The following is a 59,776-nucleotide window of genomic DNA, read 5'->3' as shown; positions in this document are numbered from 1 at the left end:
AGAGCATAAATAAACAATATAGAATCTAAAAAAACTGTAGAGCAGATCAATGAAACCAAGAGTTGGTTATTTGAAAAAATAAACAAAATTGATAAACCTCTAGCCAGGCTTCTCAAAAAGAAAAGGGAGATGACCCAAATAGATAAAATCATGAATGAAAATGGAATTATTACAACCAATCCCTCAGAAATACAAGCAATTATCAGGGAATACTATGAAAAATTATATGCCAACAAACTGGAAAACCGGGAAGAAATGGACAAATTCCTAAATACCCACACACTTCCAAAACTCAATCAGGAGGAAATAGAAAGCTTGAACAGACCCATAACCAGTGAAGAAATTGAATCAGTCATCAAAAATCTCCCAACAAATAAGAGTCCAGGACCAGATGGCTTCCCAGGGGAGTTCTACTAGACGTTTAAAGCAGAGATAATACTATCCTTCTCAAGCTATTCCAAAAAACAGAAAGGGAAGGAAAACTTCCAGACTCATTCTATGAAGCCAGTATTACTTTGATTCCTAAACCAGACAGAGACCCAGTAAAAAAACAGAACTACAGGCCAATATCCCTGATGAATATAGATGCAGAAATTCTCAATAAGATACTAGCAAATCGAATTCAACAGCATATAAAAAGAATTATTCACCATGATCAAGTGGGATTCATTCCTGCGATGCAGGGCTGGTTCAACATTCGCAAATCAATCAACGTGATACATCACATTAATAAAAGAAAAGATAAGAACCATATGATCCTGTCAATCGATGCAGGAAAGGCCTTTGACAAAATTCAGCAACTTTCTTAATAAAAACCCTCGAGAAAGTCGGGATAGAAGGAACATACTTAAACATCATAAAAGCCATTTATGAAAAGCCCACAGCTAACATCATCCTCAATGGGGAAAAACTGAGAGCTTTTTCCCTGAGATCAGGAACACGACAGGGATGTCCACTCTCACTGCTGGTGTTTAACATAGTGTTGGAAGTTCTAGCATCAGCAATCAGACAACAAAAGGAAATCAAAGGCATCAAAATTGGCAAAGATGAAGTTAAGCTTTCACTTTTTTCAGATGACATGATATTATACATCGAAAATCCGATAGACTCCACCAGAAGTCTGCTAGAACTGATAACATGAATTTAGCAAAGTTGCAGGATACAAAATCAATGTATAGAAATCACTTGCATTCTTATACACTAATAATGAAGCAACAGAAAGACAAATAAAGAAACTGATCCCATTCACAATTGCACCAAGAAGCATAAAATACCTAGGAATAAATCTAACCAAAGATGTAAAAGATCTGTATGCTGAAAAGTATAGAAAGCTTATGAAGGACATTGAAGAAGATATAAAGAAATGGAAAAACATTCCGTGCTCATGGATTGGAAGAACAAATATTGTCAAAATGTCAATACTATCCAAAGCTATCTACACATTCAATGCAATCCCAATCAAAATTGCATTCTTCTCGAAGCTAGAACAAACAATCTTAAAATTCATATGGAACCAAAGGCCTCGAATAGCCAAAGTAATTTTGAAAAAGAAGACCAAAGCAGGAGGCATCAGAATCCCAGACTTTAGCCTCTACTACAAAGCTATAATCATCAAGACAGCATGGTATTGGCACAAAAACAGACACATAGACCAATGGAAGAGAATAGAAACCCCAGAACTAGACCCACAAACGTAAGGCCAACTAATCTTTGACAAAGCAGGAAAGAATATCCAATGGAAAAAAGACAGTCTCTTTAACAAATGGTGCTGGGAGAACTGGACAGCAACATGCAGAAGGTTGAAACTAGACCACTTTCTCACACCATTCACAAAAATAAACTCAAAATGGATAAAGGACCTGAATGTGAGACAGGAAACCATCAAAACCTTAGAGGAGAAAGCAGGGAAAGACCTCTCTGACCTCAGCCATAGCAGTTTCTTACTTGACACATCCCCAAAGGCAAGGGACTTAAAAGCAAAAATGAACTACTGAGACCTTTTGAAGATAAAAAGCTTCTGCACAGCAAAGGAAACAACCAACAAAACTAAAAGGCAACCAATGGAATGGGAAAAGATATTTGCAAATGACATATTGGACAAAGGGCTAGTATCCAAAATCTATAAGGAGCTCACCAAACCGCACACCCAAAAAACCAAATAACCCAGTGAAGAAATGGGCAGAAAACATGAATAGACACTTCTCTAAAGAAGACATTCAGATGGCCAACAGGCATATGAAAAGATGCTCAACGTTGCTCCTCATCAGGGAAATACAAATCAAAACCACACTCAGGTATCACCTCATGCCAGTCAGAGTGGCCAAAATGAACAAATCAGGAGACTATAAATGCTGGAGGGGATGTGGAGAAATGGGAACCCTCTTGCACTGTTGGTGGGAAGGCAAACTGATACAGCCGCTCTGGAAAGCAGTGTAGAGGTTCCCTCCAAAATTAAAAATAGACCTACCCTATGACCCAGCCGTAGCACTGCTAGGAATTTACCCAAGGGATACAAGAGTACTGATGCATAGGGGCACTTGTACCCCAATGTTTATAGCAGCACTCTCAACAATAGCCAAATTATGGAAAGAGCCTAAATGTCCATCAACTGATGAATGGATAAAGAAATTGTGGTTTATATACACAATGGAGTGCTACATGGCAATGAGAAAGAATGAAATATGGCCCTTTGTAGCAATGTGGATGGAACTGGAGAGTGTGATGCTAAGTGAAATAAGCCATACAGAGAAAGACAGATACCATATGTTTTCACTCTTATGTGGATCCTGAGAAACTTAACAGAAACCCATGGAGGAGAGGAAGGAAAAAAAAAAGAGGTTAGAGTGGGAGAGAGCCAAAGCATAAGAGACTCTTAAAAACTGAGAACTGAGGGTTGATGGGGGGTGGGAGGGAGGGGAGGGTGGGGAGGAGGGGATGGGAGGGTGGGAGGGAGGGGAGGGTGGGAGAGGAGGGCACCTTTTGGGATGAGCACTGGGTGTTGTATGGAAACCAATTTGACAATAAACTTCATATATTGAAAAAATAAATAAAGCTGAAATTCTAGACCTTCTAGCAGCCATCAGGGAGCCTGCGAGACTCAGGATCATTCACTGCCCAGGACATCAAAAAGGCGACTCCCTAGAGGCAGTCAGAAACCGCCTTGCTGAGGTGGCAGCCCGAGAAGCTGCCCTAACTAAAAAGTAAAGGTTCTTTGGTGCTACCGATCTTAATAGAGCCCTTGCTTCTGCCAGAGCCCAGTTACACTCGTAAAGATTTAGAGTGGTTTTCAAGAAAAGGGGGACGTATGATACTGGGACAAAAGTGGGTTCAGGATCCTGAAGTTACCTTACAAATTGTAACTTAACCAAATTGTGCCTTGAGATGGGGGGAAAATTGGGTTGATGTTCTGCCTTTTGCCCTTTTGCGAGCGTGTTGTACTCCATTTGTCAAGGGATTTTCCCCTTACAAAATTTTATTTGGCAGACCTCCACCTATCCTACTGAGGCTAGGAGACGACGTAAAGGAACAGCTGGAACAGGACCACTTGCTGGCTTCATTCATGGCCCTGCAACATGTACAAAAGGAAATAACCGGGGACTTAAAAGAAGCCTTCACTCATCCTCCTGTTCTTCCCCACCCCTTTCAACCAGGAGACTTAGTCTGGGTCAAGAGGCATGAGCTTAAAACCCTGGAGCCCCGCTGGAAAGGACCGCACACCGTGATCCTGACTACACCCACGGCCATGAAGATAGACGGTGTCAGAACCTGGATTCTTCACTCTCAGGTTAAGAAAACTGCGTGAGGGCAGAAACACCCCAGGCTGATATGGAACCAGAGAACAAACAGCAATGGAAGGTCCAAAGGCACCCAGAGGATCCTTTAAAGATAAGACTAATGCGGGCATAATAATAATTGCCTGGGTTTGTTTAATGATAAGCTTGGGAAACTGTATGGGATTGCACCCCCTATCTTTTGGCCATACTGATGGCAACTCAGGGACACAGTCACGGGAAAGGTAGTAGCGTCTAATACCTCCTCCACTATGCCCTGTTTTTTGTTTGACTTATGTGACCTAGTGGGTGAATCATAGGGAACTTTAATTACTAATTATAAACAGCCAATGGGTTTTGTTCCTCCAGTCCCAGAAAACCCCTATATGACTACTTATGGATGTGGACACAGGGATCAAGAACAAAAATTGGCAGGTTTAACAGGGATGTACGGCTGCCCAGCAGGTAAAAAAGATGAATGTGAAGGAGAGGGTCAGTACCACTGAGCCAAGTGGGGTTGTGAGACGCTAGCCCCCTGGCTAGCAGGACAGGGCCTTGACCCCCTACTTACTCTCCTTAGAATCCCGAAACCCCAATATGAGATCCCAGGAACCTGTACCCCAACAAAAAGTATGTTTAAAAAAGGTTTCTATTTCCAGTACTTTCCCCTCCTTTTGGGACACCGGACACACTTGGGGTCTCCAGATGTACACTTCAGGAGTTGATAAGGGAACTTCCTTTACTATACAGACGGTTAAGAGAAGAATTCCACCCAATCCAATAAGGCCAAACAAGGACATGATTTTATCCCCCCGCTCCTTCTGACTGTCCCTTCCCAACCTACCCTGCAATCGGGTGCCCCCACAAAGTCAGAATTACCGACTACAAGTCATCTCCAAAACCCATTCCCCCCGAGACACATTGGTTAGATGTAGTAAATTCTATGTATGCCTGGCTGAATTCATCTCACACCGAGATTGTACAAGATTGTTGGCTGTGTTTAAACCCTAAACCCTCATATTATGTGGGAATGGCTACAAATGCTAGCATTGGACAAGACATAGAAAAACATGTCATAAAATTGCAAAATCCAAGCATGTCATTGTGCCCTTGGGGTTCGCGACCAATTTTAACGCTAGGAGACCTCCAAAGGCAGAGTTGGTGCATAGTGTCCCAAGAATATAATTGGCAGACCTCCCCTTACAAAAACTCTTGTGCAGAAGTGTACATTCCAAGTAGTTCAGATACCGATAGCGCCCAAGATATAGCATACTGAGCCCCTACTGGAGCCTGGTTTGCTTGCTCATCAGGAATTATCCCCTGCATTGCAGCTGCGTACTTTGGAGTCGGCACCCTAGAGATTTGTATCCTAGTTCATATTCTCCTGCAAATATACCTATAGAGCGGAGAGGCAGGGAGAGAACATTTACTTCTATTAGAAGGACAATCCAGGACAAAAAGGGCAGCCCCAATCCTTATTCCACTTCTGGTGGGACTAGGAATTGCGGGATCCACAGCTGTTAGAACTTCTGGACTCATCGTAGGAGACCAAAATTTCAAAACCTTGAGCAAGCAAGTAGACCTAGACCTAGGCTACTTGGAAACTTCAATCTCTCGGCTAGAACAACAGGTAGATTCTTTAGCCGAGGTTGTATTGCAGAACAGAAGAGGACTTGATTTACTCTTTATGAAGGAGGGAGGCCTTTGCATGGCCCTCAGGGAAACATGCTGTTTTTATGCCAATAATTCTGGAGTAATCCGAGACACTCTCAGCCTGGTCAGAGATAACCTTAGAGCTAGAGAACAGGACAGACAGGCCAAGAATAATTGGTACCAAAGCTTGTTCTCTTGGTCCCCCTGGCTCATATTGTTGCTCACCGCCATAGCTGGGCCGCTGCTATTGTTACTTCTTGGGTTAACTATCGGCCAGTGCATTATCAATTGGGTAGTACAGTATGTCAACAGACGAGTTGGTGAAGTAAAAATTATGATGATTAGATCCAATTATGTCCCCTTAGTCCCTAATAATGAATCAAGGGATTGATTCATTAACAAGACAAAGGGGCCTTAACGACAGAATGTCTAGAATAAACACCCACATCCTGGAACTTGTTCCTTTATGTTGTTCCCATATGCTAAGACAATGTGGTTGGGGCTATAAAAACTCTATGCTGGCTGTTTGAGGCCGCACTCTGATCAAGAGTGTTGATCCCGATCGGTTGGCCTTGCCTCTTGTTGCAATAAACTTTGCTGTGACTGTCACTGGTGCCCATAGCATTCTGTTTCAGGAGTCGTGTGGATGCAACAACAGCAGGCTCTGTGCTGGCAGCTCAGAGCCTGGAGCCTGCTTTGGATTCTGTCTCTTTCTCTGCCCTGGTCCCCACTGATGCTCTCTCTCCCTCTCAAAAATAAACATTTTTTTAAAAAGTGACTTTATTAAAGCATGGGGACAGGACCCTTGGGAAGAAAGAGCAGCACTGGGGTTGTAAAGAGAGACTGGTTATATACTATTGAGTTCGGGGAGGTAAAGACGAAAGGGAGCCCTTTTGATATGCTACAAGAAGACTCCTAAGATGCCAGGGGCATTAACATTAGGACAATAGGAGTCCCTGGAGAAGTGTTATATTCTATATTTGCCTCACTGGGCTCAGGTTATAAAGAAACTTAATTTTACCTGCCATTTCCTTCTTGCCTTTGTTTCCCACATCACTAAGCAGAGGAAGGTGATATTAGGTGCTCCAGGAAACTATAGGTTTGTTGAGATTAGGCTATTGATAAGATCGCTATTTTCTTGTCATTTACTAAGACATTTGTAAACTGATGGAGACGCATGTCCTGTATGACTGTGATTTCTGTTAACCGTTTGTTCCCCCCCCCCCTTTTTTTTTTGTTCTTGGGCAGCCAGGAGTGCCTGAGGAATATCACACATACCCCACCTTGGGGGTGGGGGAAGTTGTGCTAGCTCGTGTTTGGCTCCCAGCTTGCGGTATGGTCCCTCATCAATCCTACCTGAAGCACAAAGAAAAAGAATTGAAAAATACAGAACTGTAGCAACCTATATAGGGCAATATCAAAAGTTCTAATATATTTAGAGTTCAAGAAGAGGAAAGAGAATAAGGCAGGAAAAAAATCGATATCTAAATGTGTTGAGAAATATGTATTTACCGCACAACACTGTTGGCTAGGGTGTACAAAAGTTTGTCCTGTTTCAGGAGAGGGGACGACCCGAGGACAACCGCAGCCCGCACCTGTGCACGTGGATCTCACCCACCGCTCACCTCCCTCCCTTCCTCCAGATCTTCTCCAGGCACCTCTTCCCAACGCCCAATCAGCAGTTTACACGCAAAGAGAACCAACGATGCTCGGTGGACCAGCATATCTCCAGGGGAGGAACGGAGGCTGGGACTGTCATTCACAGCCCGCAGCGCGCCTTGGGGGCGGTGACAGCAAGAGCACAGGCTCGGCCAGAACCCCGTGGGTGTTTGCATCTCTGCGGGTGGCATGTAAGTGTGGACACGCTGCCCGGTAGTGTGGAATAGAGTGCGGAACGGAGATAGCCATGTGCGGCACGGAGATAGGAGAGAAGAGGAGGACCCCAGGGGGAAAGAGCGCGCGCAGGCAGGAGGGCCTCCTTCCGCAAGCCTGAGGACCTGGATTGTTGGCGAGGAGTTTGAGAAGCGACCCTGGGACCGACATCACCACCATCCGGCCTTCATCACTGGAGCTTTGGGACTGGCCGTGGAGCCGCTTCTGCATCTGCGTCTTGCAACACGCTGGCAACCCAGGGATGAAGAGAATTCCTCCTTGAAGGGAGACATGGCCAAAACATGACCTTACCGAGAATCTAGCCCAGGCCAAGGTGGGGAAGAGCTCCAAGTCCCAGCCAGTGCATCGCCAGGGCTAGTTTTCTCGCACCCGCGGATTAATTGCGCCTCCGTTAGAGTTGAGCTCACCCATCCTTGGGGGGTGCCGTCCTTCTGATGAGGGATCATGGGATAGACTGAGGACAGAGTGCAAGCTACCCCACTTCATTGGATGTGTGTTACATTTCTCAGGCACTCCTGGCTGCCCCAGGACAAAGGAAAGGAAAGAAAACAAATGGCCAGCTGATAGAGATCACAGTCATACAGGACTTGGGTCTCCATCCATTTGCAAATATCTCAGTAAATTACAAGAAAAAGGCAATCTTATCAATAGCCTAATGTCTAGAAACCTAGAGACTCAGTTTCCTGGAGCCCCAACATCGCCTCTCCACAGAGATATGGGGAACAAAGGCAGAAGGAAATGGCAGGAAATTAAGTCTCCTTATAACCTGCAGCCCATTGACTGATACTAAAAAGTTTCCCAGGAACTCCCTACTGTCTTAATGCTAATGCTTTGCTAGAGGGAAAAACCACCTTAGCTGGACAATAGCAAGGCCTCAGGTATCTCCGGAGTCCTCTTTAGCACAGCAAAGTCCCCCTGGAGGCCTCCCTTTTGTCTTTACCTCTCCAACTTCGTAGTATATAACCAGCCTTTGTCCACAACCCAGACTTTTCCAGACTGCCCCGTGAGGACAGAAGGTCTCCGCGATGAGGCGAGGCGGGAGGGGAGGCACCCCAGCGTGAGCCCCAGCGGTCCCCAACATCCCCCAAAGGACTTGCAGCGACAGAGGCGATGACGGCTTTCAAGGAAGCCTCGACAGAGGCGATGACGGCTTTCAAGGAAGCCTCGGCTGCCCTGAACTGGATTCTGTGTCCTTCCCCTACAGCCTGCCGCCCCTGCCAGCTCTCCCAACTTAATTGATGCCGAGATCCTCCCGTGTGCCCCTGCCAAACTCTGAGTTCGTTCTGACACCAGCTTTCCTCAGACTCCATGTCCATTAAGTTGGTAATTAGTGTTGTCTTGTAGATAAAGTGGGGACATTGATCTACACCAGGGGTTCTCAACATTGCACCACTGATACGGTAATTCTTCCTTGTGGAGGGGTTTCCCATGAATTCTATGCCATTTTGGTGCACTGGAGGCTGGGGCTTCCCTGTGTACTCAATGCCAGTAGAAGCCAAACACATCCTCAAGTCGTGATAATCCAAAGTTTCTAGACATTGCCAAATGTCCTAGTGGGAAAAGGGGCGGGGCTGGGCAAGATGACCCTCTATTAAGAACCACTGATAAACTCCTGCCCCTTGTCTGAATTGGGGTTAATAACCTTCTTCATAAATGTGGGAAACTGATTCAAGTCTTGGCCCTGAGCTCATTCAGAGATTAAGATTTGAGACTTTAGTCTCAGCATCTTTGGGCTATGCTACCTTTGCTCCTTTTCTTTGCGTTTATCCTAAAATCAGCCTCATTCAAGCCTGGCCTTCCAGGCCAGGCTGGAGTTTGAGTCAACTCAGCAAGGTTCTTCATGACCCTTTTGGAACCTCACACTTCTTTCAGTTTAGCCTGCAGAGAAGATACAGAGATAGCACTTTGTTCTTTACCTGAAACCCAGGGAGCAAGTGAATGATCAGCAACCTCGCTGATTGTAGTCTCTGTGGCTTGCGCTGCTCTCCAGAGCCTTTCGGTCCCACAGGCAGGGAGTTATGTCGTGGGTCACTTCTGGTCATTCAAAACAACCAGATTGGGAGAGACACATAGGAGAAGCCAGCTGCTACCTCGGACATGTCCACAAGGGGCCCCAAAAGAGTCCTGGCCAGAAAGAAAGGCTGCCATTCCCTCCTGTTAGGAAGGGAAGAAAGCCTGTGAGATTTCAGGACCTAAAGTTACCATAAATCAACCTCATCTGGATCCTTGTCTTCCCATGTCTGGTGAAAGTGAGTTGAGTCTCCTTGCCAAAGTAAACAGACAGACAACCTTGGTCAGGCTACCAGTGAGTAGGCAATCCCCAATCTTGCCTTGAACTTCCTTAGCCAGGATTTCTATGGATTCCAAGGGTGCAACTGAATACTTTTTTCATTTGCCCTTAAAGAAGAAAGGAGGCCCCTGGATGGCTCAGTTGAAGGAGCATGTGATTCTTGATCTCCAGGTCAAGTTCGAGCCCCGGGGTGAGTGTAGCAATTACTTAAACTTTTGAAGGGAGGAAGAGAGGGAGGAAGGAAGGGAAGATCAGGTGTGAAGGAAGTAGGAAAACTGCTACATTAAGGAAAGCTATCATTCTTGATACCCTCACAACCCCTCTCCTTAATTTTAATTGCACTTTCCCAGGTACATCCCCAGGTGGGACCCATTTTACTCTCAATGTACAGTAGATAGGGCCATGTATGAGGTTAGGAGGTTCACAGATGAATATTTGAAGTATAATAGTCATTTTTTAAAAATATACATTCCAGGGGCACCTGACTAACAGTCAGTAGGGCCTGGCACTCTCGATCTCAAGGTCATGAGTTCAAGTCCCATGTTGGGTGTACAGCTTACTTAAAAAATAATAAACATATACATTCCAGAAAAACATATAACACACTAAGCTCAACAGTATCACATTTACAAAGATGGAAAAGAAGAATTATATATTAGCAAATGAACACTGTCATAAAAGGGACCCTAATTATCTGTTGTTTCCACTAAGGAAAAGATCTTTTTCCTAGATCTTTTTTTCTTTCCTAGTCTATTCTCTCACTTTCTCAAAATCTGACATTCAGTGCCAAATCCTAACGTTAGTGTTTTGATTCCAGACTATTCTTTCCACTCAGCATGTTTGCCTCTCTTTCATCCTCTTATATTTAGAAAAAAGTTGTCTCTTTTTTAATTTTTTAATGCATCTTTATATTTGAGAGAGAGAGAGAGCACAAGAGGTGGAGAGGCAGAGAGAAAGGGAGACACAGAATCTGAAGCAGGCTCCAGGCTCTGAGCTGTCAGCACCCACGAACCATGAGATCATGACCTGAGCCGAAGTTGGACGCTTAGTCAACTGAGACACCCAGGCGCCCCAAAAGTCAAGTCTTTTCTTAAATCTCCAATTTGCAACATCAGATCTCACACTCAGGTTAGCCAATTAGAGATCTTCCGTAGGCCCCTATGTTGCTAGAAAGAAAAAGTGTAAATAACACAAGGCTTTATTTCATAGTAAACGGTTCCTAAAATCAAAGGCCAGAAAAGTGATCTAAATTTTTTTTGTTCAGGAAAAATCCAGACTCTGCTGAGTGGTGTAGACACTTAGCCTCTTCCTCAGACTTCAGACAACAGATTTATTCTTCCCAGAGGGTCCGATAGAGAATCTTTGACCACGAGAGTCAACCAGTGCATAGGAGGGCATGTGTCCTACACTGAAATGAGAGGAATGAAATGCCAGCACATCTTAATCTTTGTGACTGTTACATAGAGTTTTAAATTTTTTCAGAATTGAGCTGTTGAAAAAGAAGAGCAGAACTAGAGGACTTGTGCTACCTGATTTAGGACTTACGAGAAGTTATGGTAGGCGAGGCAATGTGCTAGTGGCAGCAGGGTACACAAATAGGCTGAACTGAGAGCCCTGAAATTGACATCTACTTGGTCAACTGGTTTTCATAAAAAATAGTTAATGAGGGAAGGAAATAGATTCAATAAATGGTGTTAGAACTAGTACCTATATAGGGTGCCTGGGTAGCTCAGTCAGTTAAGCGTCCGACTTCAGCTCAGGTCATGATCTCACAGTTCGTGAGTTTGAGCCCCACGATGAGCTCTGTGCTGACAGCTTGGAGCCTGCCTCAGATTCTGTGTCTCCCTTTCTCTCTGCCCCTTGCCCGCCTGTGCTCTCTCTCTCTCTCTCAAAAATAGATATCAAAAAAAAACCCAAAACAAAACAGTGTCCATATTGATAGGGAATGGAGACATAGAGACCTATGGCAAGGAGTTTGGATTTTAATTAAAACACGCGAAGCTCATACTCATTTCTCCTAAAAAGCCCCCATAATTTTAAATATCTCAACCAGAAAAACAGCTACAACAGCACCATTTCATCAACGGAAATGACAGACAAGACTCCCTGAGAGGAAGCATTTTGTAGTAGCTTCTGCACATGCGCAGACGTGGAGCACAGCCAGGTTTCCCACACACCTGGCTCTAGGAGTGTTTACTGTGGGTGGGTTTTCCTTCCCTTCTGACCACGAGTCAGTGGTAAATCCCTGGTGGCAAAACAGGGTCACAGCCAGTGCTGGGGATTGAAAGCGAACTGAAAGATGAGTCAGTTGCTGTTCAGACAGACACCAGACGCTACATTTTGGATCGGAGCCGAGGTTATTGCTGCCACAACACAGAGTGCTCACCCTGCTGGCAGATGCATTTCCTTTCATATTTCCTCTGTAAGAGTATTCACATTTTGTTGCTTTGTTCTTAGCTTACTTCTGGACAGGATGCTATAGAAAACACAAATACTTAATGTGTTGTTCTTTTCAGAAATGTTGGTTTGATCAGAAGGTAGGATATTGAACAAGATAACTAGGCTGTCCTCTTCAAAAATGGAATGCCATCAGAAACAACAAAAACATGGGAATGCAAGCTGGTACAGCCATTCTGGAAAACAGTATGGAGGTTCCTCAAAAAACTAAAAATAGAACTACCCTACGACCCAGCAATTGCACTACTAGGTGTTTATCCATGGGATATGGGTGTGCTGTTTCAAAGGGACACATGTACCCCCATGTTTATAGCAGCCAAAATATGGAAAGAGCCCAAATGTCCATTGATGGATGAATGGATAAAGAAGAAGTGGTATATATATACAATGGAGTATTACTTGGCAATCAAAAAGAATGAAATCTTGCCATTTGCTACTATGTGGATGGAACTGGAGGGTATTATGCTAAGTGAAATTAGAGAAAGACAAAAATCATATGACTTTACTCATATGAGGACTTTAAGAGACAAAACAGATGAACACATAAGGGAAGGGAAACAAAAATACAAAAACAGGGAGGGGGACAAAACAGAAGACTCATAAATATGGAGAAGATACTGAGGGTTACTGGAGGGGTTGTGGGAGGGGAGATGGGCTAAATGGGGAAGGGGCACTAAGGAATCTACTCCTGAAATCATTGTTGCACTATATGCTAACTAATTTGGATGTAAATTTAAAAAAATTAAAAATAAAATTAAAAAAAACAACAACAACAAAAACAAAGACATCGGGGGACAGTTCCAGGTAGTAAGGATGGAAGTGCAATTTAGGAACTTTAATTAGATCCTGGGGAAATATCAGTACCACAATACACACTCCTACTCCTTAATCTCTCTCTCATATTTACATGATATAGACACAGATGTTAAATGCATCTGTATGTATACACATACATGTTTATATAGATAGAACATTTTTTAAACAAAGGGAAAATTATATCTGCAGCATATATTAGGTAACATTACTGGATTAATATTGTACTTAGATTTGATAATTGAATTGTATTATTGTTGTATAGGATAATGCCCTTAATATCAGGAAATACATGCTGAAGTATTTAGGCGCGAAGTGGGCTTACATTTACTAAAGCAATAGGAATGCAGGTATGGGTGCATGTAGACAGAAAAAGCAAATGAATGTTAATTGTTGAATTCAGATGAACAGAATACAGGTGTTAGTTGTATTCTTCCAACTTTTCTGTAGGTTTGAAATGTTTCAATGTGAATAATTTTGAAGGAAATGGACTGTAAAACATGGGAGACTGAACGGCTGAGTCCTGGACTCCCCCTTACAGAAGGGTGTGACAGTCCTCAATACTACCTACTGGTACAAGAAAATGTAAGTCACTAGTCTGCTGTACACACCTATCTAAAGGATCCTTTCCTGCCACATGGGAGGGAAGTTCAAGAATTCCTTACACCTAGATAAATGGGTTAAAAAGGCTTAGGGTGGAAAGCCGCCTCCACAGGCCAAAGCACCCAAGGTTAGCTAGCGAGATATTATAATGGGATCACGAGTAACTTGCTATCCTTAAAGCTGCACGCTCCATCAATCTTAAAGAAGACGGCTAATTAGTTATATCCCCTACAGGAAACTACTTTCCATCTGGCACTAGTATCTTATTGTGCTTTGATCACAACTTCAAACGCCACTTGCCCCCCAGACCCTTTGCTTCTTACATGTAACACAGGTTGATGGTTACTATCTGATGGTTTCCTTCTGCACATTCACCACATGTAAAATCTTGAGAGCTCAATACAGAGAGGAAATCCCCGTTTGGGGCTCTTGTCTCCTCCCAGACATTTGCCTCTCTCGTTTTCATTTCTGCATTCGTTCTCTTGCCGGATAAGAGAGAACGTAGAATTCCTGATCTGTGACACTGCCACCCAGGGTTTGTCCTTCTTACACAAATCAGCCTTCTAGCCTGGAAATCTAGTAAGTTTAAGGCTACTTTATGTGTTTCAAAGCTTCAGAATAAGATGCCCTGCTTTTATAGCTGCTTGCAAAAGACAAGTCAATGGGTACTTATTTTCAAATATAAGGAATTTTTCAGGAAAAACAAACAAAAGCCAAAATGAGAGCGGAGTTATCTGAAACCTACCAGTTCCATGTAGATACTCTGTTTCTCCCTGTGTATTCTAAACAGAGACCTCTAGGATGGAACTTCTGCTAGACCTGTACGGGAAATATAAGGGTGAACAGCAAATTCTCAGGATCCTTCTCTGGCAGAGATTATACCATCGTTTCTTTGGGTCCCCAACAATTAGGCATGTGAGACTGCTGCTCTACTTACAGACTTTACAGATGCCTGTGAAGGCAGAATTTTTGCCTGAGTTATCTCAGTTCCCAGAGTGTGAAACACAATGTAGTTTTTGTACCTAACACCAGGTACTCAATAACCTTTAAATTTTTAATATTTTAAGTAACCTCTACACACCCAACAGGGTGCTCGAACTCAGGACCCCAAAATCAAGAATCGTACACTCTTTGGACTGAGCCAGCCAGGCGCCCCTCAATAACATTTAATTTTGGAATGAAGTGATGCACCTGGACTTTGTTGATATCACTCTGGGATGTAAATATAGTGGACATACTGAGTTTCCTTTTAGCTGGAGACAGTTTTGTGATTTTGATTTGTTAAAAAAAAATGACAGGCAACAGAATGTATATAAAATAAATTCTATTCTCTGAGATTTCTGAATCTTCATCTTTCAAGGAAAATGGCCATGTGCAGAAGAGCTGATGAATAGTCTGCAACGTCATTCTGACTTACTCTTGACCCAAATCCTTGACATTTTCTTCCAGCTGCTGCTGACTCCAGTTGTCCACAGAATGCGGGTGGGGAGAGGAGAGGGTTAGGGCATCTCGAGATTATCTGTGAATCTAGGTATTGGTGTCTCTTACGTAGTTATCAAATTTGCAGGCTGAAGGGCTGTGATTTCTGGAAACTATCCATTGGGAGTAAAAACCCAAAGTGGCTGAGAAATCTGATTCTTAGAGGTGGAGCCCTCTCGCTTTCAGATTTGGGGCTTTCACTGTTTTGTTGTTTTAGTTTTTCTCATCAATGGGGGAATGATGTTCATGACTGAGCTTTGTTGAAATAAGAACTTTTCATATTTCCACTCCTAGTTCTTAGCTGAAACAGAAGGGGGGAAAAAAGCTAAGTTAAAATGAGAATCTTCTATTGGTTCTGCTGACACCAGAGGCTGAAGTGACAGCTAAGGAAGAAAAGAGGCCATGTGCAACCTGAATGCAGTTGGTGGAGAAGCCATGGTCGGAAACTACAGTCTGGAAAGAGTTGTACTAGCAGACTAGCATTCTAGGACAAACTAGGACAAGCATTCCGATATAAACCACTGCCCTGTGACGTGGAACACAAGGCCCCACCGCCTCATAGTGCTGAGAGCCCCACTCAATGCTGCTGCCAGTGGGTTAGCCAGATCCATACCACCTCCGCCCTCAGGATCAGTTTACTCTCCATTCTACTCTTCTGGAGAAAAATGAAGACCTTTCACACCTTCCAAAAGATGTGCCTTGCTTCAAATATGTACCATCAGAAGCAGGCAGTTCTACAAATGAGAGGTTATTTTGCATGGAAATCTTGCTCCTAAATACATGTCTTTTTTTTTTTTTTTTAAATAGGAGGGTGGTGCCAAAGGAAGAGTCCCAGAATGTGCAGGGTCCGCAGACACCATCTGTAATACTGTGGTTTATAATAAGAAATGTAAATTTGGTCTTTGTCTCAGTTTCTGGCAGAACTCCTAAACCGCTTGGAATTAGTCTTTTGATATATTAATACGGCGACATTTAGAAAGTGCCAGAAGGATGGAGGTTGATTACCAAGGGAACCGACCATGTGACAGGAGGGTTGTCTCATCCCCCCTGACCTCTGGGGATGAGAGAGGGGCTAAAGATGGAGTTCACCCATCAATAGCCAAGGATTTAATCAATCATGCCTATGTTACGAAGCCTCCATTAAAAACCCAAAAGGATGGGGATTTAGAGAGCTTGTAGGCTGGTGAACACATAGGGGTGCTAGGAGAGTGAAGCTCCCAGAGATAGCATGGAAGGTCTGCACCCTTTCCCCAAGCCCTGCCACGTGCTTCCTGAGTTATATCTGATGTGGGAAACAAAGGTAGAAAGAAGTATAAATAAAATTAAATTTCCTTATAACCTGCAGCCCACTGATAAATACTTGAGGCTGGCAGAGTGTGACACTCCTCCAGGAACTCCCTACTGTCTTAATGTTAATGCTTTGCTAGAGGGAAAATAACCTTAGCTTGACAACAGCTAGGGCTCCAAGTTCCTGTGAGTCTTCTTTAGCACATGAAAGTCCTTTCTGGGGTGCCTGGGTGGCTCAGTCAGTTCAGCGTCAGACTTCAGCTCAGGTCATGATCTCACAGTTCATGAGTTCAAGTCCTACATCAGGCTCTGCTCAGAGCCTGGAGCCTGCTTTGGATTCTGTGTCTCCCCCTGTCTGCCCCTGCCCCACTCGTGTTCTGTCTCTCTCTCAAAAATAAATAAACATTAAAAAATTAAAAAAATTAAAAAAAAAACATATGAAAGTCCTTTTGGAAACTTTCCTTGTTTTTACCTTCCCCAACTCCCAAGTAATAACCAGTTGCTTTTCACAGTCCCAGTGCAGCTCCTCTGGTCCTGTCCTCATGCTTTAATAAAATCACCTTTTTGCACTGGAGAGGTCTCAAGAATTCTTTGTTGGCTATTGGCTCTGAACCCCAATACTCAAACCCCAATACTCAAAAAGTATTGAACCCCAGTACTTTTAAACCAGTAATCAGAGCGCCTGGTTGGCTCAGTCCGTAGAGCACGTAACTCTTGATCTCGGGGTCATGAGTTTGAGCCCCACACTGAGCACAGAGATTACTTAAATAAATAATTTGAAAAACATAAAATAGACCAGTAATCTAGTAAGTAAAATATTTCTCTAAGTCCTGTGAGCCACTGTAGCAAATTAAACCCTAGGAGGGGGTTCTCAGTCAACTCTGATTTCTAGTCAGTCAGATGTACAGGTGACAACATGGATTTGCTACTAGCATCTGGAGTGGGGGTCAGAGGAGTGCAGTCGCACAGGACTAAACCCCTAACCTGTGGAATCTAGTGCTATCTCCTAGTAGGTAACTTCTACCTCTGGCCATTGAGGAAATAGCTAACTACTTTAGCTATTAGTATTAGCTAAAGCCACAGGACCTATAAATGAAAGACCTGAGGCTAAAATCCATGCCTCAAGCCTTTTCACTAAATCTCTAAATTTAAGAAAAGGGAGAAGAAAGGCTCCAATCTTGAAAAAGGTAACAGGCTCTACAGTCTATTGAGTACCATGTTTAGGACAGGAATAAGGCTTTATAGAAAGTTTCATGTAAGTATTCTTGTAAAGAGATTAGAGAGAAAGAAATCAGAAAGAGAAAAGGGAAAATTAGCAAATAAAGAGCAAAGTTAAACCTTGGACTGATCCATTTATACTCCGTATTTTCTTTTTTTCTAATTTTTAAAAAATGGTTATTTATTTTTGAGAGAGACAGACAGAATCCAAAGCAGGCTCCAGGCTTCAAGCTGTCAGCACAGAGCCAGACGTGGGGCTCAAACTCACGAATTGTGAAATCATGACCTGAGCTAAAGCTAGACGCCCAACTGACTGAGCCACCCAGGTACGTCCCTACACTCTGTATTCTGTATTCAGAGCTCCACATCAGGCTCTCTGCTGTCATTGCAAAGCCCACTTCAGGTCCTTTGTCTCCCTCTTTCTCTGCTCCTCCCCCGCTTGTGCACACGTGCATGCGCCCTCTGTCTCTCAAAAAACAAACAAACAAAAAAAACCACTAAAAAAACCCCTCAAATCTTATCTGATTTTCCTTTATCTGACTAGAGCAGAACATACCAAAAATACAGGTGCCACATGAAACCCTACTTCCAAGGGAGTTTCCTGGGAATTCAGCGGCCATGGAGACTGTCCATTACCAAGAGAATCAAAAAGTTCAATAGAGTTGTGCATACCTTTCCAGTGAAGCCCTTTGTTAAATTGGTACATAAATTTTTACTTCTGGGTATTCTGGGAATTATTAATTACTAAGCAATTACCACATGCATGTGTAACTGAACCTTGTCTTTTCTCATGTTTATCTATTGTTAGTTAATTCAAGGTCCCTGGACCATTCAAACCTAAGTAGGTAGAGGAAAAATTCCCCCCCAGTACTCTTTTAGGATTTTGCTTAATGAAAAGACTAATCAAAAGCAAAATTTTTCAAATTGCAACTGGTAATCATTAGTAGGTTGTCAAGTCAACACTGTAGACTTTACTACAGACTTTACTTAAAGGATCAGGAAGGAAAATACTAGATAAGACCCATTACATACAGTAAGGGCTTTTTTTTTTTTTTAACATGACACTGGATCACAAAGAATTGTTTTTTATTGTGTCTTGTGATCAGAAAAATCCGAGAAACTGCTCTAGATAGACTGGTTACAGGTCTAATCTATATATCTACCTCTTCTTTTCTCTTTTTTCCATGCTATACAAACAAGCCTGTTGAGAGAGGAATTTGCAAATCCCATCAATGACTAGTGTTCGGCTTTCCTAAGAAACTGTACATCTGGGATACTTCTGTATTGGGTGACCGTGGTAGACTGACGGTCCTTCCCTTTGGTAGCCACATATTTGAATCACCTAGGAGCTTTTGAAAACTAATATCCCAAACACACATGAAACCATTTTAATCAGAATCTCTAGTATGGTAGCTAGGCATTTGTGTTAGGCAAAACCAGGTTCTTATAATGACAACGTGATTTAAAGCTACTTAGGAGACCTGCCCTATTTCCCATGGTTCTCTTTGTTTCTCTCTAGCTGTCCTACCATGGCTTCTTTCCCATTGGACCTAAAGATTTTAATCTTCCTTCTTATGGTCTCAGGTGAATCTCTCTCTTTCTCAATTCGATTTCCAAGGGAAAAGTTTCCTTCTGTTTATCTACCTGGGCCTTTTAAAAACCTCGCCTCTGCATTTCCTTTTTCCAAAGCTAATTCACCACAAAGGCCCCCTCATGTCAAGTAGCTAGGCTTTCCTATGCCTGGACCTGTCAATCATGGGTAAATATTTACAGGCAGGGTCAATGGGTGCTGTGGGATTGAGAGAAACTCCCAGGTCCTTCCAGTTCTCTGAGTCATCAGCCAAGTGGTTCTAGTAATCTGAGGACAATCCTATTCAGAAGAGTCCTTGGAAAAAAGCAGCACAGGCATGAAAAGGTAAAAGGAATCTTAGGTGACCTAAACTGGCCCCTAATAGATTTGGCAGGGATATCTACTGAGGTGGGCATTGCACACAGCAAAAACTCAAAAAATACTGAGCCTGGTGTATAGGGGATAGGCTGAAGGTATTTTGCAGGTTTGTAAATATTTTTGTCAATCTGAAGGTAATTTGGTTTGGTTTTGCTTTTCTCCTCAATGGTAAGAGTTGGAAACCATAAGGTGACTGGAATATTATGTTTGAGTGCAATAGACAGTTTGTATTTTGTACCAATATTTTATTTTCTTTATACAAAATACAAGTTTGTCTTTTATTACCAATATAAGCTATACTTATTTCAATTTTTTAGTACTTTTATTTTCATCAGTTTGAAAATTGGGGTTTTGCTCTTTTAGGCTTATGGCACCTTTCTGGTCCTCATACTTCCTCAAAGACTACTGACCTAGAATCTAAATTCTGTTTCCTTGCTCTTTCAGCATTCTAAGACAGAGTTTATCTAATTTTGGCAAATTTTACTCAATCAAAATAAGTATTCTCTTATGTCTTCTCACCTCTGAGGACTGTTCTTTTCTTCTAAGCCTTGCATTAGTGAGGTGTGGTTTGTACCTGAAAGGTGAATTTCCCAGAGCTATTCATTCCTGGAGCCTAGAGTCTGGGGACCTGTAGAGGGAGCACCTAGGAGGTAGCCCTCACTATATTGAGAAAAACTATGAGAATTATGAGTCAAGAGGCTTTGGGTAGCTGTGGCCTCCCCATCATCTTTTGTTTCTATAGCTGGGTAAGGCACGAGAAAAGAAAGCTCTGAGAGTGACCTCCTCTTGTGGTTTTTGACCACTTACCTCTGGAAATACGATTCAGGTGAGCCAGAAGGCTCAGACTTTCTTTCCTGATATCTCTGTTTTCATTGTACAGCTGGGCAAGGGAGTCCAAGCTCTCCCTGTAGAAGTCAGAAGTATATCCTATTGCAGGAAATAATTGGCAGTTTAGGCAAGTTCCACACATTTGCTTAAGATAATGCTTTCTGCAATTCCTTTTCCCCTTCTGTCTCAGCCCAGGAGAAACCTCTGGGGACTCAAAGGTTGGAACTTCAGCATTATGGGGCAGATGCTTAATTTTCACCAGGCCCTGAACAAATGCCAGCTCATTCATTTGTATTATCACACCCAATGGCTGAAATTATGAAGGAGACTTTTCTCATTAAATAGTTGCTCCTTTGATATGGAAAGAGGCCCAGTCACTGTTCTGGCCCAGCCTGAGACTGGGAAATGATGGCCTCTGCGTGAGTGCAATGTAAGAGGAAGATGTGTGGAGAAGAACAACGTTGAGAACAATGAAGAGTAACCAAGACATTAGGGAGGGGGGTAAGGATGACAGCAGCAGAGACCCTCACTCTGCTGAATGAGGTGCTCAGCAACCTGGGTTCTACTGAATGACTGCACAAGAGGAGAAGAGCAGCAGAAAGTGTACAGCTTAGGAGTCACAAGAAGGCTTTTGGAGGTCAGATAACTCTTAAGATGGAGGCACAGCTCAGTCTTGGGGCAAACCTCTATCTGAGCCTATTTACTCATCTAAAAAGTAGGAATGTTAATACCTGCCCTATTCTCCCTAGTTGGGCCATTTGTAAGAATAAGTGAAGTATAAAGCATGTCAAGTTCTTGAAATCTGTGAAGCCCTGCAACACATTACAAGTCCTTAGAAAGATACATATTGCCAGAAGCAGACAGACTTGGGCCTCCCCTACCGTTTCCTTGGTCAGAAATGCTGAGATGATGTTCCAGCTTTTCTTGAAGGCAGGCATTGATGAAAAGAATCTCCCTCAGGTGCTGGTACAGGTTCTGGATCTCATCTTCTGCAGCCATTCCACCAGGACAGGGAATGAGGTAGAAGATGGAGAATCCTTATCACTAATGGGGTGGCCAAGGGCCTCTCAGCAAGATCCCTGCCTTGCACCATTCTTCTGCCAACTTCCACTTTCATCAGGAAATACCTGGGAACCTCCTGTAGGAGCCTGCAGGCCTTCAAACAAAGCATGACCCAGTGCTAAGCAAACTCCACAGGGCCACCTCCCATACAAGGATATGGGAAGTATAAAGGAGGTTCATATAAGGTGGTAAAATATGGAATCAGCCTTCAGAGTAGGGCTTATCTAGTACTGGGAAAGGTGTGGCCCCTCTTATATAAGACTTTTGGGTACTAAGGAATGTCTCTACTAAATATCTCTCCCACATGATTTGTGTCTGAACATCATTAATAGAGGACAACCTCCCACTACATCTCAAAGTGAAATGGGAATGAGGAAGCCTTTGTAAGAGGATTGCCTGAGTAAGAAAAGGCACCCACCACTGGCAAAAAGACAAAGCCTGACATGGCTTATATCACTATTAAAAAACTCACTTAACAGTGAGTGAATTAATATAGTCTCTTTCTCATGCCTACAAGAAGACATAAGATATATAGTTCTCTAATAATCCAAACTTTTATCCCCAAAGGAAAGTCAAATAGTCAAAAAAAAAGGCGGGGGGGGGGGAAGGAAATGAAGGTTGAGGCTTTAATCTACACACACCCATGAGGCCGCTATCCCGAGGGGCTCTTACATGCCTGGAGGAGCTACACTGGCTAGGTGGGGCTTTTTTAGAAAAGGGGCATGCTTGTGGCATGGCTGCTAGACCCAGCCTTTTCTTCAGTAGATAGGCTGGCTGTTGGTTTTAGATTAGATTACAGTACAGAGACTAAACCCACAGACATTATTTAAAAATGGTGCTACACATAGGATGGGAACCCTGGCCACTTACCCAAGGGTTGCCAAGAGCTGAGCCTTGTCTTTAGGGAAACCACTTGATGCTCTGGTACTAAGATGGAACCTTATGAGGAAGCAAGCCATCTGAGGGGAGATGGGGACTGCAATCATGATAACCGCACCTCCAAAAATATGGGCAGCACTGCCAGTATTTCTCAGCTAGAAAAGCTTAAGGGACACTCTTCAGGAACTATAATCAGCAAGAACATTCCCAGAAAGGTAAGTTGCTTCGTCTTAGAGGAGGTCTGTTAGATTCTGTGCACATGCTGAAATAGTGGCACACAGTCCACCATCATTTTTCCATTCTCCAATCTGGCTTGCCTAGACTCCATTAGCTTGCAGATGCCAGTGGGGGACAGAGTGACTGAGATGAGGTGTGGACCACGAACAATGCAACAAATTACCTGACCCACCAAGGACCTGTATTTGAAACTTGGTCCAAGCTGCACGTCCAGCCTGATAGCTTTTTCAAGGTTAATCTTTAGGGCCTGCCTACTAGATGGTCTCACTCAGCCTAAACCAAGGTGGTAAGCATGTAGAAACTATTGGAGCTTTATTCTCCAGTCTTGTGTTCCTTTATTCTCTTTATAATGGAAGTACTCACTGGTGACTTCCACAGGAGAGCTGGCTTCCTGCATGTCAAGCAGGAAGGAACTGCTGCGGGGAAGCTGGTGAGAGTCATGGCGACTGGAATGAGTCAAATACTGTTCATCTAGTGAGGCTTCCAGGGCTTCATTCACTTCTTCCTCCTGGAGCCCCCTGCTGAGCCTGGGGAGGATGGCAGGGAGGTAAGACAGGAGATTAAACTGCCGCAACCTGGAACCACAGCTTCGCAGCTGGTCCCATCTGAAGCTCCTGGAAGCCACACCAGAAAGCAAAGAGGCCATCTGGATGAGAGAGAAAGCATAGCAATCCACTTTGACGGGTTCATGAGCCTAGAACTGGGATAGAAGGGGGCAGCAGGTGCTCAGTGTACTGACCTCATAACATGTGGATGAGGAAGTAGACTCAACTATTCTAAAAGGCACTTATGACACACAGAGACCTAGAATATTGGTTTTAAAATGCTGCGGACAAATTTTGTTTACTATCGTAGGAAGTCGTCCACTGAATGCTGGCTCCTGAGACAATGTCTCACTTTGATTTTTTTTTTTTTTTTTTTTTTTTTACCATACACGTTTTTAGAACACAGACACCAGGGATCTCTGGCTAGTTTATCTTTATGTCAGACTGACTTTAGCTAACTAAACTTGATGAATTACTAAGAAATGGTAACCAATACAAGAACTTACCATGAACAGACAACATTGTTTAAAAGGGCACATCATTGGGGCACCTGAGTGGCTCAGTTGGTTAAGCGTCTGATTTCAGCTCAGGTCATGATCTCACGGTGTGTCAGCCCGAGCCTCATGTCTGGCTCTGTGCTGACAGCTCAGAGTCTGGAGCCTGCTTTGGATTCTGTGTCTCCCTCTCTCTCTGCCCCTCCCCTGCTTGCACTCTCTCTCTCTCTCTCAAAAATAAATAAACATTAAAAATAAATTAAAAAAAATAAAAGGACACATCACTATATGATTAATGAATGAAATAGGTACAATTAGTGGTTTCGGTTTTTTTCCCCCAGATCTGGGACTTTGGCCTCTTGGTCACTTGCTTCTGGAATCTTCCCTATACTTCACCATTCCATTATCAGCCCTTTTGTCCTTCAGTTACCTGGGTGCCAGTGGCTCCTGTCTATCTTCATCCTTCTTATCATTGTGATTTTCTGAGAACCAAAAAACAGAAACAGCTAGTCAGAAATTGAGCAGATCCCATTTCACACATGACAAATATTAGGGCCTATATGATCAGGGACGTAATACTCTACATGTTTGTTTAGAATGCTCTGGCAGAGAAGGCTTAGGACTGTATCTTCAGAGAAGTAGCCTGGCAGGCTTTCTTGAGCAAACTGGACAGTAAGCCTTTGTAAGGGGATTTTGTAGAATGCTCTGGCAGAGAAGGCTGAGGACTGTATCCTGGTGTGGTGAATAATCACCATGGCATCTGCTACCAAGTCAAGGCAAAAAGTTTAAAATGTCTGCTGTTCACCAGTGCTTGGAATACTTGTTCAGTTGCCTTCTGGACTTCTCCAGTTGTAACCTTCATTTTTGCCCTATAGCAGATGGCTAAACTGCGGTTCTGTGTCCTATTAGGGTTTCATAAAGAACTCACTGCAGTGTCTAAGGAGCAAAAACTTCTGGAGAAACCACCTAACCCTTCCAACCCAATGACTGGACAAAGGCACCTGTGCATGTCAGCGAGTGGAGAACATGAAGAGAAACTTCTCTTTTTTTCTTTTTCTTCTTTCCTGACCCGGCTTAGAGACCAGCCCAGTTGCAGAACTGCCTAAACCTTAAACCACAAGAGAATCTAGCTCTCTGATCAAAAGAACTAGGAAAACGGGATCTCTTGCCTGAAAAGTGTGAAAAGTGCCCCCTTTTATTTTCTATTTCTCAATTTTCTTGCCTCCTTGCTTTTAAAGTAGCCCCAGTCATTCAGAACTGCAATACAGTGAGGGGGCACCTGGGTGGCTCAGTCAGTCAAAGCATCTCTGACTCTTGACTTTGGCTCAGGGCATGATCTCATGGTTCGTGGGTTCCAGACCACCCTCCCACCCTCCCTACCCCTGTCCCCCAGAGTCAGGCTCCATGCTGACAGTGCAGAGCCTGCTTGGGATTCTCTCTCTCTCTCTCTCTCTCTCTCTCTCTGCCCCTCCCTGGCCCTTGTGCACTCTCTGTCTCTCAGAATAAATAAACTTAAAAAAAAAAAAAAGAAAAGAAAGAAAGAAAAGCAAAACAGTGTGAGAAGAGAAATCTCTGAGAGAACTCACTCTTTCTGAACAGAGGAACTGGGAAAAGGGACCCTGGGAAACTGGAAAGTATGGAAGAAATACCAGAGAGAAGAGAGTCTGGAAAACTGTCTATGAGCTGATAAAAGTCCCAGGGCTCATCCCCAGAATATGTGTGGAATAGACCCAAGGAATCATGGCAAAGGATGAGAAAACTGAATTACCACACAAACCAGCAACTAGTCCAGAAGAAACCTAAGGAATGTATTTGCTAGACTGACCGAAACAGCATATCAAAGGCAATGAACACTGATTTGACATTGGATACTACCTGTAGAAGGTGAGGCAGAATTTGGTCTGAACCTAATGGGGTTGATTGCCTGCTAAAAAAAACAATTCCAGAAGATTTTAACAGGACTCAGGGTCTTACAATACAATATTCAAAACATCCAGAGGACCCTATAAAAGTACTCAACATAATAAAAACATTATCATTTCACTAATGAATAAAAATCATTTGACAGAATTAAACATCTACTCAGAAAATAAGGAATAGAAAGGAACTTCCTCAAATAAGTTGGAAACATTTCTTGGCTGGACCATGCCTACTCATGTTTGCATTAGGAGACATATTTTTTTTCCTCTGTTGTCAGCAGTTACTATCATAAAATAAAAAACAAAAGATTCGTTTGTTCATTCAAATAAGAATAAAAGAAACAAAAACAGAAAGGGAACTTCCTCAACCTGATAAGGTACTATGATCATTAGAAAACTCAATATTAATAAGAATATCAATTCTTCTCAAACTTTTCATAGATTGAAAGCAATGTGACTCAAAATCCCAGAAGGAGTTTGTTGTTTACAGATAATGGCAAGCTGATTGTAAAATTTATATGGAAAAGCAAAGAACCTTATTTTTAGGTAGAGTGTTCTTAGATATAACTACAAAAGCATGATCCATAAGTTGTACTTCATAAAATTAAGAAATTCTGCTTTCTGAAAGATACGTTAGGAGAATGAAAAGATAAGCCACAAACTGGGAGAAAATATTTGCAAGTTAAATATCTCATAAAGTACTTGTATCCAGAAATGCAAAGAACCCTCAAGACTTGATAATAATAAAACAAACAAATCAATTTTAAATGACAAAATATGAACACTTGGTTCACCAAAGATACAAGGAGAGTCAACAGGCATATGAAAAGAACCTCAAAATTATTAGTCATCAGGGAAATGCAAATTAAAACCACAATGCATGGGTGCCTGGGTGGCTCGGTCGGTTAAGTATCTGACATTGGCTCAGATCATGATCTCACGGTTCATGAGTTCGAGCCCCACATCAGGCTCTGTGCTGACAACTCAGAGCCTGGAGCCTGCTTCAGATTCTGTGTCTCCCTCTCTCTCTGTCCCACTCCCACTTGTGCTCTGTCTCTCAAGAAAAATGAATAAATGTTAAAAATCTGTTTTAAACCACAATGCTATGCCCTCCCCACACTTATTACAATTGCTAAAAAGACAAAAAGAAAAAGAACAACAACCTGAAAATATCAAAAGTTAATATTGGGGAACAGCTGTAACTTTTACACGTTGCCAATGGGATCTGAAATGGTATAGCCACATTGGAAACCAGTGTAGCAGTTTCTTCTAAGTTAAACGTGCATTTACCACATGACCCAGCAATCCTACTCCTAGATATTTACCCAAGTGAAGTGAGTGAAAACATATTTTCAGGGGCTCCTGGGTGGCTCAGTTGGTTAAGTGTCCAACTCTTGGTTTCTGCTCAGGTTATGATCTCACAGTCATGGAATCGAGCCCCAAGTGAGGCTCCACACTCAGTGCTTGGGATTCTCTCTCTCTCTCTCTCTCTGTCCCTACCTCTCCCTCTGCCCCTCTCCCCCACTCATTCTCTCTCAAAATAAAGAAACAAACATTAAAAAAAAACCCACATATTTTCACACCAAAACCTGCAGGTGAATCTTTAGAGCTATTATTCATAATAGCCCCAGACTGGAAATAATCCAAATGTTCTTCAGTGGATGAATGGATAAATAAAAGTGGTACATCCGTATAACGGCACAGTACTTAACAATAAAAAAGGAAACCAACTACTGATACATTCTGGAGATGGAAAATCTGTAGGGACAGAAAACAGATCCAGTGATTGCCAGTAACTGGGGTTGGGCACAATGGCTGACTACACAGAGGCACAAAGGAACTGTGAGTGGTGATGGGACTGCTCTACATCTTGATTGTGGCAGTGCTTACAGCACTGTATGGATTTCTCAAAGCTCACAGAACTGACACTACAGTGGGCCAATTCAGTGTAAATCAATTATCCTTAAAAGAAAGAAATGTCTGTGGGGGCTCACCTTGGGCCCAGGTGAGTGCCCCTAGGTAGTTCTACCTAATAGCATCACTATCAATAGGCTGAGAAGGGCACAAAACAGCTGGACAACTGGCTAAAATGTCACTCTTAGAGTCATGTGGAAGCATGGAGACTTATGTGAGGCTAGGACCTTGGGAGGAGCTAAGGGTCTCCAGAACCCGTAAGCCAACTTACCAGTGATGAGTTTGCTGGCAAGGCTCTCTGCCAGCTGGCTTCCTTGGGCCAGCTGCTCACAGAATCTCTGTCCCTGGTAGTAGGGAATGTCAGCACTCCTGAGGAGGCCCTCAAAAGACTTGACTATGCTCTTCGTATGCTGAATGAAAAGATAACAGACACCTTTCCCTTCTCGTATCTTCTGTCGTAAGTGGGTCAGTTCTCGGGCATGAGCCTGAATTAGGGTATCATGTTTCCTAAGGTAGGAAAGAAAAGTAAAATATAACAGTGCATGTAGTGAACGATAGGTTGTGGGAGTTTCAACAGAGACATCTCTTAGAATGCCCCTAAGGAATTCCCCAACTTGAATTCTTATACAAGTCATGTGACTTGGCCTGCCTGTGGCAGAGGGAATGAGGAAACAGCATTGGGTTTGTTTGTTGTTTTATTAGCTTTGCTTTGAAAAGATGCCCCTTTAGTTCTTCAATTCAGCCCACATCCATTTCCATGGAATATATACTAGCATTATACAGAAAGTTGCACGCACACACGCACAAACCAGACATGGAAGTGTTGGATGGGTATGTGTGGTGTTAATTCAAAGGATGAAAAGGAAAATCAATGTAAAGGTCAAGAAGGATAACATTCTTTTGAGTGACGTGAAAAGGAGTAATAATCAGTAAGGAGGCACTTAAGAGTTAATAAAGTTCTGAGTAACAATTACATCACTCTAAGTGGGTTTTCACCATTTTCTAGTTATTATACAAATATTATGCACAGATTCTAATCTAAAAGTGTGAGCTCTGCGAGGCTAGAGACAGTGCCATGTAGTACCCAACTTACAGTACCCAACAGAGTGTACACACACAAGTAGGCATTCGGTTAATACTTAGAACCACATAACCCTAAAGCTGGACGAGATATTTAGGTCGACCTCATCTGATGCCTGAATCTCCTCCCTGCTGTCTACTAAATTATATTCTACAGATTGTCTTTCAAATTCTATTCCATAGAGCTCTTAAAAAGTGTCAGAGTTGGTGAAGGCACAGACTAGGGAGCAACAGAGGCTCCAGACCTATGCCTTCTTCAATCAAGTATCTCTGCTTTAGGAAGTTTTATACATTTGAGCTTCTCAGATTCCCTTTCAACAAAGGGTTAAAAGACATCTGGAATCCCACAATCTCCCCTATATTTGAAACAATCTGAGGATGGACAAGGCTAGTCCTCAGCACATTAATAACCCATTTTCCCAGACTGCTTGATTATCTATCTGCCCAACAGCCCTACCAGCTAGTACTCCACATAGTATGGTACTTAGAAAAAAAATCAAAGTTGAGAAGGAAAAACATTTTTATCATGAAAAAGGCACTTTGGAAAACTTGGGAAAATCTCTCTCATGGTAGAAAATGTTAGTCCATTAATGACAACTACCACTCCCGTAAAAAATAAAAGCAAGTATAATGATTACAGAAAATATTTGTTGAGAGCTTCATATGCATAGGAGATGGTTTTAACCTGTAATCATGTGTCTCATCTTCATAACCCTCTGAGGTAGATACCGTTGGTATTTTTATTTTGCAGGTGAGGTAGCTGAGGTAACTGAAATGCAGGAAAGCTGAGTGAATTTGCACAAGGCCACCCAGCTGGAAGCCACATTGCTAGTATTCCATCCCAGGCATCTGTCTCCATTTTATTCTTATGCTATTTAAGAGAGAACCCCAGAGACCAGACTGTTCTCCCACCCATTCTCACAACCCCGCCGGTTGTCTTTGTCTGGTTCTGTGCCTGCCAGGTACTCTCCTGCCCTTCTTGCACATGCGCTCTCTAAGTACTAGCAGCCCGCAAGGCCCACTTAAGACCGTAATTCACACCCTCCCGCACAGGCACCTCCTTACCCCAGCTTTGCAGCTGGGCTCCTCTTCTCTGCCAGCTCTCCCTCAAACCTCGCTCCCTCCTCTAGCACGGATTCAATGAGGGCTTTGTGCTCTTCACTCTCTGAAAAAAAACAGACACACCTGCCTCAGTGGAAAGCTGGACATGCTGCTCTGGTCACTGCCTTCACACGAGGAGGCAGGGTCCACCCCAAGGACAAATGTAACCCCATTACCAGGCTCTCTGCTGGGATTTCCACATTTCATTCCTCAATCTCCCAGGCTACATGGCATTTGATTGCTCCCCATCTTAGATATGGGGACAGAGAAGCTCATGGGCAGGTAACTTGCTCAACTGGATTCAACTGGAATGAGACAATCCCTGAGGAATTCACATCCCCTGAGGTCTGACTCCAAATCTTGGGCCATTTTACCAAGCTTGGTAGCCTCTGAAATAAACCATTAACCTGGGGCATGAAGTAGTGATTTCCTGTGTTTAGAATGTCTCCGAAGATTGTCCGACTGATGGTTCTCCCACGTTGAGAGTTTCAGTAATTCCCTCAATAGTTCAAAAATTTAAAAGTTTATCTGGATACAAGGGTGTAAAATGTATATGGAGGGGAAAAAATCTGAAAGACGTATGTTCAAATGCAAACAGGTGTTGTGTTAAGTTAGAGGGAGAGAATACCCGGTGCTTGCCATTGCACTGTCCTAGGTTTTTGAGAATTATCATGTAATCATCACAACTAACTGCAAAGGCAAATATTCTTACTACCATCACAGGTGAGAAAACTGAGGCACAAAAAGGATAACTTGGATTTGGACCCAGAAGTCTGGCCCCAGGGTACATGCTCATAATCACTGTACTGTATTATCTTTACACTAAGATCTAGGGCAAGATCTCTTTACTAGCTCCAAAATATTTGTCCTACAATTGTGATTTTATAATAAGTGATGTAGAAAAAAAGCCCTTTATTCTTCCACACCCCAAAGCTCATCTTTTTCTTCTTTAATAAGTAGGCATTTTTTAAATTTTTTTCTCCATGTAAGTTGGATAAGCAAATTTCATCCTCTACTGATTTACTGAAAAATCGTAGGAATTTGAAAGCAAACTCAACTTCAATGTCAGCAAGCATCCTCCTCTACTGTTCCTGTCTCTCATGTATCCTCACTTCCATCATGTTTCCTTCAGTCACTACAGCTTCCCACTGCTACCCCCCCAACCCCATGACAAACACGTGTGAGACTGTCCAAGGATTTCCAAATGTGAAAGCTGAGCATGGAGAGGGAAGGGCCAGCTCCTACACAGACCTGGTCTGCTGGACTGGAGGCCTCACCCACTTAGCCTCATTCTCATTTTGGCCCTGCATCTCAAAGCCCAGATCCTGGACCAGCTCGTTGTCTTCAAAGTTCATATTCAAGGGAGAGATCAAAAAGGTGTTATAGAGTCTCTGATTTTCCTGGAAATACGTTCAATCTCACAGAGTGTAAGGGGCGGCTTCCTGGAACTTACATGGGAAAAAAATCTGGCTCCAGGCATCAGGACTTCCCTCGGTGTTTGCTATTGATGTTCTCATCTCCAGGTATCTGGTTGAGTGGGAAACAGCTTTAAGCTCCCATAAGACAGGGAGGGTATGCTATTACACTATTACGCTAGTATGGCTAGCACAGTGCTTTGCAAACGGGTACTTAGAAAAAGTTGGAACTGAATCCTGAGATATTTAAGCCAACAGTGTTACTATATGTTTATAGAGTCTGATACATGTTCCTGAGAGAGAAAAGACAGTTTAATGCCTGAGCCCACAGTTTAGCCTCTATGCCTTCCTACCCACCCTCTCACTATAAACTTCATTCTTTTGTGCCTCAGTGTTTCCATCTTCTGCAAATTGAGAGTAACATATCCACTTCTACTTTTCCAGGAGTATAGTCAGGATGAGATTTATTTTGATGGAGAGAGAAGAATAAAGTTTGGGGAGTGTTTAGTTTCTCAGAGGGAAGATGGGCAGTCACTCTGGTGACTGTGACCACACTGGGCTTACTGTATTTCTGGAGCTGATTGGCCAGGGAGTAAGCAGTAGCCTTGGATGTGAGGAATTTCTCTGTGAGGTCTCGGAAGCTCTGTTTGGTTTTTGACAGCTGGGAGCGCAAGTACTGGTTGGTTTCCAGGATGCTCATTTCTGTCCTCGCATCAGAGAAAGTGGTGAGAGATTCTGCCATGCTGCAGCTGTGGCAGAAGTAGAGCCAGAACCTAGGAAGCAGAAGCCCAAACAAATAATCATAAACAAGTGAATAGGTTATGGTGACAGTTGCACTGCTGGTAAATTACTACACGCGGACCTGGGTGGCTCAGTTGGTTAAACATCCAACTCTTAGTTTTAGCTCCGGTCATGATCTCACAGTTTGTTGAGTTCAAGCCCTGCAGTGCAGAGCCTGCTTGAGATTCTCTCTCTCCTTCTCTCTCTGCCCCTTCTTCTCAAAATAAATAAACTTTAAAAATTTTCTTAGAAATCATTGTACTGTACAACTCTAATAGGTGAGTTTTATAGTATGTAAATTATACCTCAAAGTTTCATTAAGGGGAAAAAATGGACTTAAACACGCTAAAGTATGCAGATGTAATTCATACTTACTTTGGGGCTAAACTCTGTCAGCATTCCACAACTCTAAGAATTCTCAACCACAAAAATAAGGCATAAGATAGCAGAGCTCAGAGCCAAGGCTACCATGTGCAGCTTAGGCTCTGATAAGAGTGCCAGAGGAAGCATCCAGCCTGCCGGGCAACTGTCTGGAGTCACAATAACAGAACTGGAAAGTAAGGAGTGTCATGGAATCTTAGGAGCCCCAGTGTTCCAACTGCTGAGGCCATACTGATATATAAGATCACCTGGTCTGTTCTGAAGGTCACCACCAGTGGGGACCACCCCATCCCCCAGCAGCCATTTTCAGTATTTGTCTGGCCATGTACTGATACCACAGACTTAGCTCTTTCTAAAATCTAAAATATTTTTCATTGTTTATTCTTGTAAGTGCACAGAAAATATGAAGGAATCAATATTTTCCCCAAATCTTTCATTATCTTAAGGACTGTCCTGAAGTCACTTCACTTTTCCTTCATGAAAAATTTAAAACTTTTAGATAGTCTTGGTGTTCTTTTTGCTTCTCTAGTTTTATTCCACACCGGTTTAATATTATAGGAAAAATTTCTGAGTATAACTCAATGTGTGAATAATTAATTTATAAGGATTTCTATCCTGTATCTCAATTTTCTTCTTGCCACAGGCTTATGTTTGCTTCTTTTCCCTCACTGAGGAAGCTTATTGGCTTTGCATTAAACTTGAAGTCAAGTTTGACATCCTTCTTCCTAGCCCCACCCTCTTCCTGTATGTATGGATTGCTTTGTGTCATAATCTTTATATACCTATTTTGTTGGGTTTTTAAAAATTATTTATTTATTTTTGAGAGAGAGAGAGAAATAGGGAGCAAGCAGGGGAGGGGCAGAAAAACAGGGAGACAGAATCCCAAGCAGGCTCCGTGCTGTCAGCACAGAGCCCCTTGAGGGGCTTGAACTCACAAACCATAAGATCATGACCTGAGCCGAAACCAAGAGTCAGACAACTGAGCCACCCAGGAACCACTCTATATACATATTTTGGGATTGTCACTTATGAATTTCATTCTAGCTCCACAGGGTATCTTTCCCACTTGTCAAAGTCACTGAAAGAGTTTTTGTATATGTCTTTGAATGCATGTTGTGGCCACCTTGGGCTGACTTATAAACTGATGTTATTCTTCATGTCCAGAGCCGTTTTTGTAGAACACTGACTGATAGTTTGTGTTGACCCATATCTGTTGACTTGCGGTTGTATTCTCAGAGCATGGTAAAAATCAAGGTGATAGGTCAATGGTGGTTACTGGTGGTCCACATCATTCCTGTACAATGAGATTTAGTGACACAGAGGCTAAGGTTTTATATTTATTTATTTATTTATTTATTTATTTATTTATTTATTTATTAACATTTATTTATTTTTGAGACAGAGAGAGAGCATGAACGGGGAAGGGTCAGAGAGAGAGGGAGACACAAAATCCAAAACAGACTCCAGGCTCTGAGCTGTCAGCACAGAGCCCGACATGGGGCTCGAACTCACAGACTGAGAGATCATGACCTGAGCCAAAGTCCTATGCTCAACCTACTGAGCCACCCAGGCGACCTGAGGCTAAGGTTTTAAAGAGCCACACAGATAAGAAAGAAAGTGATCCTTTGACACCTCCTTATTTCCTACAGATCATTTTCTTCCTGGTTTTGTGAGCCTGACACTAGAGAAACTTCTCTGGAGTATCTGTCTCTTCCCTTTAGCTACTTTGCTTTTCCAGGCTAGTGGCCCACACATGCATGACCATGGCCACCTCCATCTGTGTCACTGAATACTCATGACCAAGTGAAAGAAGACCAGACAGACTACCCATCCCACTTGCCCACTTGCAACTAGGCTATGTGATAGTATTGGTTTGTGAGATGTCTCAAATTAAGTGACTTCAGTCCTTTTAAATGTATTGAGGCTTCTCTTATGACTTAGTGCATGTCGATCCTGGAGACTGTTTAAAGTGCAGTTGAGAGAAATTGTATTATTCTGTGCTTATTGGGTAGAGTGTTGTATAGATGGCGGTTAGGTCATGTTATTTAAATCTTCTATTTCCTTGTTGGTCTTCTGCCTGGATCTTCTACCCATTATTGAAAGTGTGGTATTGAGGTCTCCAACTATTACTGTTCAATTGCCTATTTCTCCCTTGATTCTGTCAGTTTTTGCTTCCTGTACTTTGGGACTCTGTTAGATGCAAATGTTTTTATTAGTAGTATAACTTCCTGATGGATTAGGCTCTATATCATTATAAAACGTCACTCTTTATCTCTCCTAGCATTTTTTGTTTTAAAGTCTCCTGTCTTTTTTGTCTGGTACTAGTTTAGTCATTCCAACTTTCTTATGATTGCTATTTGCATAATTATGCTATGTTATATGGCAAAAGAGATTTGCAGATGTAATTAAGTTGTCCTTAATTGGGGGTTCTTATCCAGGTGGACTGACATAATTACATGAACTCTTTAAATCTGTGTCTAGAAGTCAGAGAGATTCAAAGCTTGTCAGGGATTCAACGAGGGAGAAACTCTTCATTGCTGCCTTTGAAGATGGAAGGGGCCACAGGCACAGAAACCAAATCCTCAGTCCTCCAGCTTCATAATTCATGCTACCTACAAACATAAGCTGATGATTTAAAAAAAATTGTTTTTAATGCTTATTTATTTTTGAGAGAGAGAGAGAGAGAGAGAGAGAGACAGAGTGCAAGCAGAAGAGGGGCAGAGAGAGAGAGACACACAGAATCTGAAGCAGGCTCCAGGCTCTGAGCTGTGAGCACAGAGCCCGATGCGGGGCTGGAACCCATGAACTGCCAGATCATGACCCGAGCCAAAGTCGGATGCTCAACCGACTAAGCCACCCAGGCGCGCCCCCCCAAGTTGATAATTTTTTAAAATACATTTATAGTATGTGCTATACAGAGTCAGACAGACTCTCACTGTCTCCGTGCATCCTTCTTTTCTGCTTTGTACTTGCACATTACTATATCTGTCTAGATTTAGGAATAACTGCCAGTGCTTCATTCAGCCTTTTCTCCTTTTTTGCATGTGCTATGGCTCTCTGGAGCCAAATGGCACCACTGAGGGGGCTGAGTACAGGGCAGCTGGCTTTATTGGAAGCCACAGGCTCCTGATTTAGACTGAATTTCACCTGCCTACAAGGCCCAAGCACACTCCTGACAGCTTCCTGTCAGCAATATATGGATTACTGCCTAAAAGCCTTGCCCTTCCCTGGACCTGTAACATCTTTAGTATTATTGGGGTATCTGTCCCACCCCAGAGCTACTCTCCTTCCTGGAGGTTCAGTTACTGCATCCCTACTGCATAGTGAGAAGCTACCAGGTGGCCAGCCGGAGGTCCAGCATGCAAATCAAAGTTAAATGATGATACTTTCTCTAGATCACTTGGAGTTGTAGGCAAATGTGGCAAGGATATTATTTCTAAATGTTTTACACTACAGAAACACACCAGAACTTAACCTCCCATCTTGGAAGATACAACCTGGAGGAGTGGTTGTTATACTTCAGGCCAAGCTCTAATCCTTCCAGAATCACAGTTTGGCCCCCAAAGCTGTCAACCTATGGTTTAGACAAACTCTTGAATATCTTTTATTCCAAAATAATTTCCAGGTTCCCTTTTTGTTGTTGTTTGACAGCTTCTAGATGCTAGATCTCTGCATAGACTAGATTTACAAATCTAGTAAACAGTCCTGTTTAGTAAAATAAACAGTCCAGCAGAGGTAGTAAAAAGGATTACTGTTCTAATCTTGCATGCACAAGAGAGTCCCACAGATGCTCTGCAAGGGCAGCAAATGAACTGTGTTAGGGTCAACAGCAAACACACACATTGGCCAGGAATCAAACCTGGGTACATGAAGCCACAACTACTGCCATTGGACTATCAATGGTCTGAATTCAAGGTTGCTTGCATAGTTCATAACATTCCCAATAGTTCAGGTTCAAGATTCAGTGACCCCATAGCTCCCAACTACACTGAGAGCCCTTCTGTTTTTGGAGGTTGGTCTGGAAAGAATCAATTGGAAGAGAACTACACTGAAAGAGGCTAGAAATTCCCAGCTGACGTCTGCAATCCAAAATTGCCCCTGAACAAAGGTCTCCATGCTCCAATGGCACCTTGGAGACATGACTACTAAGAATTCCTCTAAGACCAAGTTCTAGGACATTTCCTCCAGGAACTTCCTCAGAGGAATCTTTAGTGGTCTTTATTCCAGCTGCTACAGAACAGATTTGAATTAATTCAGAAGCCAGAAGGTCAGGCACACCAGAGTTGTTACTTCCTAATTTCTGAGCACAGGCAGAGGCTGCTTGGTTCTTTCATTATGAATCCATGTTTCAAAGCTAACACAAGTATAGTGCCCACTGCCTCAACTGAACCCTGTCCCTGGAGGTTGGGCCCTGCAAATCTTCTCCCATCACCTCTCAGGGTCAGTATGGTCCTCATGGCCAAGGGAGAGAGGACTGCTCTTGGTTGATTAACTCCTTTGATCAGTGTGGTCCAGATGCCTTCAGGACCTTAATGATTGGGAACCAACATGGTAGGGTGGTGCAAACTTTTGGGAATTTATCTTCAAGGAGTAAGACTCAGACAAAGCACAAACTTGGTCTTCAGCCACCATATGTGTTGCTGTATATTTTTCTATACTTGGGAAGTAAACTAGTGTCACCATTTGGAACACATGTAAGTGTTCTCCAGCCATCCTACCCTTGTGTGTATACCATAGAGAAAGTGTTGCCTGATTCCATGATGAGACATGGATAGGAAAGATCTTTTTAGCTGGTAGTGTCCAGGAGGTGGGAACAAACTAGATGTCTGTAAATGTGGGAATAGATAATAAACATGGTAGAGACATGCCACAGTATTCTATGCGGCAGATGGATATGATGAACTAAATATTGAAAACAGTGCTAATAGGAAGAATTAGGAAATAGAAAAAATATTTATGGAATAATCTTATTGAATCAGAGCTCAGTTTAGGAAATACGTTATCAGAAAACTATTGATTTCACCTTGGAAGGGCTGGCAAAGTAGAACACAGGTGGAAGCACTGGTACATGAAATTCAATGCCTTTCCTACCTGCTGCCTAGGAGTCAGGAAGTTTTGACTGCTGCCAATACCACTGCCTCACACACACTCTAAATTGGTGACTAGCCATGAGAATAAGGCTGCCAGCCACGAGTATCTCTAAAGAGTCATGGTTCCATAACCTTGCTTGCCATCAGCAACAGCAATAGGAAGATTGCCTCTCCTCACTTTTGCCAAAAACACATGAGTGCATCTAATCGGTAGAACATAATTTCTACCCAGAACCCAACCTGCAAATAAGTCTGAGAAGTATGATTCTTAGTTTTCTAAACTCTTCAACTAGAAGCAAGGTGAAATGGATTTTGAATGAGCCAATCCACATTTAAAGTGGTTCTAAGCCAATCCCCCCTAAAGAGAGGACCACATATTTTTTTAAAGACACACACATTTAAATATGCAAAGAGAAGTTAGAATTAAAGGACATATACTAAACTCCTTAGAGTATGTGCTCCCAGGGGTGGGGGGGGTGGGATGGGAGTGGGATGAACCAAGAAAATAATGAAAGACAACAAGGAGGAAAGGGCATTCATTGCTCAGGGCACCCACCATCAAGTGTCCTGAATTAAGGAACAAAGTTAGCTTTATCCTCTGTACCTGGGATCTATGAAATCCATGAACTAATCAGTGACATGAAATTTCAAAAAATGCAATAGGAAAACAAAATTCTTTCGAAACAGACCAGTTAAAATAGGCAAGGAGAAATTATTAAGGACAGAAATCACACAGAGGTAGTGGAAGTGAAAACAACTCTCAGCAATCTCCAACCAACACTAAATACAACCAATTATAATGGATCCAAATCCCCTCAAAGTGGATGTAAAAATAAATTTCAGTGTAGCAGTGTGTTAGACAGAAAAAGACTACATATTAAGAACAGTAGGGGCGCCTGGGTGGCGCAGTCGGTTAAGCGTCCGACTTCAGCCAGGTCACGATCTCGCGGTCTGTGAGTTTGAGCCCCGCGTCGGGCTCTGGGCTGATGGCTCGGAGCCTGGAGCCTGTTTCCGATTCTGTGTCTCCCTCTCTCTCTGCCCCTCCCTCGTTCATGCTCTGTCTCTCTCTGTCCCAAAAATAAATAAACGTTAAAAAATTTAAAAAAAAAAAAAAAAAAAAAAAGAACAGTACAATCTGTACCAGGCTAATTGTAAGCAAAAAAGTGAAAATATGACTCTTAAAGACAGAGGGGAGGGGAAAGTTTTTAAACTGGTTGAAGAAACAATATTTTAGCATCTACAGGAAACATCAAATTGTTTTTCCCTGGCCACCTTCTCTGGCCAAGATGGTGTCATGAAGGAAAGAAATCTTGGAATTTTCACTTTTATTCATCCTGTATAGGTCTCTGCAAAACTTCACAGCTTAAAAGCAGGGCTATTTGATCCTTGGTCTTCTCTAGACACTCAAAAGAAGCTTCAGAGGTGAGGAACTCAGTTACCACCTAGATTTTCCTCAGTAACTCAGCACATACCCAAAGATCCAGCCTCCTGAACCTTCACTGGGTGAAGAACTGGTGAAAAAATGGGAGGAAAGGGTTTGGGAGGCACTCAGCAATGAGAAGGCAAAGAGATAGCTTTAGCCAGGGAGGGAATTAACTTTCCCTAGGTCTACACTAGCTTAAGGACCAGACACAAGAGCTGATTTTTTTTTTTAAGATTTTATTTTATTTTTTTTTTTACTTTTTTTTTTTCAAAGTTTTTTATTTATTTTTGGGACAGAGAGAGACAGAGCATGAACGGGGGAGGGGCAGAGAGAGAGGGAGACACAGAATCGGAAACAGGCTCCAGGCTCCGAGCCATCAGCCCAGAGCCCGACGTGGGGCTCGAACTCACGGACCGTGAGATCGTGACCTGGCTGAAGTCGGACGCTTAACCGACTGCGCCACCCAGGCGCCCCAAGATTTTATTTTTAAGTAATCTCTACACCCAACATGGAGCTCAAACTCACAATCCCAAGACCAAGAATCACATGCTCCACCAACTGAGCCAACCAGGTGACCTATTTTCTGATGCTTTTCTAGAAGTCTATTAATCTACTTGGAAAGAGATTTCCTCCCCACCCCCAGAATTAGGCTCTTTCAAATCAGATATTTTGATTTGAGTGCCATTACTTTACTTTACAGTGCTGCCTTACAGAAATCCCCCAGGACAGCCTTTGCTACAGGTATTTTCTATATGCTACCTCTGTTTTCCAGAGAGAACTGATGTGTAAAGCTATTTTAGAATTGCTTTTTCAAAGTCCTTCCAGACACTCTTTCTGATTAGACCTACTCCAGCAATTGTGAAACAAGCATCAGTGGTTCACTAGTAGAATTCTGGCCTTCTATGTGGGAGGTCTGGGTTCCATTCCCAGTCAGAGGAGGGTTTTCCTTGCACTTTTATGTGTTCAGTGTTCTCTCTGTTGGATTATACATTGCACTAGCAGCACAAGTTATTACAGGGTTGAGGGTCTCAGGAGGCAATGCTAAAAAGAAAAAAGGGCAACTATACCCCCTTAGGTTAATTCCAGAGCAAAACACTGAGGTCTAAACAAGGGATTTTTTAGAGCTTTGTCTTTGAAAGGACAGGTTAGTATGGTGGGTCCTTTTGAATACTTGAAACCAAAGCCATTGTTACTTTTTTTCTGCTGGCAAATATCTGGAATATAGTGTCATCCGGTCACTGATTAGCATGCTGGATTTTGGGCTGGGCTGACCACTGAGCAGTGTCTCCCTATAGAGTGACTATCAAGAAATGGGAAGTCCAGGAAGGAGAGAGGCTGTGGGGCCCAGCAGACACCCTCGTGGCTGGGGAGACATTAGCAGCCCAAGGAAAGGTTGTGTGGAGGAATTGGCATGGACATGAGAGAAGCTACAGAGAGGGGCCTCAGACTTTTCTGTGCGGGTAGGCCCTAGACTTCGGTGGTCCTGGCAAAATTAAGGACAAGAATGAGCCCCAAGTGGAGAGCAGCCTGTACAAGAAAATCATGTTTATTTTACACTCCCCCAAGCAAGACCTTTTTTTCCCGATGTTTATTTACTATTTTAAAGGAAGCGCGCACAAATGCAAGGGACAAACAGAGAAAGAGAAAGAGAATCCCAAGCAGGCTCGGCACGGCCAGCACAGAGACCACCAGGGGAACTCGCTCCGGTGAACCCTGAGATTAGGACCCAAGTCACAATCAAGACCCCCACGCTGAACCGGCTGAGCCACCCAGGTGCCCCATCTAAGTAAGACTTTTGGTACGTGGCTCATTTTTAGTGCTTACGTATTAGCAGCACTTGGGGGAAGGCCATGACTATCACTGGTTCTGGAGCTTTGGAGGAGACTCTGGAAAAGGAAGGCTCTTGGAGTCACCTGGTTTGTTTAAGCCAGTTTTCATCGACTCTTTTCCTCAGCAAAGAGTGGACGAGGTTGCCTAGGGGAGGCGCCCCGCCTTAGACCCTGGGGTCCCTAACATCCCCCAAATGATTCCGAAAAACAAGGGACACAGCAACGGAAGTGGCGCGGACTGAGACGGCTTTCGAGGCAGGCTCCGTGCCCCTAGACTGGACTCGGGTCCCTCCCAGCCCGCCGCCCCTGCACTTTCCACCTACCTCGGCTGCTGCTCTGCACGCTCAGGGCCCACACAGAGTTGTCTTCGACGCCGGCCTTCCCCTCGCGCCACACGCCCGCTTTGTCCGAAAATCCTGCTGCTGCTTTTGTTAATTTTCGTCTCGGAGCCACACAACCGGCTTGCTGATTCGGGCAAACGACTCTCCCGACACAGGCGGGGAGAATGACGCCACTCGCGACCCCCGCTCCACTAGGACTTCGGGGTTTGGGGCCTTTACCCTCAGGACCCGGGGCTGGGCCGCCGTTGAGACTTTCTGTCTCAACTAGCCTCTTCCGGGCCCGGCCTCCAGGGTCAGGAGCAAGGCCGGGGCCCCTCGGCGCGCCGCGCCCTCTCCCTCCTTCTGCCGCGCCCCGCACCCTTGCGTGCGGCCTGCGGATGAGCCCCCCGACGGCGGCGTCGATTCAGTGTGTCCGGCGCGGGCGTCGCGCAGCTGCGCGGTGCACGCGGAGGCACGCGGCGAACTTGCGACCCCGCCCTCGCTGCCCTCGCGGCCCCGCGGGCGTCACCCGCGGGCCGTAACGTTCCGGCCCGGCTGAGCTGCCCTGACGCCCCGGAGGGAGGGACCCGGAGGAGAAGGGCAGCCTCCCCTTTCAGCCCTGTCCAGTGTTAGGCTCCCGAACCGTCGTGGAGGAGACAGAAACCGAGAGGTGGAAACAGAGCCCAGGGGAGGGAGGAACTCCACGCGACTTTCCTCCTCTGCAAACAGCCCGAAGATGAAATCGGCGTCCCGTAGCTGGTGAAGGTGAGTTCCGTCGGGGGGGGGGGGGGGGGGGGGGGGGGAGGGGGAGAGGAGCCAAAGCCTTGGCCGGGCTCCCAGTGAGTTCCTTTTGGCCCTTGAACGTCTGTCCCTGGGTTTCTTGTGGATTCCAAGGATGCACCTGGCAGGTTTATTTTTAAAGCACGTACTTTAAGATTATTTTAAAATCTTTTGGCGAAGGAAGCAGTGTCTGATGAGTTTTGGATGAGGACTTTCAGGTGTGGGGAAAACTAGCAAAAGCAATTGTTAGAGGCCGCTTTTAGACAATAGGCGTGAGCAGTGGAATGTAGAAAGGGCCCACAGCGACTCTCTGGCTGAATACAGTCAGGCCCACCAGGCAACCCATCTCAAAATACCCATAGGCCCTAACTAACCAATAGGCTACTTAAAACCAGGCACAGTTCCCAAAAAAGGGAAAATGCCATACGTTCGTTCGCAAACTCCTCACCTTCCCCCTTTAAATACAGCTCCCACCCACTGCCTTATTGCAGACAGTCTGCTTTGCTGATCTATCTGTAGCTCCCTTGCGGTGTATTCAGTAAACTTCTATTTTCTTTGTTTTGCCTCACGTGAATGCTTTCACTGCCAACAACACTGACCCCCTCCCCCCCTACATTGGGTCGCCCCATGTTTAAGGGCCTCCATCCCATTAGGAGAGGCCACAGCAACTACAGTTGAGAATGTCACACACCTAGAGGCACTTCAGTCAGGTAGGTTTGACTCCTACTTGGGCCTATCTTACTTTCAATGAATTGAGGAACTTATTTAAATATGCATTCGGAAAATATCTGTGCGTCTATGTGGCTCAGTTGGTTAAGTGTAAGACCTTTGGTTTCCATGCAGGTCATGATCTCATGGTTCTGGGGGTCTGAGCCCCGCATCAGTGCAGACCTGCTTGGGATTCTCTCTCCATCTCTCTCTCAAAATAAACATTCAAAGATCTAGAGATATGTATAGATCTAGTACATTGAGTACACCTTTTGCTATTTTTACACAGATGGCAAAGAAGAATCAATGATAAAGCATCAAAGCCTTTAAATTCTGATGTTTCTCTATTAAAGTTTTTCCTGTCTTATTCATAACCTCTTTTTATCCCAAATCTGACATCCACGGCCAAACCCTAAAATCAGTTTACTGGTTCCAGCCTATTCTTCCCCATATTGTATCTCCCATACAGTATCTAAGCCTCTCCCCTATCTTCTTTCATACGCCAAAAAGAAAAAAAAAAGTCAGCTATCCTGGAGTTGCCAATTTGCTCATGTTTGACAGTCGGCCTAGCAAATGGGACTCCCCATAAGATTCTTTCTCCTCAAGCGCACCTGGGTGGCTCACTTGGGGGGCGGACTGGGCTGATGAGTGTTAGATGCTTGGTTTGGACTCAGGTCCTAATCCCAGGGGTTGTGGGATCAGCTTCTGCACTAAGGATGGAGCCTGCTTGAGTTTCTCTCTCCCACTGCCCCTGTCCCCAGGTCACAGGAGTGAGCTCTCTCAAATAAGAAAATAAAAACAGACTGTCCCTAGAATGAAGCAGAAAACTTAACACATTATTTTTCATGATCAGAAATGATATAAGTTTTTATTTACTGTGAGAGAGAGTGCGCACGAGAGAGAGCAGGAGCAGGGCAGGGGCAAAGAAAGAGGGAAAGAGAATTCCAAGCAGACACTGCACGGTCCCCACAGAACCCAACTTGGAGCTCAAACTCACAAACCATGAGATTGTGACCTGAGCCGAAACCAAGAGCCAGACACTCAATGACTTAGCCACCCAGGCCCCCATGATCAGAAGTAATTTAAAGGCCTTGAAAATGAACTAACTTTTATTTCAAGAAACAATCTAGAGGAAATGCTAAATTTTGTAGACATTGGGTCTCTCCATTATCTTTGCAGATGACTGAAGATTTATTCTCTAAAGATACTCTGACCCTCCCCCATTCATGCTCTGTCTCTGTCTCAAAAATAAACATTTAAAAAAAAAAAGAAAAAAAAGAAAAGTTATGCCCACACAGAAACCCACACACGGATGCCTACGGCAGCTGTACTCACAATTGCCAAAACTTAGAAGCAACCAAGATGTCCCTTACAGGTGGAGGGATAAAGGAACTGTGACACACACACACACACACAAATGAAGTAGTATTTCAGCACTAAAAGGAAATGAACTGCCAATCCACCAAAAGACATCGAGGAATCTTAAGTGCGTATTAGTAAGTGAAACAAGCCAATCTGAAAAGGCTACATACTGTGTGATTCCAACTACACGACCTTCTGGAAAAGGCAAAACTATGGAAACAGGAAAAGGATTTGTGATTGCCAGAAAGGGGGCGCAGAGGATGTTTCAGCTAGTGAAACTACTTTGTGTGATACTTACAACGGTGGATACATTTCCGGATACTTTGTCCAAACCCACCCTGCAAGAGTGAGCCCTAATGTAAACTATGGACTTTGGATAGATTCCTGAGTTGTCACAAAGGCACAAAGGCACTGCAGTGGGGGGTGTTGACAACCAGGCAGGCTATTTGGGGGGGGGGGGGGAGGGCAGGAAGGGTCTGGGCAATCTCTGTCCCTTCCCCTCAGCTTTGCTGTGAACCTAAAATGCTCTAAAAAATGAACAATTAGCATTTTTTCAAAAAAACGTCAGCCCCCTAGACCAATTTTCCCAAAGCAAGCAGCTTGAACAATGAAGGCAATCATGTTTAGAAATTAAAAAATGAAAAAAGATGGGAGTCACAAAAAGTTTCACTTACTCATCCAATCTTTCAGGGCGGACTACAGAGTTTTACCACACTAGGTAGAACCTGGGTTCTTCTATCTGTTTGAGAAGTTGGTGTTGTAGAGGTATAAAGCTCATAGGCCAGCAGATACCATCAGAGAATGAGGTTGGGGAGGTGGGGTCACTCTGAACAGTTAGGTGCTGTGAGGTGGCTAGGACCCAGAATCCAGTAATGTTGTGTACTTTATGTGAGGAAATGTGCAGGTGCGAAACCGCAGGTAGCAGGGGAATTGAGGTAAACGTGAAGCAGCCTGTCCCTGGGTGGGCTCAAACCACCAACCTTTCAGTTAACAGCTGAACACACTAACCAATTGCACCACTGAGACTTTACTGGGTGGCTTTTTTGATTTCATTGTGTTGGCACTTCCACCCAGGATGTATGGTTGCCAGTCCTGTAGGAAAACTGCAAATTTCAAAGCTTCAAAAAATAGATTAGAGAGATAAATGGTGTTGTTTATCCCATTTGAAACTGGTATGTCCGGTGATTATGAAACTAAAAGCACAGAATGTCTTTGCCACAAATTGCCTCTTACCTGTTCATTGCCAGTGCCTTCAGAGAGATCGGTGGGCTCTGATACCCTGGACCTGAGCCACAGAGGGTCCTTAGGAAGCTCAAGGCCTGGTGGGCTCCCATGATGGCTCTTTCTGTCACTCTGCCCTCACCCAGTGAGAGAGTTTGCCCACCCTTCCAAGAGGCCTCTGTGTAGATGTGTTGCTTTGGTTCCTATGTGTAGCACGGGAGCTCCAGGGGCAGGGGTCGTTCTGAAGGTCCATCTTGTTGCCCCTCCCTGAGAACAGAGTCTGACACTCACCAGAGTCTGATACCAGGAAGTTCTGTTAAGACTTGTTGAATACATTGTTGTCTGTAGCTTTTAGCCCCATGAAGAACCCTGAGAATGGAAATGAAAAGTTTTTCAAAGCCCAAAGTTCTTTGTAAAAAGCTTTTATCCAGGTTGACTCCTCAGCCTCCCCAGCAGCAGGCAACAGGAAAGGCCTACAGTGGACCCTCTGCCCAGGAGGCCCCTGCCTCCTTTAGGAGAGTTGTGTCTGCATTGTGGTAGGTGGACCCCTGAGGGTGGGGCAAATCAGTGGGGGGTGGGGAGGGGGGAAGGGGGTGTTTGGAAAAGGGCAGTGAGACCTCCTAGGAGGTCTTATGTTGGGACAGAAGCCTGATCCAGAGAGGTGGGAATTGTTTTTGTTATATAACAGAATAGGGAAGGAGGGTCTGAGCTGGGGTGGGAGAGAATGGAGGGAGGAGGGGGTGGGGGAGAGAGACCCAGAGGGAGGAAGAGATGGGGAGGGGATGAAAGAATTTATACTTACATCCCTCCCTCACTTGCTCTCTCCTTCTCCCTTTTCTTCCCATCCCAACAGCTGAGGAATCCTGATGTAGGGAAATTTAAGAAGACCCAACTAATGTATGCTCAAGAGGGCAAGCTCTATGTTGTAAAGATGGTTTGCCCTGGAGGGTGGGGGGTGGGTGACATAGATAAAAGGGATTAAGAACACTCCTGTCATGATGAGCACTGAGTAATGTATAGAAATGTTGAATCATTATACTGTACACGTGAAACTAATATAAGACTAATTAATATATATTTCAATTAAAAAAAAGAAACAATGGTTCTGCCCTTGTGTGGCTTTGGCTAAACACACTTCAAGTGTCTCCCTTCTTTGTTCTATAAAATGGGACTAATTAAGAGCATTTTACTTCATTCTATTATCAGATGTGTTTTGACTTAGTTACTATTGGATCAGTCATGTTAAAAGCAGTAGAATCATGAATATTACTGTCATTATCCTCCTAATCTTTTGACAGCCACTATCCTTATTTATTTCACAAATATGTTTTGCTCCTTCTAGAAATTACCGTAAATGGGATCACAGGGTATGTATGCTTATGTCTACTTGCTTCTCTCTATGTAATGTCTTTGAATTTTATCCATGTCATTGAGTAGATCAGCTTTTCATTCCTTTTTATTGCTGAGAAGGATTCTCAGCATAATTGCATAAATATTTCACAATTTCTTTACCATTCTCCTGATGATGGATATTTGGGTTGTTTCCAATTTGAGGTGTTAGGAATAAAGCTGCTATGAACATTCTCATTACAAGTGGGTTTTTTTCTTTTTTTTTTTAATTTATTCATTTTTTGAGAGAGAGGGAGAGAGAGACAGTATGAGCAGGGGAAGGACAGAGAGAGAGGGAGACACATAATCCGAAGCAGGCTCCAGGCTCTGAGGGGTCAGCACAGAGCCCAACTCAGGACTCAAACTCACAAACAGTGAGATCATGACCTGAGCCAAAGTCTGTCGCTTAACCAACTGAGCCACCCAGGCACCCCCAAGTGTTTTTGTAGACACTTTTCCACCCCATTTCTTTTGGATAAATACCTAAGGGAGGATTTGATGGAACCAAAGAGGGAGAGGTGTATGTTTAATTTCATAAGAAACTGACAAAATGTTTCCCAAAGTGGTTGCACCATTATAGTCATGCCAACAATGTATGAGAGTTCTGGTTGTTGACAAAAATTCCTTGACAGAACTGTCAGGGTCCTCTAAACTCTCTTCTCCAGCGGGCCCTGACCTTCAGCCTTCGGAGTTTGTCTTTGCATTGTCCAATTTTAGCAAGAATCCTGCTAAGTCATTTTAACCAGAACCCCCTCCATGACATCTGGTCAGGTTCCTTGTCCTCCGTCCCTGGGTGATGCCTGATGACTTTGGCAGGCCTTCAGCAAGAGCCCCTTGGGCTGGTTTAGCCAGAATCTCCCCCCCTTAACCCTGAGGTTTCCTCTTAGTAAATTTTCACTCATTAACCCTCTCTCTGGTCCTGCTCTGGGCTATACGTTCCCACTCTCCCTTGTTGTATTCAGAGCTGAGCTTGGTCTCTCCTACTACAAAACCCCATTTTAGTAGTCCTCCTTAATAAAGCCTGCCCTACTGTTCTTTAACACAAGTCATGTATGATTTTTTATTTTGTTTATTCTACTGAGTGTAATAAATCTCAATGTGGTTTTAATTTCCATTTTCTTAGTTTAGGGGCACCTGGGTGGCTCAGTCAGTTAAGTGTCTGACTTTGGCTCAGGTGATGATCTCATGGTTTGGGAGTTCAGGCCTTGCATCGGGCTCTGTGCTGACAGTTCAGAGCCTGGAGCCTGCTTTGATTCTGTCTCCCTCCCTGTCTGCCCCTCCCCTGCTCTTTTTCTGTCTCTCGAAAATAAATAAATGTTAAAAATTTGAAGAAAAAAAGTTTGCTTAGAAGAGTTTATGGTAAGTCTTAAAGTCAGGTAGTGTAAGTTTGCCAGTTTTGTACTTTTTTTTTTACACAGCTCAATAAAATTTGAAATATGCATATATATACACACATCTATATGTACATATATGATATTTCAAATTTTATTTATATATGTACATATATGTGTGTGTGTGTATATATATATATATATATATATGTATATATATATATATATATATATATATAAAATCATCACACAGATCAAAGAATGCTTTACTCTGCTCCTCTCACTTCAATATTGTATCTGTGTCCTTACATGTACTGGTTGATCATATGGCACAAAAACAGACACATAGACCAATGGAATAGAATAGAAACTCCAGAACTAGACCCACAAACGTATGGCCAACTAATCTTTGACAAAGCAGGAAAGAACATCCAAGGAAAAAAGACAGCCTCTTTAACAAATGGTGCTGGGAGAACTGGACAGCAACATGCAGAAGGTTGAAACTAGACCACTTTCTCACACCATTCACAAAAATAAACTCAAAATGGATAAAGGACCTAAATGTGAGACAGGAAACCATCAAAACCTTAGAGGAGAAAGCAGGAAAAGACCTCTCTGACCTCAGCCGTAGCAATCTCTTACTCGACACGTCCCCAAAGGCAAGGGAATTAAAAGCAAAAGTGAATTACTGGGACCTTATGAAGATAAAAAGCTTCTGCACAGCAAAGGAAACAACCAACAAAACTAAAAGGCAACCAACGGAATGGGAAAAGATATTCGCAAATGACATATCGGACAAAGGGCTAGTATCCAAAATCTATAAAGAGCTCACCAAACTCCACACCCGAAAAACAAATAACCCAGTGAAGAAATGGGCAGAAAACATGAATAGACACTTCTCTAAAGAAGACATCCGGATGGCCAACAGGCACATGAAAAGATGTTCAGCGTCGCTCCTTATCAGGGAAATACAAATCAAAACCACACTCAGGTATCACCTCACGCCAGTCAGAGTGGCCAAAATGAACAAATCAGGAGACTATAAATGCTGGAGAGGATGTGGAGAAACGGGAACCCTCTTGCACTGTTGGTGGGAATGCAAATTGGTGCAGCCGCTCTGGAAAGCAGTGTAGAGGTTCCTCAGAAAATTAAAAATAGACCTACCCTATGACCCAGCAATAGCACTGCTAGGAATTTATCCAAGGGATACAGGAGTACTGATGCATAGGGCCACTTGTACGCCAATGTTCATAGCAGCACTCTCAACAATAGCCAAATTATGGAAAGAGCCTAAATGTCCATCAACTGATGAATGGATAAAGAAATTGTGGTTTATATACACAATGGAATATTACGTGGCAATGAGAAAGAATGAAATATGGCCCTTTGTAGCAATGTGGATGGAACTGGAGAGTGTGATGCTAAGTGAAATAAGCCATACAGAGAAAGACAGATACCATATGGTTTCACTCTTATGTGGATCCTGAGAAACTTAACAGAAACCCATGGGGGAGGGGAAGGAAAAAAAAAAAAAAAGAGGTTAGAGTGCGAGAGAGCCAAAGCATAAGAGACTGTTAAAAACTGAGAACAAACTGAGGGTTGATGGGGGGTGGGAGGGAGGAGAGGGTGGGTGATGGGTATTGAGGAGGGCACCTTTTGGGATGAGCACTGGGTGTTGTATGGAAACCAATTTGTCAATAAATTTCATATAAAAAAAAATAAAAATAAATAAAATGTTTATTTATTTTTGAGAGAGAGAGACAGAGCATGAATGGGGGAGGGTCAGAGAGAGAGGGAGACACAGAATCCAAAGCAGGCTCCAGGCTCCTAGCTGTCAGCACAGAGCCCGACGGGGGGCTCAAACTCACAGACCGTGAGATCATGACCTGAACTGAAGTCAGATGCTTAACCGACTGAGCCACCCAGGCGCCCCTGGGCATAACTTTTCAACTTCTCTGGCTAACAGGGAGCCCGAACACTGGCTGCTATATTAAGAACATTTTTGGTTTTGTGAGAAATTGCCAGACTGCCTTCCACGGTGGCTGTACCATTTTGCGTTCTCACCAAGCAGCAAGTGAGAGCTCCTGTTGTTCCCCCATCTTCGCCAGCCTTTGGTGTTGATGTGCCTCGGTTCTTTTTCATGGGGAGTAGGAGGCCAACCATGGTGTCCCGTCCCCAGGGAGTGCCTGGATTTGGGCATTCCTCTATCAATAATGTTGTGATCAGTGGATCCTCATCATCATTGTCCTCTGCATTTGTTTGACAGAGGCATTTCTTCCACAGTATGTGTGATACTTATTTAACCTCTTCCATATTGCTTTTGAAATTGAGTTGGTTTTATGGTTTTATGATTACGAATTCCTGTACACATATTTTTGGCCACTTGTGCAGGTATTTCTACAGCGTACAGAACTGGAAGTGCAATGACTGTAGTATAGTGTTCATTTGCTGCTAATTTGGGGAAGTCCTGCAAACTTGCCTTCCACGGGAGCAGTACCAAATCACAGTCCAGTTTATTTCCCAAGCTATCAATGTGCCGTTCTTCAATACCTTGCCCACACCGCAATCTTCCTGAACCCCTTACACATAAGACTTTTTTCTTTCAAGGCCCTGAAATCTCGCTCAGCATTAGATTCATTTTAGTCCACCTCGTCCGTCCCTAGCACCAGCAGCTCCTGTGTGTGTACTGATGTCTCCGCTTCCCCTGAGCTGTGATCATCGAGAGGAGGACTGTCGGGTTTTCCCTTGGCTGGTAACGAAGAACCATTCCACGTCCTGGTTGGCCAGGGTTTTCATGCACTGATCACCCAGCCCCAGCGTGGCTCTGGGCTCCTCTGAAGGCTGCCTGTGCCCATGCCTCAAGGGAAGGCTTGTGGAGGGAGGCTCCTGGGCTCCGCTCATTACCTCCCTCATTGACTGCCACAACACTACTATCTCCTTTTACGTTCTAGTTACATCCTGCCTGTGGCTATTCCTAGTGGTGTTTCCGTTATGACGCCGATATACAATTGAGTCTAAAAAGAAATTTACTAAGTAGAAGCTGTAAATCAAAGTATGGAAACTCTTCGGTAATCGGTGATAAAGGTACATGGCTGTGGCCAACTATGAAAGTGCTGTGTTCCTTAATGAGCTTTGAGAAGCATGATTTTTGTCTCATTTTTATGCGATCTCCTCTGTCCCCCTTGTCACTGCAGGCGCACTCCCTCCTGCCCTGAGGCATTAAGTAGGAGGGAGGGCCTCAGCTGTCTGCTCCACACTTTGAACATAAAAGGCACACTTGATGGGATTTGTTTTCTTTTGTTTTTGTTTTTGTTTGTTTTGGGGAGCCTCTCTAGGAAACTTCCTTGTTCAGACCATTAAAAAGAATCAAGATTTAGTAAATACTTCGGTTGGGAGATGTGATTGCATCATCCCGGGAGCCATGGAGTCTGTTTCTGGGGAGGACTAAATCGTTTTGTTCTTTCTCTTCTTCATTTCGTCCATTAGTTGCCAGTGTTAAGTAGGTCTTACTTTTAACCTTCTCTTTCTTTTCAACATCAGGGAGGCTGAGCCAGGAGGGGACGGCAAATCCTGGTGAAGGCTTCTCAGTGCGCGCTGACAGGCTGGCCAAACACGAGGGCTCTGGAGGCAAACTGCCCGGCCCTGAGTGCTGGCTCTCTCCGTCACAGGCCTGGGCCCCTTGGAGAGTCAGACCAGCCTTTCAGTGCCTGAGTGTCCTCACCTGCAAGCAGGGGTGCTGATAACCTACACCGTCTCGGGGTTGTTATGGGGACTAGATAGGTTATGCTCCGTACAGCACCGAGGAACTGCGTGCTGCTCACACGGTGACGCTCGCTCGGAGAAAACTGCCAGTATCATTGTAACTAAGACTTCTGTTTTCACTTCTAACTGCACCACTGATGACTTTCAGCATTCCCCAGAATGAATGAGGAGTGTTCAATGGTTCCCATGGGCTCTCCGCCTCTGTATCAGTGACCAGCACCTGGAAAACTGGTCGCTTGATAATTTCCATGGTGAGTTAACTGACAGGACAGTGCAGCAGGGAACTGGATCCAACTTGATCAAATTCTCGGACCTTGGACAGGCGTGATGAGTGTTCAGCTCCAGGTAGACAATCTTTTGCCCGTGCTTCTAGCAAGAGCTTTTGATATCCAGTCAGACTTACCCGGGAGTATTAAAAGAAAACTTCAGCTATGCACCAGTGACCCCCCCCCACCTTATTTTAAGAAAAAAAGGAGGAAGAAAATGTGATTTATCTGGAAATTGTAGATTTCACCTTTCAGTGATGATTATTTGTAGCAGAACAGCATTTCGCCCTGAAAAGAAATGAAGTTTGAATGGAAGGAATTCTGCTTGAAGATTTGGAGAACTATCAATGCAGATAGGACCCACCAGTCCTTCAGCTCAAGGGGAGAGATGAGAGAGAAGAGAAACTCAATGGAATGAGACTAATTTTCTGTGTTATCCCTTCAGGGCATTTGCCAGTTCTTGGCAGGAACAGGAGACTGAGAAACTGGAGAGAGGGAAGCTACTAAGAGTCAGAGAAAACAACATGTTAAGTGATCTCATAGGTCTGGACAGAGAAGTTGGGGTGCCGGGGGGTGGGGGGGGGGAAGAGGAAGGACATATGGAACTGTCCAAGGATTCAGACTTGAGCAGCCAAGATCCTGGAATGGGTTAAGTGAGCTGGGTGCTTGGTACAGAAGAGCCCCACAATACATTTGCAAATTAAGCTATGTGCATCGAAGGGGCTTGGAAGGCCAGCAGAGTGTGGCTGAAAGAGAGTGGAACTTGCAGCACTACCGTGGTGCTTAGGGGATAAAAACTGAAGCTCAGGATTCATGGAAGAGGAAGGGCCCAAGGAAACATACCAAGGTCGCAGGTAGGAGCCCCGGACGTCTGCAGCACAGCAGTGTGAGCAAACTAGCTGTAGATTGAGGCTTTCCCTGAGGGCGAACCAGCTGCAAATCAGCTTCGTCAAGGATTAGAGGTGATGCGCCCCTCTGCTGCCTGCTGGGGGAGAAGGTGAAAGATCTTCAGAGAAACAACATCTCCAACCTGGCTGTCCTTCACACCACGGGTTCATCATTCAATCACAATATTCTAGGATTGTAAAGGAAGAGAAGCAAGAGAAAGAAGGCAAACCGTAGAAATTGCCTCTTGAGATCTTGAGTTCTCAGATAAGAACTCAAAGCGGTAGGTTTTAGGGGAGCCTGGCTGGCTCGGTGGGTAGAGCACGTGACTCTTGGTCTCTCTGGGTTGTGAGTTTGAGCCCCACGTTGGGTGTACAGGTCACTTGAATAAAATTTCTTTAAATTACTTAAAAATCAGGGGCATTTGCGTAGCTCGATCGGTTAAGCATCTGCCTTGATTTTGGCTCAGGCTCAGCTCATGATCTTAAGGTTGGTGAGATCTATGGGGCAGAACCTGCTTGGGATTCTCTCCCTCTTCCTCTTCCTCTGCCCCGGGCTTGTTCTGTCTCGCTCTCTCTCTCTCAAAATAAATAAATTGAAACTTGAAAAAATATATTACTTAAAAGTTAGAAAAAAAAGGTAAAGTGGTATGATTCAGCTGTTCAGAAAATAGATGACAAGATAAAATATTTCATCAGAGAAATAGAATCTAGTTTTAAAATCACATGAAAATTAAATATATGTAATAGTTGGCATTTTAAAAAAGTCAGCAGGTCAGTTTAACTGCAGCTTGGACTCAATGGTAGAGAGAGTATTAACCTCGAAATGTGTAAGTAGAAAGAAACTCTGCAGACTGAAGCATACAGAGCCAAAAGGAAGAAATATTAAGAGGGTAACAAAGATAATGAGCCATGTCATGAAGTCCTAACACGTGTGTAATTAAAGTCTCAGGGGTTGGAGGACCAGAAAGTGGGGCAGAAGCTATATCATGGAGAATCAAAGAAAAATCATGATGGTCTCTCCAACCACATGTGCAAGAAGTTCGGTGCACTGCAAGCCAGGTAAGGACAAGAAGGTCACACCCCTAAACTGCTGAACAACCAAGGGCAGCTGAAAACAATCACAGCAGCACCCAGATTGGGGTGTGGGGAGGAGGGGACACTCCTATGACATCGTCCAAAGATTGGGAGCTGAAATCTCAGCAAAAACATGAAAAAGAAGACCTCAATGAAGGGCCGGAGCAGTATGATTTCCAGCCACCACGTGCTGTCCCCGACCCAGTATCTTTCAAGGGTGAGTGAAGTGGAGACCTTTCCACATAAGCTAACGAAAAAGAAATGCAAAGTGCAAAAGGTAACTCTTCAGGCAGAAGTAACTGCACAGGTCACAGGGGAACTGTGCAAAAGGAAGGAAGGAAGGAAGGAAGGAAGGAAGGAAGGAAGGAAGGAAGGAAGGGTGGAAGGGCAATGAATAGGTAAAATGTGTGGCTAAGTCAAATAAATATGACTCTCTGAGCAATGGTAATAATGCCTATGTTTTTAAAATGTATGTTGAGGGGCGCCTGGGTGGCTCAGTTGGTCAAGCGTCCCACTTTGGCTCTGGTCATGATGTCATAGTTCCCGAGTTTGAGCCCCACGTTGGGCTCTGTGCTGACACCTCAGAGCCTGGAGCCTGCCTCGGATTCTGTGTTTCCATCTCTCTGCCCCTCCCCTGCTCATGCACTGTCACTGTCTCTGTCAAAAATAAATAAAATAGATAAAATGTATTTTGAAATAAAATTAATGCCAATAACTCAAAAATGAGGAGGGTAAGTGGAGTTAAGATATTCCAAGTATACAGTGCAATAATGTGATAAACGTGTAAATGCTTGTACTAACAGCCAGACTAATATATGCAACATATCCATCAACCCGGGAAGTTTCCCGGCAAATTATTTCAAAAGGGAACCACTCTTCTCTGCTAATACTTCCTGGAAATGGAATCACCCAGGAGTATCAGATAGGTACATATAACTATGGGAGGGGCTTATCCGTGTTACCGCCTAAACCATAGTTTGGATGTTTTTACTACAGAGTACTTAATCCATTCTAAACATATACTAGGGTTTGTGTATCACCTCTGTTGATGGGCATTTGGGTTGTATCCGGTTTTGCCTAGTATGAATGATGTTGCACGAACGTTGGCATTCATTTTTCTGGGGGAGTGAATAGCAATATTCCTAGGTAACGGGGCAGGTCAGGTTTTTCACTGTATGAGAAACTGCCAAATATTAGGAAAGGCGTTGTGCTAAATTACAGTGCAATCAAGATCACGCAGTAATACCGTACACACTCCGATGCGGGAGGGAGAGAGGAAACCGCTTTAAAAATACCTATTTTTCTAGGCTTTTCGTCTTCACTTTGTTCCCAATGCTGAAGGCCCCCCTGAAGGTGGCTGTGGTCACACCGAGTCTCACCACCAGCCTATTCGGGAGACTCCAAGGCAGCCCACCCAAGAATCACTCAAAACGCCAGGTAGGAAGAGACCTTCCCTCCCCAGTCGTGGCTCTGCCACTCTTCCGCTCGGTGCCACTCAAGTCGGTTTCTGGCTCTTCCTTTTCATCCCTCTGGTCCGTGACCGAGATTTCACTGGAGCGTGTTGGCCGCGGACCTCCTGTCAGTGGCTTTAAAGCAGCGCAGGCAGGAGCCCGAGGGACCCCCTTCGCCCAGAGCACACCAAAGAGACTCCGCTCTGCCGGGAGGGCCGCGGGGCAGCGCAGAGCCAACGGGCTGGCGGAGGAAGAGCGCGCACCCGACGTCTGCCCCGGGGCCCCTCGTCCTAGAGGCGGACACCCTGCGTTCGGTGCGATTCCCGAGGCCAGGCTGCTGAGGGCGCTAGGGTCCCGTCCTCGGGGGCGGGGCGGCGCGGGGTCCTTTGCCGGGGCCGCTTGCCGGGCGCGGGCTCCTCGCTCGCAGGGGCGCGGCTGTTTCCAGGGCCTTGGGCGGTTCGAGCGAAGTCGGCGAGCCCGATAGTTGTGGCCGAAATGCCGCTTTTGGGGGTTAGAGCCGGAGACCAGGCCGCCTGCCTCGTTTCCGTAGTGTAGTGGTTATCACGTTCGCCTCACACGCGAAAGGTCCCCGGTTCGAAACCGGGCGGAAACAGCTTCCTTTTACCACTACCCCCCCCCCCAACCCCCCCATCAATTGTCCTTTAAAACGCAAAAAGAACGAGGGCCGGAGTCCCACCGCCACCTGAAAGCCTTCTCAGCACTCGACCACCAGGCCTGGCCGCTGTGTGTCTGCTCCCAGTCACCTTGGAGAGCGGGCCACACCCACTCAGTCACTCCAACAAGGGCACGCAGGACGAGGCCCACTTCAGGTTACCTCTACTTCCACGCATCCGCTGGCCTGCTCATCTGGCGCCTCCGTCTGCCCCACGGGCTCACAGCGACCGTGGCTCTGAAAAGCAGCACGTTCTTCCCTGGGCGGCACGCTTGCGCAACAGGTGTATTTATTTGCCTGACAGAACGCAAAGAACACAAACCAGCTGCACCTGGGACCCGAGCCAAAGACGCGTAGGTGAGGAGTTTCAGGCTCCACCTAATGAGCCCATGGGGACACCAAAGGAGCCCGTCCCCGTGCCCTCATCAGGACAGCTCTGGAGCTACTTCGGAAGTCGCCAAGTAGAGGGACTCCGCCCCTCCCCCCCGCTGAGAGCCGAGTCCGCACCTTACCCATCAGCAAACGAGGCTCAGAAAGAGAGCACGGCCTTGGCTCGGCAACACACACGGCTCCAGCTGGACTAGAGTGTGGCACAGGCCAGTCACCTTGTGGTCAGGGCCCAAGGGGTCGCTGAGGCTGGAAGAGGTGGTGAGCAGCAGGGCAAGGGCTGGGAGCCTTGTGCGGCTGCGCCGCTGGGAATCGCCTCCGCTTGTGCTCTGTCCGCCTGAGAAATGTCACCTTGACTTTCAGGGTTTTCATCTGCAGGGGCCGAAGCAGGGATCCTGCGTGGGTGGATTCCCCGGGATCGGATCGGTGGGATGGGATTTGGATTTTTCACCGCTACTGCTCAGGGTCGATTCCAATCCAGGAGACTTTGTGGCGCTGTCTCCATACTTAGGATTTGCCTTTTCATCCCCCAAAGCCTGGTGTGCACCCAGGGACGCTTGCAGAAGTGGCTGTGCAGTGAGCCCTTAAATACGGGAGGTCAGGAGTCCGGGTCCTTGTAATGGCCAGGCTGGGAGAGGAGAGCTGGGATGAGAAGCCAGGCCGGCGGCTCCCCTCTATTCACCTCAGAAACCCAAGGTCTCACTTCAAGCGTTTTCCTTTAAAGAGAACCTGGGACTTGACTTTGTCCCGCCTTTCAACCAAACAGACTCGGGCTTAACAGCAGTGGCAGGACCGAAGGTTTTCAGGGTTAGAGCAGGAAGCCAGGCTGACTCTCTGGTTTCCATAGTGAAGTGGTTATCACGTTCGCCTCACACGCGAAAATTCCGTGGTTCGAAACAAGGCAGAAACAGCTTCCTTTTCTTCAATGTTAATCCTCCTAACAGAAGGAAAAAAGGCAAGGGATTGGGAAATTGGGAAGGACTTGCTGTACCTGTGATTCTCAGGAACCATGGGAAAAAGTACAATTACTACTCACTCACCACTATCTGTGAGCCAGTACTCATTTGTCTTCTCATAAGCAGGTTGAAGAGGAGGCCAGGGTGTTACCACGTTCCCCCCACCCCCGGAAACACAGCAATACCCAATTCAGGTTGGACTTTATATCAGGAAATGCCTTAAAATTCCCTTTGTTTATCTTCTAGCGCCTGAATCTTCTCCATAGGCTCACACTGGATAAAAAGATTGTGTATCTGAAGTATTGCCTAAGGGTATGGCTCAATTTCCCTTGACTCCATAGCAAAATCGCAGAAGTTTATTTCCTTGACAAAGCCAAGGTAAAGATATCTAAATCTGTACCTGGATCTCAAGCCAAGGATTTCCAGAGTCAATATTTCCATATGCATACCAATTAAAAGTATATATTTTTGTATGTTACCGAACTAAAGAACCCAACACTCACTCAAGGATACTATATGTGTTTTTCAAGAACACAATCTTATTTACATATGCAAAGAGAAAGTGTGATGAAAAGACTTTCAGTAAATCCCTGAGAGTGTAAGCCACCAGAGGTGGACAAGGGAAAGGGTGTGGGGAAGCAGAAACTAACTGAAAGCCAAGTATGAAAGAACCTTGCTTAGAGCGCCCATGTTATTTTTTTCCTGAACTAAGGTACAGAATGCCTGGTCTTATGTACCCAGGACCCAGAAATATATTGGGAAATATATCAGGAAAATGGAGTTTTCTTCAATGCTATAGGAAAACAGAAAATTGTATCTATGTAAACCAGTCTAGTGAAAAACATAAGGAAAAAAAATTTTTTTAATACATGATATAGAAATGAAACCAACTGGGTCAGGAATCCCCAACACAAGACTACACACTGCTAATTATAATGGCTTCAAGTCTTCTCAGGTTGTTATAAAAGTAAATTTCAGTTACAATAGGATATTAGAAAAGGGCTAAATATTAAGAGCACTACAAACCTGTACCAAGCTGAGCACGAAAGAACTAAATATGATTCTTAGACAAAGGCAGAGGGCAAAAAAGTATTACATTGAGTAGAGTTGTGTTAAAAAACAAAATTTGAGGGGCGCCTGGGTGGCGCAGTCGGTTGGGCGTCCGACTTCAGCCAGGTCACGATCTCGCGGTCCGTGAGTTCGAGCCCCGCGTCGGGCTCTGGGCTGATGGCTCGGAGCCTGGAGCCTGTTTCCGATTCTGTGGCTCCCTCTCTCTCTGCCCCTCCCCTGTTCATGCTCTGTCTCTCTCTGTCCCAAAAATAAATAAACGTTGAAAAAAAAATTTAAAAAAACACAAAATTTGAAGGTCTAATTGGCTTTAAGTAATTCATGAATTGGGCAATATCCCAGCTAACAAGTAGAGGGGAGCTTTGCAAGGTTTTTATAGGAAAGAGAATGGGACAACACGGTATTAAGCAAAAGAAAATAAAGGATGTTTCAGACTGGGTCATCTTTCCTTAGGGGGGAGTAGCTAGGACTCTAATTAGGTGGATTACTTCATCTTCCTTTAGGGAAAGGAGAGGGCCCAGGTGACAGATTAACTCATTGGTGCTGACCAGAAAGTTCCAGATTTATTGGCCTAAAATTCTAAAGTTTTTTTTAATGTTTATTTACTCGAGAGAGAGGAAGGGAGAATGAGTGGGGGGGTGGGGGGTGGGGGCAGAGAGAGAGAGAGAGGGAGACACAGAATCCAAAGCAGGCTCCAGGCTCTGAGCCCTCAGCAGGGCTCAGACTCACAGACCACCTCCCAAACCATGAGATCATGACCAGCTTAGCCACTTAGGTGCCCCTATTGGCTTCAAATTCTACTCTTGGAGAGGCAGAAACTGCAATTAAGTCTTGGTTGGTTGTCCTGGGGACAAGTGACACTATCTTGGGCCTGTGTTTTTCTTTTTAACAGGTGTAATTCTCTTAGGTCTATCCATAATGTAGTCAGACTGCTTTGCACCGAACTGGCTTCCCTTCATGGCCAAAGGTATGATAAAGGAAATCTCGAAGTGAAGTTTCACTATTTGCTCTTTGTCTCTAAAACAAAGGAGATTAAAAGAGGAATCATTCAATATTTGGTCTTTTCCAGAGACTCACAAGAGACATCGAAATAGAAAGTACAAGTATTGTTACAGGCAGCTGGTTAGGTTCCAAGAGGATGTCTGGAGGCAAACAATGAGGAGATCAGAGCCAGACCAGAGGTCAGGAGAGTCATAGGCCCTTCCTGGCAGCACTCTAAAACAAAGCCACAAAAAGCTATATCCAACCAGACAGGCCCAAGATAGCTGATGAAGTAGGTTGGAAACCCCTGGCAAAATAAAGAAAAAAAGATGAGAACTCCTGCTTCCAAGCTATCCCCACCCCAAGTAATGAACATTCTACCCCCTCGTTCACAACTGTCAATAAAAGATAGAAACCTAAACCCCAACTTCTCTGAACTTCTCTCTCCCCACCTCCCTCTCCCTCCTGCTTCCCTGCTCTCTATCCCAAGAGTAATAAACTTTACTACTTGTGTCCCTACTATGCTGTGTTGCACGTCTATCTCATGACAAGACCAAGAACCTTTGCCAACCTGTTTGGGACGGGCCAGGTCGGAGCCTCAGGGTCTCCCCAGGTCACCTGGCAAGAGTATCACGCAGATTTTCTTTAGCAACTTGGGCACATTCCTTAATGTTCAGCCTCCTGAATTGTGGCTGGGTCCTGAACACCTTTTTGGAAGAACTGGTGACCATAAGTCTACGCTAGCGGATATCCTAGAGGATCAACAGCTGGG

General features: G+C 44.3%; 1 protein-coding gene, 1 long non-coding RNA gene and 1 other non-coding gene across 8 annotated transcripts; 2 read left to right on the top strand and 1 right to left on the bottom strand.

The window, feature by feature from the left end:
- Positions 1 to 10,893: 10,893 nt before the first annotated feature.
- LOC125159545 (neuroblastoma breakpoint family member 6-like protein) lies at positions 10,894 to 41,106 on the bottom strand. Of its 5 annotated transcripts, none has more exons than XM_047848038.1 (9): positions 32,041 to 32,176; positions 31,450 to 31,658; positions 29,435 to 29,534; positions 27,561 to 27,796; positions 23,887 to 23,938; positions 22,781 to 22,944; positions 21,121 to 21,276; positions 20,219 to 20,338; positions 10,894 to 11,014 (listed from the first exon to the last, which is right to left on the bottom strand). In XM_047848038.1, the coding sequence occupies exons 2-9, from the start codon at positions 31,625 to 31,627 to the stop codon at positions 11,010 to 11,012; spliced, it is 1,011 nt and encodes a 336-aa protein (XP_047703994.1). In that variant the 5' UTR covers positions 31,628 to 31,658; positions 32,041 to 32,176; the 3' UTR covers positions 10,894 to 11,009. The 5 variants fall into 5 exon arrangements, with proteins under 5 accessions (XP_047703994.1, XP_047703993.1, XP_047703992.1 ...); XM_047848037.1 differs by lacking the exons at positions 10,894 to 11,014; positions 32,041 to 32,176 and adding exons at positions 14,787 to 15,259; positions 40,712 to 41,106; XM_047848036.1 differs by lacking the exon at positions 10,894 to 11,014 and adding an exon at positions 14,787 to 15,259.
- A 259-nt stretch (positions 41,107 to 41,365) lies between these two features.
- On the top strand, positions 41,366 to 59,523 carry LOC125159548 (uncharacterized). 2 transcript variants are annotated; one of them, XR_007149816.1, is made up of 6 exons: positions 41,366 to 41,473; positions 54,796 to 54,925; positions 55,917 to 55,969; positions 57,202 to 57,333; positions 58,916 to 58,990; positions 59,093 to 59,523. It is a non-coding gene; the product is annotated as an uncharacterized LOC125159548 (long non-coding RNA). The 2 variants fall into 2 exon arrangements; XR_007149815.1 differs by lacking the exon at positions 55,917 to 55,969.
- TRNAV-CAC (transfer RNA valine (anticodon CAC)) lies at positions 55,480 to 55,552 on the top strand. Its single transcript has one exon. It is a non-coding gene; the product is annotated as a tRNA-Val (tRNA).
- Positions 59,524 to 59,776: the final 253 nt, after the last annotated feature.

This window comes from Prionailurus viverrinus, unplaced genomic scaffold (genome assembly GCF_022837055.1).
Source record: "Prionailurus viverrinus isolate Anna unplaced genomic scaffold, UM_Priviv_1.0 scaffold_50, whole genome shotgun sequence".
Taxonomy (NCBI): domain Eukaryota; kingdom Metazoa; phylum Chordata; class Mammalia; order Carnivora; family Felidae; genus Prionailurus; species Prionailurus viverrinus.
This window is presented reverse-complemented; position numbering and strand designations above follow the sequence as displayed.

Bases quoted from the DNA above. Each gene is read 5' to 3' on its own strand.
- LOC125159545 (XM_047848037.1), bottom strand. From the start codon at position 31,627: ATGGCAGAATCTCTCACCACTTTCTCTGATGCGAGGACAGAAATGAGC. The intron at 23,939-27,560 runs GTAAGTTGGCTT...TTTGGTTCTCAG, and splicing joins TGCCAGCAAACTCATCACTG to AAAATCACAATGATAAGAAG. The intron at 20,339-21,120 runs GTAGGGGAGGCC...TTCCTGCAATAG, and splicing joins CATTTCTGACCAAGGAAACG to GATATACTTCTGACTTCTAC.